The following is a 72,089-nucleotide window of genomic DNA, read 5'->3' as shown; positions in this document are numbered from 1 at the left end:
GATTTCAATGCTTATAGTTGCATAATACCTATGCTAGAAATAAGCAAGTAGTTGCGTATACCCTTAGTATAGGGGATAAAAGGTGAACATATTTCTAAACCGGGAGTCGATGTTCCCGAGTATATTATATATATATATATTTATATATATATGGATATAGTTTTTAAAACTATGGATCGAATAAGGTTTATTCGATACCTTTATTTTACTTAATTGAATATTAATTTGAGTATTCATTCGAGGGCTTATGACTCAGTTTATTTTATTATTTGAATATTATTTGAATATTCATTCGAGGGCTTATGACTCAGTTTATATTATTATTGAATATTACTTGGATATTCATTTGAGGATGTATGACTCCTTTATTTTATGAATATTATTTATAGTATTCATTCGAGCTATTATGACTCCGCTTATTACTTAATAATATTCTTTATTGTATTAAAGAATAAGGTGTCGATAATCAAACTTACTTTTGATTATTCAAATAAAGATATTACTTTCGTATAAGTATATCTTTGATTATTTGCTATTCATTTCAAGTATAAGTTTTAATACTTCTACTTCAATTATTTTATAAAGATTATTCTTTATGGGAATATTATTTAAATAATAATATTCAGACATTTTCTAAATATTCTGGGGACTGATTTACTTCATTAAATCAGCTTCACTCCAAACATTCTTAAAAATGTTTTGCGAGTCTTCAAAATGATTTTTTAAAAGTTAGAGCGGATCCCAAAACCCATTTTTTTTAAGATCCTCCTTTCGAAGGGGATTTAAATACTCTCTCAAAACCTGAGGGATCCGGCTCTGTGGTGTGTTTTATATTCGCAATAAGGTTGCTGTTTTGATAAATGAATTGATTACTTACCCAACACTCGGGAAGTAAAATTCTTGGAACAAGTTAATCCATTAACAGGCATCGCCTGGGAAATATCGGTGAGTTCTCCTTTCCAAATAGATACGACTTCTTGGTGGAGCCGTATCAACAAGTTTCTACTTGGGGAAAGTGGGGACAAGCTTTACGTTTCAGAGTCATGGATTTCATCTGAACTAGGAGTGGCGTAAGTGGCCGAGTAGCGCCGGCCCAGCCTTATTATATTGGCCCAAATGGCCTGGAAGTTCCGCTAAGGCGGTCCATTCCTTAGGAGTTCAGTGTTCGGTTGACAAGTAAATCCGACAGGTTCTCCTCTACATGTAGAAAATGGTGGGGTTGTACTACTACGACTGATCATCGTAAGTGGTCTTCCTGGCGCGGCAAACTCCCGTAATGAGTTCATCATCCAATTGGATAATTTCTGCAACACTACCCAGAGCACTTCGATAGAAAGGCTACGGTTGGGCGATTGTTGAGTGTTGGCAGGGTCAAGTTTTCAAAATGATATTTACATCAAATGAAGTATCTCGTAACTTCATTTTATTTTGATAATATTTTAAAGATTTAATCTATTCAAATCTTGCCTTATAGTCTCATCTATGTGATGAACTTTTGAAGCTAATTATAACTTGAACGGTGGTAGTTCAAGTAGTATTTGGGAAAGATATAAGTATATTGGGGTATCTTGTAACTTCATCTTTTAAACTTATATCTAATTAATAATTATCTTATGAATGACAAAGATTTTCAGAAAAATGTTGAGACAAGGTTAGATATATGAGATCACCTTGCAACGATATTTTTTTTATACAGTTATACACTGGGACTTTTTGTATATTGTGCATGGAAGAGGACTTCCAATATTTTGAAAAGTATATATGTATATATATATATACTGAATATTTTGCGACTTCATCGCATTAAGATATCAACTTGGTTCATTTCTTTTGACCAAGACTTTCATGAGTACTATGAGAAGGCTCATATATTGTTAATCATTATACATATTATTTTGGTGGGCTTGCTACTCACCCTTGTTTTCTTCTTTCATCACACAACATCAGATAGACAAGATGAACCGGACCAAGTTCCCGATTCGCAAGAGGTTAGGAGACGTTCCGCAGTTTTCTAGAAGCACTGATACCGCCATAGCTGAGGTAGGAACTACCAATAGGCTAGGCTTTCAACTTTTGATGTATCAGATTATGTATATTTATGAATTGTAATAATGGCAAAGAAATGTAAATTTATTCAGAAACCTGTTTAAGGTGTATTGGCATATAATTGTGGAATAAAACGACTTGTGATTATTTTTGGATATTCATCTCTGAGACTATAACTTGTGGTGTGTGTGTTTATTGTGGGGTCACAGTACAGAGTAGTTGATTATTTATTAAGATTGGGTGTTGTTAAGGGAAATGGAACTCGTGACAACCCGGATCCCCGACCCCGGATTTGGGGGTGTTACAACCTCCTGGGGAACTGAGTCCCATATCTCATCAGGAATGGCAGTGACGTGCCATTCCTGCTGCCAATCGGCACAGCTCAGCTCCATGTTGAATGTTTCATAGTTCAAAAACATATTGTAATTGACCATGGTGTTTTTGATATAAAGATTATGAAGGTGAGTTTGTGATAAAAGATTTGATGGGAAGGCTGATGTGAAGTGGTTGTTTATATAGGCAAGAGAATGCCAGGAGACGCAAAGAAATTTAATGCTGACAGGTAGAATTAATTCTACCTCGTCTCCCCAGACTTGAAAAAAGAAAAATAGTCATTGGAAAGATAAAACATGGTTTAATGCGCACAAGTAGCAAGTAAAAATTGACTATGCATGTACGAGTATCACTATCCCTAAATATAGTGACTGTTAATCTCTCACTTCAACATATTCTGGTTTAAACTGAGACTGTTTGCAAATTTTATCCACAAATAAGTTAAGTAAAGAATCAAAATTTAATATCAGAACTTAGACTTATATCAGAACTTAACAGTCATCAGAACATAATTTTTAACTTGATAAATGAATGCCTATCTTAGTAAGTCCTCACACAAGTTCTGATATAGGTTCTTCAGAACTTAATCATCAGAACGTGCAATCAGAACTTGTCCTCATAATTTGTGCAATGTGACACAATAACTGTTCATCCAAAACAACATAGATCACCACAGTAATGTTCATCATTCATATGGAGTGTTTAGTGTGTGCATTAAGCTAAATATCAGACAAAGAGAAAAGTCTGATTCACTTCAGTACATCTTAGAAATAAGGCATAACTAAAACTTTACTAAAAACCTGTCATTATTCTGAACCCTACTATTGAATGAATTCATGCATGAGTCCACCTCAACTATTTTGTGCATCTTTTTAAATTCCATTTTACAGTGGCTTCTCAGTGTAAGTGAGTCATGACTGCTTATCAGAATTTATGCTATTATCATAGTATTTCTCCAGTAATCATAGAGTGTGAAAAGTCACCAAGAAAATATTTTATTTGCTTTTCTGATGCATATTACTTAATACCAGCAATGCACTTGGGTCTTGCCTTCCACATTGTTTACTCTAGATCTCAAAGGAGTACCTGATTTTTAATCCTTGTTTCTTTTTCTATTTCTTTTGATAAGTGAGGTTTATCAGCACTTAGTACATTCAACAGATTTATTAGCATCAGAACTTAACAGATGAGTAGCATTATTCTACTTTGTGACTTAATAATAAGATAGACAAAGTAAATTCAACTAAGCTCAATATCAGAATTTGCTTGTGTCAATAGATTTCCACAGAAATAATTACTTCTAACATGGGATCATTAGTATATTGAAGATTACTAGGTCAGCATCTAGCACAAGTATCCTCATAGGATTGAGTAATTATATTAACAGACATATCACAATCAGAGTTTAGAAACTTACATTAGACAACAGTCAGTACTTTAGCAAATTTTCAATTAAGCACATAATACACAAAGAGAGTAATTTCTGTAAATACTGATCATAAGGTCTGATGCATCAGAACAAAACTAAGCAGATTTAGAGAAAGAACCTGAAACCATTCCAAGTTCATTTACCAATCTTGTAAAGGTAGCTTCACACAGTGGTTTTGTGAAGATATCTGCTAGTTGTTGATCTGTTGGAACAAAGAGCAATTCCACTGTACCTTCATCTACATGTTCTCTGATGAAGTGGTACCTGATGCTGATGTGCTTTGTCATAGAGTGTTGAACTGGATTACCTGTCATAGCAATAGCACTTTGATTATCACAGTAAATAGGGGTTTTGAAATATGTTAACCCATAATCCAGTAACTGATTCTTCATCCAAAGAATCTGTGCACAACAGCTTCCTGCAGCAATATACTCTGCTTCTGCAGTTGATGTGGAAATTGACTTTTGTTTCTTGCTAAACCAAGAAACCAATCTGCCTCCAAGAAATTGGCAGCTTCCACTTGTGCTTTTCCTGTCAATTTTGCAACCTGCAAAATCTGCATCTGAGTAACCTATTAATTTAAAATCTGATTCTCTGGGATACCACAATCCCAAATCAGCTGTTCCCTTAAGATACTTGAATATTCTTTTTACAGTTGTTAAGTGAGGTTCTCTAGGATCTGCTTGAAATCTTGCACAAAGACAGGTAGCATACATGATATCAGGTCTACTAGCAGTTAGATAGAGTAGAGAGCCAATCATACCTCTGTAATCAGTAATATCTACTGATTTACCAATATCCTTGTCCAGTTTTGTTGCAGTGACCATGGGAGTGGATGCACTTGAACAATCTTGCATTCCAAATTTCTTCAGCAAGTTTCTGGTGTACTTAGTTTGACAAATAAAAGTGCCTTCTTCATTCTGCTTGACTTGAAGGCCCAAAAAATAGCTAAGTTCCCCCATCATACTCATCTGATACCTTGACTGCATCAGTTTGGCAAACTTTTGGCAAAGTCTGTCATTTGTAGATCCAAAAATGATATCATCAACATAAATCTGGACCAGAAGTAAGTCCTTTCCATGGTTGAGGTAGAACAGTGTTTTGTCTATTGTTCCTCTGTTAAATCCACTTTCCAGAAGAAACTGAACTAAAGTCTCATACCATGCTCTAGGAGCTTGCTTAAGTCCATAAAGTGCTTTATCTAGCCTGTAGACATAATCTGGATATTTGGAATCTACAAAGCCTGGAGGTTGTTCGACATATACTTCCTCCTCCAATTCTCTTTTGAAAAAAGCACTTTTCACATCCATTTGAAAGACAGTAAACTTTTTGTGAGCAGCATAAGCAAAAAATATCCTTATGGCTTCGAACCTAGCAACTGGTGCAAATGTTTCATCATAATCAATTCCCTCCTATTGAGAATATCCTTTTGTAACCAGCCTTGCCTTATTCCTTGTAATTATACCATCACTGTCAGTTTTGTTTCTGAATACCCACTTTGTACCAACAACAGATCTATTCTTTGGTCTTGGCACTAGGGTCCAGACTTTGTTTCTTTCAAATTCATTTAGCTCTTCCTGCATTGCTTGCACCCAATCAGCATCTTGAAGAGCTTCTTCCACTTTCTTTGGCTCAGTATGAGAGAGAAAAGAATTGTAAAGACATTCATTTGAAGTACCTGTTCTAGTTCTGACACCTGCATCAGGATTTCCAATTATCAAATCAGGTGAATGTGATTTAGTCCACTTCCTTGCAGATGGAAGGTTTTCTCTAGAACTGGATGCTCCCCCATGATCCATGCTGTCTTCATTTTCATTTTCTGATGCTCCCCCTGAAACTATGCTCTCTGAGTTGGATTCTTCAGAATTTAGATTTTCAGAACTATCAGAACTTGGCTTATCAGAACTTGACGGATCAGAACTTGAAGAGCCAGATGTATGTTCTGATGCTTCTTGAGATGTGGTAAGATCTTGAGTACGCTCCCCCTGCATAGGTGCATCTTCCTTTGGCGTAGTCACCACAGTTTCAATAACATCAGAGTTTAATCCATCAGAGTTTACAGTATCAGAACTTAGACTGTCAGGATTTTCAGTATCAGAATTTGAGTCTTCATTTTCAAATCTCAGCTGATCATGATCAATAAAATCTTCAAGTCCAGTGATCTTCTTGTCATCAAAAGAGACATTGATAGATTCCATGACCACTCTTGTTCTCAGATTATAGACTCTGAAGGCTTTTGTGGAAAGTGGATATCCAACAAAGATTCCTTCATCAGCTTTTAGATCAAATTTGGATAGCTGTTCAGGATGAGTCTTGAGAACAAAACACTTGCATCCAAATACATGAAAATACTTCAGATTTGGCTTCTTTTTCTTCACCATCTCATATAGTGTCTTTCCTTGCTTGTTAATGAGTGTTGCATTTTGAGTAAAACAAGCAGTCTGCACAGCTTTAGCCCAGAAATAGGTTGGAAGCTTTGCTTCTTCAAGCATTGTACGTGCAGCTTCAATGAGAGTTCTATTCTTTCTTTCAACAACTCCATTTTGCTGTGGAGTTCCAAGAGCAGAGAATTCCTGCTTAATTCCATGGTTTTTGCAGAACTCTTCCATTATCAAATTCTTGAACTCAGTGCCATTATCACTCCTTATGATTTTCACAGAGTCTTTGACCAATTTATCCAGTTTTTTGACATGATCAATCAAGATAGATGCAGTTTCACTTTTTGTGTGCAAGAAATACACCCATGTGTATCTAGTGAACTCATCTACTATGACCAAGGCATATTTCTTCTTTGAAATAGACATGACATTCACTGGACCAAATAGATCAACATGTAGTAGATGATAAGGCTCAAGAATTGATAATTCAGTCTTGCTCTTGAATGAAGATTTTCTTTGTTTAGCCTTCTGTAAAGAATCACAAAGGCCATCAGGAGCAAATACTGACTTTGGCAGTCCTCTCACAAGATCTTTCTTGACTAGTTCATTTATATTGTTGAAATTTAAATGAGAGAGTTTTTTGTGCCAATTCCAGCTTTCTTCAATTGATGCTCTACTCATTGGACAGATTGCAGAACCATCAGTACTTGTTGAAAGCTTAGCTTCATAAATGTTACCACGCCTGTATCCTTTCAGAACAACTTTTCCTTTAGATTTACTCACAACTTCACAGTATTCTTCAAAGAAATCAACATGATAACCTCTGTCACAGATTTGACTTATACTTAGCAGATTGTGTTTAAGTCCTGAGACTAGAGCTACTTCTTTAATGATGACATTCCCAAGATTGATATTTCCATATCCCAATGTTTTTCCAATGTTGCCATCTCCATAAGAAACACTTGGGCCAGCTTTCTCCACAAAGTCTGATAGCAGGGCTTTATATCCAGTCATATGTCCTGAACATCCACTGTCCAGAACTAGGATATTTTTCCTGTTGCCCTGCAATCACAAAGACCACTAATGATTAGTTTTAAGGACCCAGACTTGCTTGGATCCTTTGGCCTTATCAAGTTTGTTAACATTTGCAGCGGATTTAGCATCAAAATTTATGTTAACATTTTTCTTATTAGAATTTACACTATCAGACTTTGTATCAGAATTTACACTAGAAGGAATAATGGAAACTTTCTTTAAATAAGGTTTTATTTGATAATAATCATAGTACAAACTATGATATTCCTTACAAGTATAAATGGAATGCCATAAACTACCACAATGAAAATAAGGATTTTGTGGCTTATATCTAACAGACTGACTCTTAACTCCTGACTTTGAAGGTAAGGAGTTTATGTTCTTATTCTTCCTGCAAAAAGAAGCCAGATGGTTAGAACTTTCACAGTTATGACACGTTTTCCTAGGAGCTTCAGGAACATGCTTATACTCATTGCTTTTATTCACACCTTCCTTTCCATTCCTATTTTTCCTAGGCGATTTTACCTTGTTTGCATTCTTAACATCTTTTAGCTTATGCTTAAGCTGCTTCTTAGTCATAAACCTATGTTTACTTCAGCTGTCTTTTCCTGTTTTAGATTATCAGAAGTTAATCCCTCTTTAACTTCTGATTTCTCATTATCAAATTTTACAGTTACAAACTTAACAGGTTTTAACTTTGGCTTTTGCTTAACAACAGGCTTAATTTCTACAGTTCCTTTATCATTCTTATCCTCTCCATAACCTAAGCCCTCTTTCCAATTTTCACTACTTAGCAAATTTTGAGTTATTCTACCAGAGTTAGTCCAAGTCCTGATAATCTCTCTTTCCTTTTCTAACTCAGTTTTTAGAGATTCATTCATTTTTAGCACTTCATCCCTAACATAAAAAGCATCATCTCTATCCTTCTGAGTTTGATGGAACATAACTAACTCTTTTTCTAAGAAATCATTTCTTTTCTTAAAAACAAGATTTTCACAAGTTAATCTTTCACATGTTAAAGTTTGATCTCTATAACTAACAAACATGGTTTTAAGATATCTTCTTAACTCATTAATATCATCAGTATGAAAAGCATAAGTAGTCTGAGGTACCTTTGTTTCAGTAGCTTCAGAACTGCTCTCAGCATTTTCTTTATCAGCATTTGCCATCAAAGCATAGTTCTCCTCCTTTTCAGAGTCTGAGGTGTCTGCCCAGCTTTTCTTCTTTGTGACAAGAGCCTTGCCTTTGTCACCCTTCACTTTCTTGCAATCAGGAGATATGTGGCATTTCTCACCACAGTTATAGCATTTGATATTGGTATAATCTCCTCTATCAGACTTTCCTCCTCTGCCCTCAGATCTTCTGAAATTCTTCTTATCAGAACTTGTGCCTTTCCTGGAAAACTTCTTTCCCTTCCTGAACTTCCTGTATGCAATCTTTGTGATCCCTTTCACCATAAGAGCACACAGCTTCATCATCTCCTCATCAGCATCAGTCTCAGGCAAGCTTTCAGAATCTGAGTCATCATCACTTTCAGAACTTGATGACTCAGTATTAGACTTTGTGAAAAGAGCTTTACCCTTGTCTTTCCTTGAGGTAGCTGCCTTGGGGGATTCTTCTTCAGCTTTAAGAGCAACTATCCTTGACTTTCCTCCTTTCCTCTTGCTTCTTTGTTCCATCTCAAGTTCATGAGTCTTGAGAATTCCATAAATTTCATCAAGAGTTGTTTCATCAAGACTGTAGTTGTCTCTTATTGTTGTTGCCTTCAAATCCCAACATTCAGGAAGAGCTAACAGGAATTTAAGGTTTGAATCTTCAAGATCATACTCCTTATTAACCAGTGACAGATCATTCAAGAGTTTGACAAATCTATCATATAAATCAGTCAATGACTCATTAGCCTTTGAGTCAAAGTGTTCATACTCTTGAGTGAGTATTGTCTTCTTATTCTTCTTAATTGTATCAGTTCCCTGACACCTTGTTTCCAGAGCATCCCATATCTCCTTTGCAGTCTTGCAGTTAATTACCCTGTTTGACATTACATTATCAATGGCACTATGCAGTAAGTGTCGTACCTTAGCATCCTTAGCAATTGATGCGATATCTTCAGCAGTATAATCACTCTTCTCCTTTGGTACAGTCTTTGCTGCTTCACCTGCAACTGCAACAGCAAGCTTGGTTGGTTTGTGAGGTCCTTCCTTGATTCTATCAAGATATTCTGGATCTGTAGCTTCCAGAAACATGGTCATCCTCACCTTCCATATGGCATATTCAGATGGTCTTAGTATAGGAACTCTGATGGTCTCACACCGACTTTGAATTTGTGTCTTTGGAGGTTCTTCAGTTTTGGTAGGCTTAGTTGGAGTTTCTGTGTCAGACATGATTGTGTTTGGATCTTAAACTGTATGTGCGTTAACAGATAGGCTCTGATACCACTTGTTAGGTCACACACACATACAGTGTAAAGTACAATCAAATCGAACTCTAAAAACTCAAGTAACAGAAAACAAACTTTATTGAAACAATAAACTCTGTTACAGTATGGAACTGTTACCTCTCAGTGATGAATAAATATCACGAGAGCTGCTAGGGTTACAATGAATAATCTTCTCGAATATGATAACACTTATAGTGTAAACCCTATGTCTGTGTTTATATACTACACAGTTACAAGATAATCGCTAATTGATATGAAATATAATTCTGCTTCCTAAAATATATCAATTAGATATCTTTTCTTCCAAGTATTCTATTCTTCATAGAATTCCTTCTTCATGCATATCTCTTCTTATATTTATCTCGATCTTCTTTCCTTTAATCAACTACTATCCTTATCTGAACGTCCTTCAGCACTTAAGTTCTGATATCCATCTTCTGATGATTATCTCCTGATAATATAAGTACCGATATCCTTAAGTCCTGACCTCCGGTAAGTACTGATTTATCCTGTTTAAGTAAGATCTAAACATAAATCATATTAGCCATGACATTATCAATTATATCTAACATCCTTTTTCTAGGATTACAGCTCTAACATTGTTGAGTTCCATTGTTGTTGAGTAAGAGTGAATGGGTAAGAAAAAATTATGAAAAAGAGTTTGAGACGAGAGAGAAATCGGTTTGGAATTGAAAAAAGCTAGGTCACTTAGAGTTCTCGAAGGCGTAAGTATATGTGTATCGAGATGTCTGGGTATTCATAGTAAAAATAAGTGACTTGTCGAGAACTCGAAAATAGACGTTTGGAGTTTGTCTATCGAGAAGTCATTTTGAAAAGTGAAAAACATATCAATAAGTCATTTTGTTTTAATCCTGTAGAGAACTAAAAATAGGCTTATTGAGAAGTCAAATAAATACCCGGTTTATCCAAAATGGACTGAATTGTTTCCAATTTTTATTTGAATAAATCAAAATAAAACCAGAATTATTTTGTCAAAAGTAATTTACTAAAATAATTTACTGGATTAAATTATTTCAGTTATGAGTTATTTATAAGTCTAAAATTATACTTGTAGAGAACTCTGCGAGTTAACACTTATAGAGAACTCTACAATGACTTATCGATAAGTCATAATAGAGCTTATCGAGAAGTCAAGAAATTGACTTATCGAGAACTCACTCGAGAAGTCTTAAAATGACTTGTCGATAAGTTAATTAGACTTGTCGAGAACTCAGTTCTCTATATACTCTTGATTATTTTGATTCTGCCTTGTGTTTATTTTACATACTGAAGATGTAAATCAACATCTAGACAGTTTACTTAAAATTTTAAAAATTCCAAGCTGAATTTTGAATTTTGAAAAATAAATATGCAGAGATTTCTGAAATATTTATAATTCATATTTCAGTTAATTTCTAATTAAATCAAATTAATTTTGATTTACTAGAGATTAATCTGCTGCAACACATTAGCTGAGTTCTTGCCTTAGGATGAAGAATTTAACATACCAATTTCACCTACAAGTCTGGTGAAAATTACTTCATCCAAAGGTTTAGTAAAAATGTCAGCTAATTATTTTTCTGTTGGAAAAAAAATGAGCTCAATGGTACCATTTATAACATGTTCTGAAATGGTACCTTACATCAATGTGCTTTGTCCTAGAGTGATTAACTGGGTTACCCACTATAGATATAACACTAATATTTTCACATATAATTGGGATTTTGTGTAACATTAGGTCATAGTCCATTAGCTGATTTCTAATCCAAAGCACTTGAGCACAACAACTTCCAGCAGCTATGTATTATGCTTCAGCTGTGGAAGTTGACACATATTGTCATTTCTTGTTGTGCCAAGATACAAATCTTTGTCCAAGAAACTGACAGCTTCCACTAGTACTCTTTCTGTCAACCCTGCATCCAGCAAAATCCGCATCTGTGTATCCAACAGCTTCAAAACCAGTTTTCTTAAGATACCATAATCTCAAGTTAGGAGTTCCCTTCAAGTATTTGGAAATCCTCTTCACAGCCATCAAATGTGATTCTTTTGGACTGGCTTGAAATCTTGCACACAGACATGTAGCAAACATGATGTTTGGTCTACTTACAGTTAAGTAAAGCAATGATCCAATCATTCCTCTATAGATTGAAATATCCACACTCTTGCCTTTTTTATCTTCATCCAACTTTATTATTGTAGACATAGGTGTAAAAGCAGGTGAACAATCAACCATACCAAACTTTTTCAATAAATTTTTAACATACTTAGTTTGGCTGATGAAGATTCCATCACTTCTTTGACTGACTTAAAGTCCAAGAAAGTAACTTAATTCCCCCATCATACTCATTTCATATTCACTCTGCATAAGCTTAGAGAATCTTTGGCAAAGCTTTTCATTTGTAGAACCAAAGATGATATCATCCACATAGATATGAACTATGATCATATCATCACCATGCTTCTTGTAGAAGAGAGTCTTGTCTATGGTACCTCTAGTAAAACCATGCTTAAGTAAAAATTCTGATAATGTATCATATCAAGCTCTAGGTGTCTACTTTCATCCATATAGAGCCTTGAGTAGCTTGTACATAAAATCTAGAAATTCTCGGTCTTCAAAGCCAGGTGGCTGTTGCACATAAACTTCTTCTTCTAACTCACCATTTAGGAATTTACTCTTGACATCCATTTGATATACTTTGAAATTTGAATGTGCAGCAAATGCTAGAAAGATCCTTATTTCTTCAAGTCTTGCAACTGGAGCAAAAATTTCATCATAATCAATTCCTTCCTCTTGTGAATAGTCTTTTGCAACCAACCTTGCCTTGTTTCTGGTAACTATACCATTTTCATCCATCTTATTCCTGAACACCCATTTTGTTCCAATTATACTTCTGCTCTTTGGTGTAGGAACTAACTCTTAAACTTTGTTCCTTTCAAACTGATTAAGCTTTTCTTGCATGGAAGATATCCAATCAGGATCCATTAGAGCTTCTTCAATTTTCTTAGGCTGTACTTGAGACAGAAAGCATGCATGTAGGCACTCATTAGCAGTTGCACTTCTAGTCCTTACACTAGTATTGGGATCACCAATTATTGCATTTGGATTATGACTCATGTCCCATTTTCTGGTGTGAGTTTGTTGACTGGTGCTTTCATTATTTTCTTCATTATTGGTATGACTAGTAGATCCTTCTTCTCTTTCCCCCCTTAAGTTTGTGCTATCAAATTCAGGTTTGTGAGATGAGCTTATTTTTTCATGATTTTCCTGTTCAGTAGTCTCTTCATTCATCATCTGTTGTGCATTGACTTCAGCCTCTTCATCAGAATCACTATCAATGTTGAGATTTTCAAATACAAGGGTTCAGCTTCATTAACATCAAGGCATTCCAAGCCTGGACACTTGTCATCATCAAAAGTCACATATATGTTCTCTATGATTTTCTTTTGATCAATTACATAGACCTTGTAGGCAGTTCTCTCCAATGAATATCCCAAAAAAATTGCTTCAAAAATCTTTGAGTTAAATTTTCCCACATATTTAGAGTTGTCTTTTAAAATGTAACACTTGCTTCCAAACACATGAAGATGCTTTACAATAGGCTTTCTCTTAGACATGATTGAGTAAGGTGATTATCCATTAGCTTTGTTAATGAGAAATCTGTTTTGAGTGTAGCATGCAGTATTTACAGCTTCTTCCCAAAAAATAGTTGGCAGATTGGCATCTTGCAGCATTGTCCTTGCAGCTTCTACTAATATTCTGTTCTTTCTCTCAACTACCCCATTTTGTTGAGGTGTTCTAGCAGCAGAGAATTCTTGAACAATGCCTTTATTTTTACAGAATTCACTCAATGTTGCATTTCTGAATTCTGTCCCATTATCACTTCTCAATCTCTTTACACAGTCTTGATCTTTAGTCTATTTTTCTATCTTTTTTATGTGCTCAATTATGATGTGTGGAGTCTCATCTTTAGAATGCATAAATTCTACCCATGTATATCTTGAATAGTCATCCACCATCAAAAATGCATATTTGTTTCTTGAAATTGATAAGACATTTACTGGCCCAAACAAACCCATGTGAATAAGTTGCAATGGTGCACTTATGGAATTTACAGTTTTTGACTTGTGACTTGATCTTTTCATTTTTTCTTTCTGACAGGCTTCACGGACTTTAATTTGAGCAAACTCTAATTTTGGCATATCTCTCACCAACTCTTTCTTGACCAGAGTGTTGATTGCCTTGTAGTTTAGATGTGAGAGTTTCTTATGCCACAACTTGCTTTGCTCTATGGATGCCATGGTGTAGAAGCAAAAAATTCCATCTTCATTTGTTGAGTCCAAATCTGCAACAAACAAGCTTCATTTCCTTGCTCCTTTCAGAGCAACTTCATTGGTTTTCTTGCTGATGAAGATAAATTCTTCTTTGTCAAATAGAACTTTAAAGCCTTTGTCTATAAACTGGCTGGCACTGAGAAGATTTACTTCAAGACCAACTACCAATGCTACATTATCAATGACAACATTTCCAGAAACAAACTATCCATATCCCATTGTGAATCATTTGATGTTGTCTCCAAAGGTCACCAAAGGGCCAACCTTCTCCTTAAATTGTGATAGCAGGGCCTTATCACCTGTCATATGCCTAGAGTATACACTGTCTATGATCCATATGACCTTCTTCATTTTTCCCTACACACAATGAGTTTAAGTGTGTTTAGCAACGTATGCAGTGTTGGGTACTTTCTTCTTGTTAACTGATTTAACAGATGTAGAGTTAAAAGTCTCAGAAAGAATAGCATTCATAGATATTTGTGCATTTTCCCTTGCAGCTGTAGATCCAATACTGACTTCTTTGAGATCCATTCTCAGCTTGTGGCAACTTTTCATTACTTTTAAGTTACAGGGAATGCAGTCAAACTTATCACAAAATGAATATGGATCATTTGTCTTGGCTTCATTATACTTGCAGGGTCCTTCAACTAGCTTGCTAATCACCTTTTTACGGAGATAAATTAGGTGATTCCCAGAGCCACACTTTTCACATTTCTTTCTTGGAGCATATGTAACATAAGCAAAATTGTTAATTTTGTTTATTCCAATCTTCCCATTTATATTCTTCTTCTTCTTTCTTGCATCTTCAGTTTTCATTTCCTTGACATGTGCCTTGGAATCTTGGTTGACCATGGGCTTCTTTTCAGCTTTGGAAGTTGGAGTTGTTTCTGCATTCTTCTTCTCATTGTCTTCATCGGCAATTTCTTGCTTTATGATCAACTCTTCTTCACTGAAATCTACTTCACATGCTTTGAACATAGGTGAACCAACCTTTTTTAACATAGCTGGAACATCTTTATTTTCATTTGCTTTCCCTTTTTCACCTACAGATTTTTCTTGTTGTTCAAGGCATCAGAATCAAGATCATTAGCAATATTTGCACATGGCTTGTTCTTCTCATGGTATTGACCAACCAACTCAGATGCAATTCTGAAAGATTTTAACTTGACTTCATTCTTTTCTAGCTTATCCATCAACACTGCTTCAATCTCATTTGCACACTTGAGCTTGTTCTTCAGATATGCATTTTCTTGTTTCACAGCTTCAAGCTCTACCAACAACAAATCAGTTTCTTGTTTCTCATTTTCAAGTTTCTCATTTATCTTTGTCAGCCTGCTAACTTCTTCATTAGCAGCAACCATATTTGTATGAATGTGAAACATTTCTGTGCTCATCTTTTCAACAGTTTCCTTATATTGACTCACATTTAAATCAATGGTGGTAAGAGTTGGTACCTGTGTCTTTGATGAGGATGACTCTCCTTGCTTTAAGGCCATAAATGCATAATTTTCAACTTTCTCATCTTCATCATTATCAAAATTATCCCAACTCTTTCCCTCTGCAATATAGGCTTTGATTTGTCGTTTCTTCAGAAGAGCTTCATACTTTGCTTCCAGTTCAAGATAAGCTTTGTCTTTCTTTGCTTTCTTGGGTTTCTTGCATTTTGTAGCAAAATAGCCTAGCTCATCACAGTTATAGCATCTTATCTTTGATCTATCAATAGATCCAGTTTTGTAGCCATTTTTGCTATCAGGTGTGTACTTTCCTTTTCCTTTCCAAATACTGTCTTTATTGGATGATTGTCCTTTTCCCTTGAAGAATCTTGGCTTCTTTACTCTAATGTTAGAGAACTTTCTTTCCAGATAGGCCATTAATTGATCTAGCTCATCAAGTTCATCCAGGGTGTAGAACTCATCTTCATACAATTCCAGTATGACCTGTTCCTGTGAATCATTGTTTCTTTGCTCACTAGTTGAGACACTTGGGGTCTAGAGTCTTGGCTCATCATTAGAGATCTGGCTCTCTGGCTTTCATTAACAATGAGATCACTTGAACCATCTACAACATGTCCTTGACCAGCTCTTAATGATTTTCTTTGAATCATTTCAAATTCATATGTTTTTAAAATTCCATATAGAACTTCCAAAGTCAATCTGCTCAAGTCTCTCCTTTTTCTGATTGCTGAAATTTTCTGTTCCAAATGATTAGGGAGTGTGAGAAAAAACTTCAAGTTCACCTCTTCAGCTTTATAATATTTATCATGCAGCTGTAAGTCATTAATCAGCTTGTTAAACCTTTCAAACACATCAGTAATGCTTTCCTTTTAGCTTAGCCATGAAACCCCCAAACTGTGAAATCAGTATCCTTCTTTGATTTGACCTAACTTCCTCTATTTCTTCATAAAGTATCTCTATCTTCTCTCAGATCTGCTTAGCAGTGTCACAGTTGAAAATGTTATTGTATATTACATTGTCAAGTGACTTTATCAAGATTAGCTGCAAACCACTGTCTAGGAAGACTTTTTCTTTCTCAGGCTCAGTGTACTCTGAAGGATCTTTCGGAGCATAATGAGCTGGAATAACCATGTCTCCATCTGTAGATTCCTCAACTCTTACCATAGGAGTGAAAGGCCTATTCTTGAGAATTTGAATATATAATGGATGGGCCATCCTGATAAACAACAATATTTTCTTCTTCCATAGAGTGTAGTTAGTCTTATCAAAAGTAGGGATTTTAATGCTACTGGTTTTCTGTTGTTAGATATATTTGAGATGTCATGTCTAATATGATTCATGTTTAGTTTTCAAATCTTAACAAACAGGACATATCAGGACTTACTGAAATCAGGATTTACTGGAAGTCAGAACTTAATATCAGAACTTAAGGTCATATCAGAACTTAAGTACGGGAAGACTTTCATATAAGGAAGGAAGCTGATTTACAGTAGAAGATCGAGACTAAAATAAAAGAAGATATGCATGGAAAGAGTTAGAAGACTGGAAGACTTGTAGAAGATATCTGATTGATATATTTTAGGAGACAGAATTATATTCCATATCGATTAGAAGTTATCTTGTAATTGTGTACTATATAAACACGGACTTTGGGTTTACACTATATGTGTTATCATTATCGAGAAGTTATAACCTAGCAACTCTTAGTGATATTTGTTCATCACTGAGAGAGAACAGTTTCATTGTAACAGAGTTTATCTTATTGAATATATCTGTTTACTGTTACCTGTGTTTAAAATCGATTTGATTGTATTAACACTTTATTCAACCCCTTCTACAGTGTTGTGTGACCTGACAAGTGGTATCAAAGCTTTTCTGTTAACACACATACAGTAAAGATCCAAACAATCATGTTTGAAGAAGCACAAACTCCAACCAAGCCCACCAAAACTGAAGAAACTCAAAAGACTCAAACCCACAGTCGATATGAGACTATTAGGGTTCCCATACCGAGACCTTATGAGTATCCCATATGGAAAGTGAAGATGGCTATGTTTCTGGAAGCTACAGATCCAGAATACCTTGACAGAATTAATGAAGGATCACGTAAGCCTACCACGCTCTCTATTGTAGTTGCTGATCAACCAGCAAAGACCATACCAAAGGAGAAAGGTGAGTACACAGCCGAAGACATCTCATCTATTGCCAAGGATGCAAAGGTAAGACATTTGCTGCATAGTGCCATTGATAATGTCATGTCAAACATGGTAATACATTGCAAGACTGCAAAGGAGACATGGGAACCTCTGGAGACAAGATGCTAGGGAACTGATGCAATCAAGAAGAACATGAGGACTATACTCACTCAAGAGTATGAGCACTTTGACTCAAAAGCTGATGAGTCTTTAACTGACTTATATGACAGGTTTCTCAAACTCTTGAATGATCTGTCACTGGTGGACAAGGAATATGATCTTGAAGATTCAAATGTAAAATTCCTTTTAGCTCTTCTTGAAAATTTGGATTTGAAGTCTACTAGCATAAGAGACAACTATGACCTTACTGAAACTACTCTTGATGAAATTTATGGTATGCTCAAGTCTTATGAACTTGAGATGGATCAAAGGAGCAAGAGGCATGGAAGAAAGTCAAGGACATTTGCTCTTAAGGCTGAGGAGGAATCTTCTAAAGTTGTTGCCTCAAAAAGGGGCAAAGGAAAGGCTCTCATCATAAAATCTGATTCAGAGTCATCATATTCTGATAATGATTCAGAAACTCAAAGCTTATCTGAAATGGATGCTGATGAAGAGATGATGAAATTGTGTGCTTTTATGATGAAGGGTATCACAAATATAGCCTACAGTAAATTTAGAAAAAGAAAGAAGTTTTCCAGGAAAGGTATAAGTTCTGATAAGAAAGGGTTCAGAAATTCTGAAGGCAAGGGAGGAAAGTCTGACAGAGGAGACAACTCAAATGTCAAATGCTAGAATTGTGGTGAAAGAGGCCACATATCTGCTGACTGTAAGAAAGGAAAAAGTGACAAAGGCAAGGCACTTGTCACAAAGAATAAAAGCTGGACAGACACTTCAGATTCCGAAGATGAGGTGAACTATGCCTTGATGGCAAATGCTGATAGCAGCCCTGAAACTGCTGAATTGAAGGTACCTCAAACAACTTATGCTTTTCATACTGATGATATTACTGAGTTGAGATTATATCTTAAAATTATGTTTATCAGTTATAGAGATCAGACTTTAACATGTGAAAGATTAACATCTGAAAATCTTGCTTATAAAAAGAGAAATGATTATTTAGAAAAAAGAGTTAGTTTTACTTCATCAAACTAAGAAAGAAAAAGATGATACTTTATATGTTAGAGATGAAGTGTTAAAATTGAATAAATTGATAAAAGCTGACTTAGAAAAAAGAAAGAGAGATTATCAGAACTTGGACTAACTCTGGCAGATCAACTCAGAATTTATTAAGTAATGGAAACTGGAAAGAGGGCTTAGGTTGTGGAGATGATAAAAGTGAAAAAGGAACTGAACAAAATGAGCCAATTATTGTTAAACAAACTGCTAAGCCTAAGGTAAATCCTGTTAAGTTTGTAGCAAAAATTGTAAAGTCTGATTCAGAAAAGATGAAAGAGTTTGTGACAGAAGTCAAAGATAAGTCAACTTCTGACAAATTAAAATAGGATAAACCAGCTGAAGTCAACATAGGCTTAATGACAAAGAAGCAGCTTAAGCATAAGCTGAAAGAGATTAGGAATGTCAACAAGGTAAAGGAAGCTAGGAAAAATAGGAATGGAAAGGAAGGTGTGAATAAAAGCAATAACTATATGCCTGTTCCTAATGCCCCTAGAAAGAAATGTTATAACTGTGGAAACTCTAACCATCTTGCTTCTTTTTGCAGGAAGAATAAAGATATAAACTCTTTACCTCCTAGATCAGGAGTTAAGAGTCAGTCTGTTAGGTTTAAGCCACAAAATCCTTGTTTTCATTGTGGTAGTTTATGGCATCCTATTTATACTTATAAGGAATATCATAGTCTGTGCTATGATTATTATCAAATAAAACCTTCTTTGAATAAAGTTACTTTAATTCCTTCTAGTGTAAAGTCTGATGCAAAGTCTGATATAAGTTCTGATAAACAGCATGTTAGCATAAACTCTGAAATTAAATCCGCTGCAAATGCTAACAAAATTAAAAAGGCCAAAGGATCCAAGCAAGTCTGGGTCCTTAAAACTAATAATTAGTGGTCTTTGTGATTGCAGGGCAACAGGAAAAACATCCTAGTTCTTGACAGTGGATGTTCAGTACATATGACTGGAAATAAAGCCCTGCTATCAGACTTTGTGGAGAAAGCTGGCCCGGGAGTTTCTTATGGAGATGGCAACATGGGAAAAACACTGGGATATGGCAATATCAATCTTGGGAATGTCATCATTGAAACAGTAGCTCTTGTCTCAGGACTTAAACATAATCTGCTAAGTGTGAGTCAAATCTGTGACAGAGGTTATCATGTGGATTTCTTTGAAGAACACTGTGAAGTTGTAAGCAATTCAACAGGGAAAGTGGTTCTGAAAGGTTACAGGCATGGTAACATTTATGAAGTCAGTTTTTCAACAAGTTCTGATAGTTCTGCAATCTGTCCGTTGAGTAGAGCATCAATTGAAGAAAGCTGGAATTGACACAAAAGACTCTCTCATTTAAATTTTAACAACATAAATGAGCTAGTAAAGAAAGATCTTGTGAGAGGACTGCCAAAATCAGTATTTGCTCCTGATGGCCTTTGTGATTCATGTCAAAAGGTAAAACAAAGAAAATCTTCTTTCAAGAGCAAAACTGAATCTTTAATTCTTGAGCCTTATCACCTGCTGCATATCGATCTATTTGGTCCAATCAATGTCATGTCTATTGCAAAGAAGAAATATGCTATGGTTATAGTGGATGAGTTCACAAGATACACGTGGGTGTATTTCTTGCACAAGAAGAATGAAACTGCATCTACTCTAACTGATCATGTTAGACAGCTGGATAAGTTGGTCAAAGATTCTGTTAAAATTATAAGAAGTGATAATGGCACTGAGTTCAAGAATTCAATCATGGAAAAGTTCTGCAAAGAGCATGGAATCAAACATGAATTTTCTGCACCTAAAACTCCACAGCAAAATGGAGTTGTAGAAAGAAAGAACATGACTCTCATTGAAGCTGCACGAACTATGCTTGATAAAGCAAAGCTACCAACCTACTTTTGGGTTGAAGCTGTGCAGACTGCTTGTTTTACACAGAATGCAACACTCATAAACAAGCATGGAAAAATACCATATGAGATGGTGAAGAAAAAGAAGCCAAATCTGAAATACTTTCATGTATTTGGATGTAAGTGTTTTGTTCTTAAGACTCATCCTGAACAGTTGTCGAAATTTGATCTAAAAGCTGATGAAGGAATTTTTGTTGGATATCCACTTTCCACAAAAGCCTTCAGAGTCTACAATTTAAGAACAAGGGTTGTCATGGAATCTATCAATGTATCTTTTGATGATAAGAAGATTACTGGACTTGAAGATTTCAATGATCACGATCAGCTGAGATTTGAAAATGAAGATTAAAACTCTGATACTGTAAATTCTGATGATTTAAACTCCGATCCTGTAAGTTCTGACAGGTTAAATTCTGATGTCTTTGAAACTGTGGTAACAACTCCAAAGGAAAATGCACCTGTCCAGAGGGAGCAATCTGAAGATCCTACCACAACTCAAGACTCTCAAGATGCATCCGAACCTGTCACTGGCTCTTCAAGTTCTGATTCATCAAGTTCTGATGAGCCAAGTTCTGATAATTCTGGAAACTCCGGTACTTCAAATCCTGAAGGGTTCAACTCAAATTCTGAAGTTTCAGGGAGCATAACTACAGGGGGAGCATCAGAAAATGTTGATGGAGATAGCATGGATCATGGGGGAGGATCCAGTTCTAGAAATCAACTTCCATCTGCAAGGAAGTGGACCAAATCACATACACATGACTTAATAATTGGAGATCCTGAAGCAGGTGTCAGAATTAGAACTGCAACATCAAATGAATGTCTCTATCATTCTTTTCTATCTCAGACTGAACCAAAGAAAGTGGAAGAAGCTCTTCAAGATGCTGAATGGGTGCAAGCAATGCAGAAAGAGTTGAATAAATTTGAAAGAAATAAAGTCTGGACCCTAGTGCCAAGACCAAAGAACAGATCAATTGTTGGCACAAAGGTTCTGAAATAAAACTGACAGTGATGGCATAATTACAAGGAACAAAGCAAGGCTGGTTTCTAAAGGCTACTCTCAACAGGAGGGTATTGATTATGATAAAGCATTTGCACCAGTTGCTAGATTGGAAGCCATAAGAATCTTTTTGGCTTATGCTGCTCAAAAAAAGTTTAAAGTCTTTCAAATGGATGTGAAAAGTGCTTTTCTCAATGGAGAATTGGAAGAAGAGGTGTATGTTGAACAACCTCCAGGCTTTGTAGATTCAAAATTTCCAAATCATGTCTACAGGCTTGACAAAGCACTTTATGGCCTTAAGCAAGCTCCAAGAGCATGGTATGAGACTTTAGCTCAATTCCTTCTGGAAAGTGGATTTCACGGAGGCACAATTGATAAAACACTGTTCTACCTCAACCATGGAAATGACTTACTTTTGGTACAGATATATGTTGATGATATCATATTTGGTTCTACAAATGCCAAGCTCTGTGAAAGGTTTGCAAAGCTAATGCAGTCAAGATATCAAATGAGTATGATGGGAGAACTTAGCTATTTTCTGGGACTTCAAGTCAAGCAAAATGAAGAAGGTACTTTTATCTGTCAATCCAAGTACACCAGAAATTTACTGAAGAAATTTAGAATGCAAGACTGTTCAACAACATCCACTCCCATGGCCACTGCAACCAAGTTAGATAAAGATACTGGTTCATCAGTAGATATTACTAACTACAGAGGTATGATTGGCTCATTACTCTATATAACTGCTAGTAGACCTGATATCATGTATGATACCTGTCTTTGTGCAAGATTTCAGGTTGATCCAAGAGAACCTCATTTCATAGATGTGAAAAGAATTTTCAAGTACCTCAAGGGTTCAGCTGATCTAGGATTGTGGTATCCCAGAGAATCAGATTTTAAGCTAATAGGTTACTCAGATGCAGATTTTGCAGGATGCAAAATAGACAGGAAAAACACTAGTGGAAGCTACTAATTTCTTGGCGGCAGATTAGTTTCTTGGTTTAGCAAGAAACAAAAATAAATTTCCACATCAACTGCAGAAGCATAATATATTGCTGCAGGAAGCTGTTGTGCACAGATTCTTTGGATGAAGAATCAGTTACTGGATTATGGGTTAGAATTTTCTAAATTACCTATTTACTGTGATAATCAAAGTGCTATTGCTATGACAGGTAATCCAGTTCAACACTCAGTGACAAAGTACATCAGCATTAGGTACCATTTCATAAGGCAACATGTGATGGAAGGTACAGTGGAAATGCATTTTGTTCCAACAGATCAACAACTAGCAGATATCTTCACAACACCACTATATGAAGCTACTTTTACAAGAGTGGTAAATGAACTTGGAATGGTTTCAGGTTCTTTCTCTAAATCTACTTAGTTTTTGTTCTCATGCATCAGACTTTATGATCAGTATTTACAGATTGTCTTATCTTCATGTAATATGTACTTAAATTGAAATACATTAAATGCTGATTGTTATATGATATGGATCTATATACTCTGATAGTGATTTGAATGTTTTGTGACTATTCAATCCAATGAGGATTACTGTGCTAGATATTGACCTAGTAGTCTTTAACATACTAGAAATCCCATGTTTGAATTAGATGTTTATGTGGAAACTCATTAACACAAGCAAATTCTGATTTTGAGCTTAGTCAAATTTACTTTGTGTATCTTATTACTAAGTCACAAACTAGATTCTTGCTTCGTATCTATCAAATTATGAGGTCAGTAAATCTTAAGGATGAACCACATGCTTGATAAGCCTCACTTATCTGAAGAAAAGTAAAGAAAAGAAAAGAAAATTAAAGTCAGGTACTCCTTTGAGATCTAGAGTAAATATGTGGAAGGGAAGACCCAAGTGCATTGCTGATATTAAGTAATATGCATTAGAAAAGTAAATAAATTTTTCTTGGTGACTTTTCACATTATCTAATTACTGGAAAAATACTCTGATAATAACATAAATTCTGATAAGCAGTTGTGACTCACTTATACTGGGAAGCCACTGTAAAAAGGAATTTCAAAAGATGCATAAAATGAGCACAAACAGTTGAGGTGAACTTTTGCATAAATTTATCCTATAGTAGACTTCTTTATTCATGACATATTTTAAGCACTTTTCTTAGTTATGCCTTATTTCTAAGATGTACTGAAGTTTATCAGACTTTAATCTTTATCTGATATTTTGCTAATGCACACACTATCACTCCATATAAATGATGAAAATTACTGTGGTGATTAAGTTGTTTCAGATAAACAGTTTGGTGTCATATGCATGAATTCTGAGGACAAGTTCTGATGGAAGTTATGATGATTAAACTCTGAAGAAACAAATCAGTATTTTTATGAAGAATCACAGAAATAAACATTCACTTTTTGAGTACAGAAGCCATGTTCTGATGATTGTTAAAATCTAATAATAGTCAAGTTCTGATATTAAATCCTGATGGAAACTCTGATGCTTACGTGGCATTATTCTTTACTTGACTTATTTGTGGTAAATACTGAAACGAACATATTTAAATCAAAATATAATTAGGTGAGATAAAAATAGTCATAATCATTTGGGTTAGTGGTAAACGCGTTTGTCTTGAAAAACTGCATGTGCACGTTAATTATTGCTTATTTCTCATGCCCACTAACTCTGCTTTAACTATTTACTGGCTGACAGGTGTACAAGTGTCAATTTTACTTCTAAAAAGGACTGTTGAGTGGAGAGAGTATATATATGGGAGTAAAAAGATTTTCTAATCTTTTACCTACTTTTATATTCTTAATCTCTCTTATTCTCTCTCTCTCTTTAATATTCTCTGAAGCTTTTTCGTACAAGACTTTTATCAAACACCTTGTGCACAATATATTTTCTTACTTATTTCTTACAGAAATGGCACCAAAAGACATTATTTTCAATGGAGCGAAGTTTGTCCCCAACAATTACTTGGCTATTCTTAGCAAGAGTGAAACCCCATCAGATCTTCACTTCGTTCAGGACTTTCTCGCTAACTCTGAGATAGGTTATGCACTGACCCAACCAGAAGCCATCTCTGGAACTCAAGTGCTGGTGTTTTAAAGAAGTGGCATGTATGATGATGGTGGTGCTCATGGGTCCCCAAGTATTATCTTTCAACAGGGGATGATGAGCATGTGGTGACTTTGGCCACAGTTAGACAAACACTTCATCCACCCGAAAACTGCACATTCTCAACAGTTGAGGAGCCAGTCCTTCAGCAGATGATGGCTAGTTCGGGCTATGAAAAGACATTGGCGAAGCTGGGACAGTTGAAGAGACCTCACATGAGGAGGGAATGGAGTTTCTTCTTCGACTGCATCACCAGGACTTTTGCAAATAAGTGTTCCAATTTTGATGCAATCCCAATTCTCAGTCAACAAATCGGGTATGCTCTCATAAATCAAACTCATTTTGATTTTGCAAATACTGTTTTAGGCTTTATTGGGGATATGATGACAGAAGATAGAAACACTGTATATTTTGCTAGATTCTGTCAGCTTATTTATAGTTCTTGTTGTTCTGATGCACCCCAATTAGAAAGTGAGTTAATTGAACCATTTAAGCTTGCTAAGAGAGATTTTACTGACTTATTATCTGTTGATAATAAGAAAACTATTTTGAGACCCCTCCAAATTCCACAATCTGTCAAACAGTTTTTGGTAAATTCTGACCCATCCACATATACTGCTCTATATCCTGATGTCCAACCATCCCAACCTCCATCAGAACCTCCAACCACTACACAACCAACAACTTCTCAACCATAACCTACCATTAGGACATATTTCAAACCAACACAGTCATCTCAACCTCAATCATCAACACATACTATCAGACCTTCACCTTCCAGGCCAAAGAGGATAAAGTCTGTTCCTCAACCTCCACCTAAAAGAAGGAAAATGATTCTCAGGGATGAATCTGATAGTAAAGAGGAAGCACGGGTTCATGCATCGGAACCTATGACAGTTGAAGCTGAAACTCTGGTTTTTCAGAAAGAAACAGAAGCTGCAGGGTCAACCCCACAGATAAATGCTGAAGCTCAAGATTCTGATTCTTTGAAAAGAAAGAGAACTGTAAGTTCTGATGCTGCTAAAGCAACTCCTTCATTGGCAAGGAGATTGAAGAAAATAAGGGCAAAGAGGCATAATGCTAAGCCTACATCTGAGGATATAACTGAGGCTGAGGAAGGGGATCAGGAATCTCAGATCTCATCAGAACCTGTTGTAATTAAAGCTCTACCATCCTCTACTCAAGCTCAAGATACTCTGCCAACACTTCATGTCTCTCCTATTAAAGCTACATATGATGCTGAAGAACAAGCTGTAAATTCTGAAATAGATATTCACAATATGAATATACCAAATGTTCTCTATCTGGAAGCTCCACCAACAGCAGCTCAGACATCTCCAACTCATTCTCCAATCTTAAATGCTGATGCTGAGATACCATCTACACCAATTCTGGATCAAGAACCTGAAGATCAGAATTTAGATGAAATTGAATCAGAAACTCCTATAGCCTCAAACACTATAGTTTTATCAGAGGACAATGAGTCTTCATCAAGTTCTGGAGACAGTGTCTCCGTACATACCCCAGCTCCTGTACTTGAAAAAGAAGCATTGGTCAAGAAATTTGTTGAACAGGATGCTCCTATTCCTTGAGAAGATACTCACAGAGGTGTGGAGTGGACCAAGAAGTGGAATGAAACTGATTTCGTTCCAAGCTCCAAAGTACTGACAGACCATATTGGTAAAGCTGATGAGTTGCTCACTAATGCTGATTTCAAGACACAACTCAAAGTCACAGCTCTGTCTACCAAAAATCTTCAAGGTCTACACTATGCTACTCAAGAAAAGGTTGACAAACTTCTAGGAAAGGCTAAAAAGCTAGATATGGAGACCAAACTTGACAAAAAGAGGTTTATCAGAACTATTTCTGAAAAGAAAGAAGCAATTGAGAAAACTCAAGAGAAGCAACAGGCCCAAATCTCCAAGGTTCTGGCTAATCAAGCTTCTCAACAGGCTCAATTGGATGAAATCCAATCTTCAGTTGAACTTCTTCTCTCACTCCTACTATCAGATGATGCCAAAAAGGGGGGAGAAGTAAGTTAAGTCCAAATGCTCAAATGATCAATTACTAAAAAAGAAAGATGATGAAGCTGATGACCAGGGAAACCCTAGCGAGGGTATAGGTCAAGTTCAAGGAAAAGAGCAGAGCAGCAAGGTTTCTTCAAGGAAACTAATTACTGATACAAGAAAATCTTCTACTCAAAAGAAGACAAGTTCTGAAACTGCTCAAACTCAAAATCTGATAGCAAGTACTGAAACTCAAAATCTGATATCAAGTTCTGATGAGCAAAGTCTGATGACAAAGCCTGATGTTCTGATACAAGGTGGAAGTCAAGATTCTCAAAAGTTTATGCAAACTCTGAAGCTCAAGGGAAAGCAGACAACAGTCTACTACAAGGATCCCAAGATTCAGACACTTGATGAGGAAATTGCTAAAAGATTATTTCGGAAGCATAATCCAGGAATGGATTTAGAAAATCTCAAGGAGGAAGCTAAATTTAAAGTTGAAAAGAAAAATCTAAAGCCAAAAGCTTTTGTTGCAAAGAAACCTCCAAGGCCTAAGGAAAAAGGCATTGTGATCAAGGAGAAGTCAATTTCTGAGGCATCTAAAGCCAAGACAAGATCACAATCTGAGATTGATCCCAAAGACAAAGGGAAAGGAAAAGTTGATGAACCAATCAAGCCACTGGAGATGAAAATTCCTCAAATTATGATAAAGCTAGTATGCAAAATGGTTCAACTTACTGATGATAATCTTGCTGAAGATAAAGATGTTCAAACTCTAAAAACAAAGAAGATTTCTGAAGAATCAAAGACAACCTCTGACAAGGCTCAGGTTGTTCAAAGTGAAGAATTGCAAGCTACAATAGAAACAACAAGTTCTGATAAAATCATCAAGTCAACCTCTGACAATGCTCAAGTTGATTTAAAAAAAATGGAAGTAGCTGATAAAAAGAAACTTCTGTGGAAAAATGTCAAACCATCAGATCCAAAGAAAAGCCAATTACTGTCAACTTTCATGACTATTGGGTTAAATGATAGAGAACCAAGAGACAGGGCTGGACTAGGTTTTGATGAAGCTAAGATCAAAACAGGAGTTGAAGTTGCTACTAGAGATCCATTTCTATTGACTGACAGACCGCTTGAAGATGTTACACATAAACATCTTGATAAGGTTATCTCTGTTCAAGTGGTACTGGATGCTCATGACAAGCACAATGTCAAGGAAAATCTGATTCTATTTCTTGAAGATGGAGGGATATATCAGATGTTAAAATCAGATGTGCTAAAAAAATCATTGAAAGAACTTCAATTCTTTCATTACCTTTTAGAGGTAAAGTCTTATATTACCAGGAGATGGTCAAACTTCATATTGAAGACCATCAGAGATAAAGCTAGAATTTTTGGTTCAAGAGTTATAGAATTCATTCCTAGTATTGTTGAAGATGATGGAAGTGAAATTCCAATGAAGAATAATTCTGCTAAGCTTGAAGTGATTCTGAAAGGGAAATGTCTATGCTACAATGAAGATTCTTCTCATCCTAGGGTAATAAGATTGACTGATGGTTTAGAAAGAAACCATATCTCTGCTTTAAGGACTGCAATCTATCATATTGGAAGTCAGAATGAAGAGATGAAGAAAGTCAAGACTACACTCTCTCAAGTCCTGAGGATTAAAGAAGAAAAGCTGATATCAAGCTTTGTCAAGAATCATTCTGGATTCAGATTGACTTAGTGAGATTGGTAAAAGCTACAAGGACTATAAGTTGTAGTTAGTTATCTAGTTAAACTCTTATTTACATTTGTACTTAAATGTTTTTGACATCATCAAATCTATTAACTTGTATATTTTGCATAGTTTACAAGTTGGGGGAGATTGTTAGATATATTTGAGATGTCATGTCTAATATGATTCATGTTTAGTTTTCAGATCTTAACAAACAGGAAACATCAGGACTTACTGAAATCAGGACTTACTGAAAGTCAGAACTTAATATCAGAACTTAAGGTCATATCAGAACTTAAGTACGGGAAGACTTTCATATAAGGAAGGAAGCTGATTTACAGTAGAAGATCGAGACTAAAATAAAAGAAGATATACATAGAAAGAGTTAGAAGACTGAAAGACTTGTAGAAGATATCTGATTGATATATTTTAGGAGACGGAATTATATTCCATATCGATTAGAAGTTATCTTGTAACTGTGTACTATATAAACACAGACTTTGGATTTACACTATATGTGTATCGAGAAGATTATACATTATAACCTAGCAGATCTTAGTGATATTTGTTCATCACTGAGAGAGAACAGTTCCATTATAACAGAGTTTATCTTATTGAATATATCTGTTTACTGTTACTTGTGTTTAAAATCAATTTGATTGTATTAACACTGTATTCAACCCCCTTCTACAGTGTTGTATGACCTAACATCTGTGAATTCATTCTTCCAAGATCTTGAATCTGTTTACTTTCAGATTTTGCTCTGATACCACTTGTTAGATAATGAATTACACACACAGAGGGGGGGGGGAGGGTGAATGTGTTATGTGTTTTTCTGCTTTCTTGAAGTATTATGGTGATGAACAAAGTAAAATTAAAACCTTGTAGTGAAATGTGTTAGTACTGAATTTAAACAGATAAAATAGTGAACACAGATCTTTCAAAACTCACTTAATTTTCTATTAAAATTAAGAATGTTGTGCTACAAAATTTCTAGGCTCTTTATTGATGAAGAGCTTAGCTTCTTCCTTGAGAGAATACAAGATTTTTTATCTTAATTGTTACAACTAAACAAAGGATCCAGTTTCTACTTTATAGAACAGCAAACACTGGTTTTTACACAACATGCAACAACATGTACTAAACCCTACTTTTGGATAACCAAATCTTTCTATTTCTAGCTTAGTGTATCTTTTCTAATCTTGCATGCCTATGACTTTCCTTTGCCAGTTAATCTTGGACTTCTTCAAGATGCTTTTGTAGACTTGTCAATCCAACTGATTGAATTGTTTATTGATTGATAATCTTGGATATTTAACTGGTCTGCACTTTGTACTTTGAGTTTTACCTCGAGAGCTCCAGTTTAGAATATAGAGAACTTGATATCTCGATAAGTATATTGGCTTATCGAGATCTCTCATCACTCTATAGTTGTTTTGACTTATCGAAGTCTCTGAGTTCTCTATTAGAGAATTTGGCTTGTCGAGATCTCTCATCTTTGTTAGGACGAAAACACGCGCTAATATTCACGCAAGTATACGCGATCGCAAGTAATATAGAATTAATTCTAGTTCATTCCCACAGAGACTGGTTTAGGTTAATTTCAATCAATGTACTTATGCAACAATGGTATGATTATTGTTCAATGCTAAAAAGATAACAAGTTCAGATTGTTTATAACTACGAGATTATACTAACTAATATTACTAAGAGAATTAAGGTTGATTTACTTATATAACACAAACATGGGATTCTAACTTCATTAAATACTTCATTCAATAGCCTTTTTGTTCTTAACCTTAGCATGCAATGGTGATGATAACTAATCAGATAACACGAAACTAGTAAATGCAACTTTCGTTGTACTAATACCCTACTACCAGACATCCACAAAAGAGATAAAAGCTGAATAGACACCAATTATATTGAGATACTATATGTCTATAGAATTTGAGAACATAACAGTTTAATACACAAGTTATCTATCATGATTACATAGGGCAAGTAAGATGGTTAAAATTACCTACGAATCATGCATATCAAGTATATGAACCTATGCTAGCATGGAAAATTCTAAATCTCTATATTTCTTTCGCTTCAATAGAGATTAACACGCTATCTTATAAGTTCGAGACGCTCATAAGATGAATAAGCACAACCAATATTAGATATCATACAATCACCATACACTAAGGTATCGAAACAATTTAATTATTGAAATCCATAAGTAAATCCTCTAGAACCCCATGATAACGATTAGCCCATAACCGAACTCATCATCACCTCGGGTTCCGATGAAAGCATGATATAATAAACTAAGTATTTATAAACTGAATAATAAACAAAGTACGTTAAACAAGAGTAATAGATTCAACAAACAAGAAAACTAGCATCCAAGATTATAACTTAAAACAAAGAATCACAAGAATAAACTAGATCCTCTTTGCCGTGGTTGAATTTGTGCTTCTAGGTCTTCTCGCCGTCTTCTCCTTAAGCTCCGTTGTGAAAAATGTCTTTAAGTTGTCGTTATATAGCAGCCCAAATCGTCCAAGAGCCCATAAAATCAGTCTTCTATTCAAAACAGAATTCCTGGAAATCGACCTGGCACGGCAACACGCTTCACCGGCACGGGCACGCTGCAACTCTGAGAACCGGCGCGGCCGCACTGGTGTTTTTATTTTCTTGACTGGTTTGAGATGGCAATCCACGAGCAAACTTCCAAGACACCTTCCTAACACCAATTTAGCACCAAAGCAATGCTAAATCTCCTTGATCTCTTATTTATGCCTGAAATGAAAAACACTACAAAAATGCATCAAATACACAAATAACTCGAGTACAAAACACCAATTCAAGCCCTTGTCGGACGTTCTAAGTGAACATGAATGCCACTTAAAAATCTTCATGTCTTCACTTTTGCTTATCGATGTCTCTGAGTTCTCTAGTGACAAATAGACTTATCGATATCTCAGAGTTCTCTAGTGATATTTTGACTTATCGATATCTCATAGATCTCTAATGAAGAAATGACTTGTCGATATCTCCAATCTTCATGTCTTCAATTTGACTTGTCGATATCTCTGAGTTCTCTAGTAGCTTTTCTTGACTTCTCGATAAGTCATTATGGAGTTCTCGAATGACTTCTCTATAACACAAAATCTGTGACTTGTAGATTTCTTGACTTAGAATATTTTTACAAAATAGATTTATTCAACTTCAAGCTTCTTCATACTTTTCCTAAGGCATGATCTTCATGATATTCTTCCAGAGCTTATTCTTAGGCTTGAGACTGTTTACAGAAAAATACTCCAGTCTAGTCTATTTACATTTTTACAGACTTAAGTGCTACAATACATAATGCAAATATAGATTACCATACAACTTACTTAGGGTTATCAATTTAACTTAGTCTTGTTATAGTACATGCATGTCTTGCACAACAAGATTGTAGAAAAGCAGTTTGTGGACTAACACTACAGGCATAAAAGTATGGAGGTGGAGATTAAAAAGAAAGATTATAGTTAGTAGAATCAATTGGAAAATTCAACAAGATTGTGTTTGCTTTAGCTTGTCTAGCAGGAGTAATGTAGTCTTTCATCCAAATGGGTTTCAATTTAGGACGAAGAGAAACACGAGGAGCAAAAGAAGGTACAGACTCAGATATAGATAACTCTGGAGGTATATTTTGTGAAGTGGATGGTGACAGAATAAGGTTATAGGAAAGAGAAGGTGACACATTAAGGTCTGGATTTGTAGGAAAATTATTAGTAGATGGAGTATTTATTTGTGCAGTTGGGGAAAAAGAATCATCCATGTCAACTAGAGGTGTAGGTAACACATTATTATTCTCATAATATGAGACAGGAGGAGTACAAGTAGGTGCATGAGATTGGTTTAAATCTGTGGCAAAAGGAAAATGGTTTTCGACGAAAGTAACATGTCGTGAAATATGAAACTGACGTATAAGTGGTTCAAATAGTTTGTAACCCTTTTGTGTGAAAGAATATCCAAGAAAAACCACTCTTACAATCCTGGGTGACAACTTATCAGAATTATATATTGTCATATGAGCTAAGCAACCAAAAACACGTAAATGGTCAAAGGAAGGAGTTCGATTTAGAAGCTTCTCATAAGGAGTAACATACCCAAGAACAATGGTGAGGATACAATTTATGAGATATGTTGATGTAAGAATGAAATCACCCTAAAAGGAAGGGGTAACTGTGCTTGAAACATTAAAGCCCGTGATATTTCCAGTAGGTTTCTGTGTTTACGCTCTACACACCCATTTTGTTGGGGCGTGTAAGGACATATTGTATAATGAACAGTCCCTTGTGTGGACAGAAAAGAAGTCAAATCTTTATTGATAAATTCCCCCCTCCCTTTATCAGTACGAATGCATTTGACAGTGGTGTTAAATTGAGTATGAACAGAAGCAAAGAAATCCTTTATGGATTGACAACATGTTGTTTTGTAGGAAATAAAATGGTCCAAAGAGCCCTATAACAATCATCTACTAGGGTTAAAAAGTAATTAAAAACTAAATTTATAGGAGTTCTATACGATCCCCACACATCACAGTATATAAGCTCAAAGGAATTTTGAGCATGTGACTGACTAGAAGTAAATGGCATCTTACATTGCTTTGCCAAAGGACAAATGCTACAAGGAGTTAAATTGTTTGAAACATTATAAGGAGTATTTAAATTGGAAATTTTAGACAAAATCTGGGATGGAATTTGTCCCAAACGTCTGTGCCAAATTGAAGTATATGAAGCAGAGTGAGCCACAGTAAGAGCAGAATTGACCGGAGTGATGATGAGTTCGTAGAGTCCTCCAATGATGTTACCAAGAACCAATCCCTTCTTCTGGTATAGGTCCTATAGATAACATTTAGAAGAAGTAAAAAGAATGGTTGTGTAGAAAGTTTGCCAACAGACAAAAGATTGAAGGTAAAAGTTGGAACAAAAAGCACTTCAGAAATAAACATGGACAGAGGATATAGCCAAACAGAACCCATGTGAGTAATTGTGGCATTTTCCCCATTTGGAAACTTTAGACTCAAAGGAGTAGAAAGAGTGTGAACATTATGCATAGAAGAAATATCATAACACATGTGATTAGTGGATCCTGTGTCAAGGACCCATGTATGTAGTGACAAAATTGTGGAAGAAAAAAGTGAAAAAGTAGTACATGCTAGATGAGTAGCAAGACTAAACTGAGGTTCAGGAGCTTGGGGATGTGAACCACCTTTACTCAGACACTGCATAATAGAGTTCAACTGTGTCTGTAGAGCATCCATTTTAGATGTCAAATTATTCATTAAAAGAATCAGGTGATACAGACTGTGTCCCTAAGACTTGCATAGCTTGTGGTTTGACAGCACGGCCTTGGCATTTGAGTTAGAGAAACGTCGTTTGCCTTTATTGTTTGGATGATATGGATAGTCAACTGGATACCCAACTAGTTTACAACAACATTCTTTGGTATGTCCTTTAATATGACAATGTGCACATTCTTGCATATGATGAGCTCTGTCACTGAATGTATACTGAATATAAGCAGTAGGACCATTCTGTAACAGGTGAAGAGGTAGAATTATGAAATTGACGCTATCTTTCCTCCTGTTTTAGCAACATAAAGGCCTGATTGACAGTAGGTCAGGGGCTCATCATAAGCAATTGTCCCCTAGCTAAAGTATAACTTGAGTGCAGACCCATCAAAAACTGTATCAACTTTGTTTTCTCAAGTTGCAATTCTCATTCCTTTGTAGCTCCACATGTACAATTCACAGTAGGTTCCAAAACTTTAATCTCATCCCAACAACCTTTTAACTTGTGAAAATAGAATTTAATCGAATCATTACCTTGTTCAAGCTTAAAGTGATCTCGCTGAGTTTCATAATACTTATGACCACTAATGGCAGAGAAACGTTCATTGAGCTAACTCCAAACTGTAAAAGCACTGTCTAGATAGTTCATACTATTGCCAATGTCATATGAGACAGTGTTGAAGATCCAGGTAATGATCATATCATTTACACGCTTCCAATGTACAAACAGAGGAGAATTAGTAGCAGGAGCAGTAAAATCGCCATTGACGATCACAAACTTATTTTTGGCTGTTAAGGCAATCTGCATCGAACGCATTCAGGAAGCATAGTTCTCAGATCCTAACAGTTTCTTCGAAATCAAAACCATACCTAGTTGATCGTTATTGTGCAAATAGAGTGGATGTGAATTATTATCGATGAGTTGAGAATAGGATTGTGAGTTTGTACGAGTATTGAGTTTGTGAACAGGAGTGGAATTTTGAGGAGATAAGGTGTTTGAGGAATTGTGAGTCATATTGATACATCTTAACATAGTGTTTGCATATGACATTCAAGAAACGTAAATAGATTAATAAATATAGATCGAAGCGGATCGAAGAACAACAAATTCACAAGTAACTAAACAACTAAGCGATGAAGATTTGTGAACAGATCGAGTGATAAAATCAGTAAACAATCGAGAATCTATGGACGGTGAACGATGAATATGATATAATCGATGATAATACACATATCAAACTTGAATTTACTTGAAATGTTGACGAAGATGTATAGAGATCAGATCCACAAAAACACGGCACAGAGAAATTACTTACAGACCGTTTACAGATCGATGTTGTTGTGAAGATGATGAAGTTCATCAACAAAATGCGGAAGATTACGCTCTGATACCATCTTGATAATCAAACATTCAATCAAAACCTGTTGTATTTCACTAACTAAAATGTTCAGGAAGGTATGAAGTATCTATATTATGAAATATAATCAAATTTGTTACAGAAAGATGAAAAACTTAAATGGAGACTAATGCTCATCTACTAGCTAATATATACAAAGTGATGTAATTGGTCCTGTTATGATAAGAGATGTGGAGACTTGATAAGCAGAGGTGAAGACTTGACTTGATAAGCAGAGGTGAGTGTATGGAATGATATAAGTAGACTCTCATATCTGTAATAACATCCCCCCATTGTATTTTTCATGTGCATTAGCTTGTTTGTGTTAGCTTGTCAGGAAGATGTAGAGGGAGAGCTGAAATTTGAATGAATATTTGACAAATTTTTACTTCTCTTTTGATTTCTTGAAATTGGTTTAATGTATGAAGCTTGTAATATGAGGAACTCATATCAAAGTTGATGAAGGATGAATAAAAGAAAATTTTTTAAGTCGACGAGGGCTCAAAAACGCGCGAAAGCTGAAAAACAACAGATACTCGGTGTAAACCAGGTATCATAACCCCAACTGAAAACAGATACTCGATGTATTCCATCGGACCAGGTCTCGTAACCCCTCGTAACCCCCAATATACAAGCTCTCTTCCTTTTGGGACATAGTGCCTGTTTGGCTTGTCACAAAATCAACTTATATGGGCTTTTAGCCCAATTTCATTTTTACATGACTGTTTGGCAAAAAAAAGGAATGACCATTTCATGCACCAGAACGTTAATAAGCAGAATGTTGGTCTCACGATACGTTCTAATTCTCATTCTGCGTTCCTGTTCTTTTTTCTTTTTTATGGTTATATAGTTCTTGTTTTCTTCCATAAATAAACAAACTAATCAAGCTCTAACATATACATCTTATAAAAAATATTTTTTGCTTTACCTGTATTTTTGTTTATTAATATTTATCATATTAATATTTAAAAATTTTAATATATTTTAATTATCAATATAGTACAAATTAAATAACCCGTATCAGAAACCAAAACCTCATTTTTAATAAAATTTTGATACCTATTTTTCTCTCGTGCTAATTATCCTTATTTTTAAATTTTCTCTTTTTATTATGTATTCATATATGAAAACAATTAATTCATGTAATTTATAATTTTAATTTTAATTGTATTTAAAAAAAAATATTACTTATAAGTTATAATTTACCGAACACATTATTAACTTATAAGTAACTTATACGTAAAATTATCCAAACGCATAAATAACTTATAAGTTACGGTGTTTATATCACTTATATCACACTTTTCAACTTTAAATTATAAGTTACATATTTTAAAAAACCCCAAACGGGCCAGAAAAAAAAAAGAAATTGCCTTTCTTTGCTTCCAAGCCACTTTATACAAACGAGGAGGAGGGTTTCCATCCCCTAGACTGACTTGTAGTAAGAATAAATTGAATTTGTTTTAACATACCTAGGGCTAGGGGGAGTAATATATAAGATAACCTCATAACCAGTGTCCTGGTATCAAATTTGATCAAGTGCAAACGCCATGTAAATAACAAGAATGTAGACACCCAACTCCAAGCTCTGATGCAGAACTTATTAACCAAAGGAGGGCAATCCAAGAAAACTCGTCATCCCATCCAAATCTCCGAACTAGCCAGTTAAACAGACATCAACTAGATATAGCACATTCGGAATCTTAAAATCTTAAAATATCACACCACTTGCAAGTAAATCATCAGGAAAACACCTAGAGACGCTATTTAACGGAAGGACTTCCAAAATTATCCCATTACAACATACCATTACAATACACAACACCACCATAATGGTCTCTCTCACACACACTCATATATAACCAAAAATTTGATGAATATAGAACAAAAAACTACATGATATTACTTCCCGATCTTGGCTTCCATTAAAGCCCTTAACTTGGTACTGATACACTAATACAAGACCCATTGTCATCAGCCCCTACAACTTTATGACAATAAGAACGAACAAAATTCAGCCTCATTGCTCAGCGACTGCCTCCGAAGGATTCTCGTTAGCAACAACATGATATTCGACATCCATTTCATCATCACGAACATCATCATCATCATCATCATCATCATCATCATCTGCATCTTCATCTTCTGGAGTTCGATCAACAAATTCACTTTCTTTAATATCTTTTCGTGCAGACTCTAGTATCACTTGTTCACGTTGATGGCCAATCATTTGCATTAAAATGTCTTCAGGCTTCAAGTTACAACCAGAGCTATCCGAAGTACTATGGTCGAACTTTTTTGACCTCTTCTCGTACAGAGAGTCCAGCCTGTCAAAATACGGACATGTTTTTGAATCTTGACGACGTTTCTTATTGCTTTCTTTCACTCTTCTGTAATACTTATTAATGTTCTCCCATTTCTCCTTACACCTCTTGGAACTTCTATCATAACCAAGCCTCGTCATGGCAGATGAAACCTCCTCCCACACTGATCCCTTTGATCCGCTATTACTGTATTGCATGTCCAAATTTTCTCTGACTGTGATTAAAGCTTCCACTTCGGCTTTTGGCCACCGAGAAGAAGGAAAACCAGTAGAATAATGGACGATACTCTTTGTGACTGGTGAACTCTCGCGAATATTGTATTGCGGTTGCGGCATACTTAGAATTTTTTCCAATGGAGTTGAGATTATGGGCAACTGCAGAGGAGGTGATTGCTCTGAAATCTTTTGCAAGAAAGAAAGAATAGCAGCATCTTTTGCTGCAGAAGCGGAGCGTTCATGGGCAAGAATTCCTTGTTCTCTTGTCTTTGTAGCCAATTGTTGTGCCCTCCATTCTTCTTCTCTATTCATACGATCTTTCTCAAGTTTTTCAATTGCTTCTATGAACTTCATCTGTAAATTCTCTTGCCTCTCCAAAACTTGCTTCATCAATCCATTGAAATATTCCATCAACTTTCTCTTTTTTTTGAAATGTCCTCTCCCGGAAGAAGAAGTGGTAGACGTGGATGTGTCCATGAGCTCAAAACTTGGGTTTGGGGTACCACCGTGAGGTACCTGACTTGCAGGTTTTGCCAACATTACGGAACCACTTATGGGTTTAGACATAGACATTGTATGTTCCACCGAATATGTTTGTTCTTGGTGTATCGGATACGAGGACTGATTGTCGAAAATCTCAAGCTGCTCAAAATATCGGTAATTCTTACCATCCTGTCTACCAGATTTACCCTCTTTCGTTCTCCTGTGATATTTATAAATGTTCTCAAACTTCTCTTTACACTTCTTTGAGCTCCTGGTGTACCCATACTCGGATAGTTTCCTGCATAACAAAAGTTCCATAGTTATTAGCAATCCACTATGCTCTTGCAACTTCAAATTTAAACAAAAAAACTAAATCAAACACAAAACCTGTATAACATCGCCCAACTACTACACGAGTTACGAATCAATAACATCACTATAAAGAGGCTTGGACATTCTAATTTACTTTAGAGCAAGAAAAGAAAAAACGCTTCAACCGTGTCCACACATACACATAGTCCCGTTCCAGTATTACCCTTATCACTACAAACCATTTTAAACTAGAGACTCAAAATATATCCAGAAATAGATAAACAAATACAAGAATCACCAGATATTCAAAAAACAGCTTGAATTTCAATTTAGAACTTGAAAGTATAAAAAAATGTATGTGTGTCGTAGTAATAAATACCGAAATCAAAAAACAATAATGCACATAAATAAAATCAAGATTTGTTTTTATTTGAGCAACTCTATCAACAAACATCAACAGTATGACTTGATAAACCAAATTAAACAGACTATAACCATGAAGTGACTCTATACACACACAAAGCTAACAACACACTCACATATATACGAACGAATTCAAACAATTTTTTCGAAAGACATAATTCATTATTTTACAGCAACTCTGCCAAGATATAAACACTACATAACCAATAAAACCAAAATTAAAAACAAGCTAAACAAGTAGCTCAACTTCACAAACACACAAAGCTAAAATACAAAAAGATACAGAAATTGTAAGTATACCTAGAAACTTCATCCCAAAGAGGAGCTTTAAGATTAGAGTCTTTAAAAGCTTCATCCATACTCTGTCTAACTTGCAACAAAACAAGAGTCTCTTCACGAGGCCACCGGTTACCGGCTGAGTTCCGGTCACCATCATCACCACCAGCTGAATCTGAGCCAAGACCACCCTCATTTTCAAGATTTACGGCGGCGGCGCCACCGGAATTATCCACCAACATTGCTTGAGTTACTGCAGCTCAGGGTAAAAAAATTGTGGGTTTTGTAAAGAAATGGGTGAGTTTTGTTTTGTTTTTTGAAATTAATTTTGAGTTGGGTTTCTTTTTATTTTTCTACCATGTTTCTTTGTTACTTGTAGACTGTAGTAGCTGTGGGTGAAGCTAGCGTCTGTGTGTTGTTTTTATTTGTTTTGAGTCGGTGAATTAGGGTTTTGTTTCGGGGGACTAGTAGATAAGTCTTGTGGTTTTGTTTTAGGTTTGTGTTTATCAGAGCAATTGCAGTACAAAGTTACAAGTGATACCATTTCTATAATTGAAATCAAATGTCAAAAATTTTAACTCCAAAAAAGTTCCGTACTTTTATGCAAATATGTATATATGTATCCTTAATTTTAAATTTAAAATCAAGAATGCATTTAGCCACGTCATTATACGACTACAAATGAGATGCATGTTGTATTTTAAATGAAACTTAGGATAAAGTGACAAAATTTAGGTAAATAAGGAAATATTTACTCTTAACGTGCCATTGTCTTGTAATCTTGTTGGTATTTTCGATGTCCGTTAATTTAATTTTTTTAAACTTCACGTTTACAGTTAAAAAAGGTAACCTTTAAACTAGAGACGCAAACCATATCAAGTCGAGTTATATATGAGTCGAGTCGAGTCGAGCCGACCATAATTTTTTTAAAACAAGTCGAGCCGAGTTTATAAAGCGAGCCGAAAAAATGTTCACAATCGGCTCGTTTAAACGAGCCAAGCCGAGTCGAACACGAGTTTACTCACGAGCAACCAAACTGAGCCGAGTCGTGTTGTTCACTGATAATTCGCATATATTTTTTAATCGACCAATCTTAAGATATAACTATAATTTTAGAAGTTATATAGAGATCAAATACTAGTTTTATCTTACAATTATATACGCTCACTCACACTCTACACTTATTTCTTAATTATACAAATTTATTAATTTATTTCACAAGTCGAGTTTTAAGAATATAATTAATTTTACATTATATTATTGAAACATTCATAACTTTGAAAGTGGTATGTGTTAGGTAATGAATCACACACAGAGGGGGGTGAATGTGTTTTTCTGATTTTAGGCTTTTCTTGAAATATAATGGTTGAACAAAGTAAATTAAATCTTGTATAGAAAGGTGTTCATGCAGAAATTAAACTTGCATAAAATAAAGAACACAGATCTTCAAAACTCACTTAATTTTTGTATTAAAAATTAAGATGTTTTGCTACAAAATTTCTAAGCTCTTCTAAGTTAAAGAGCTCAGCTTCTTCTCGAGAGTGTTACAAGAATTTTTGATCTAAATTGTTACTTCTAACTAGAGGACCAGTGTTAACTTTATAGCTCAGTTAATTATTGGTTTACACAGTAGATAATAAACATTCTATTAACTTCTGTCACTTGTCATTTCTATTTATAGAAAAGCAAATCTTCCATTTTTGGCTTAACATATCTTTAGCATCCCGTGTTTACTTTAATCTTCCTCTGTCAATTAATCTTTGCCATTGATCTTGCACACTCTTCAAGCTGCTTTTTGTAGACTTGTCAATCTAGCTGTTGGATTGTTTGTTGATTGTTTATCTTGGATATTAAACTGATATGCAATTCTGTACTTTGAGACTATACTTCGAGATCTCCAGTTTGATTTATTTGAACACTTGATATCTCGACAAGTATAAAGGCTTATCGAGATGTCTGGTACTCCATAATGAGTTTAGCTTGTAAAGGTCTTCAGCTCATCGAGATCTCTAGTCTTCATAACTTCACTTGACTTGTAGATATCTCCGAGTTCTTGAATGTATATAGACTTGTCGATAATTCTGAGTTCTCTAGTGAAGGAATGATTTGTCGATATCTTTTTGAGTTCTCGAGTAACTTTCCTAACTTCTCTACTCCCGGTGGATATTGCTTTATCCGTTGAGTAAATATTGCTCATCTGTCGAGTAGATGTATAGCTTATCCGTCGAGTAGATATTGCTCATCCGTCGATTAGATGTTATTCATCCATCGAGTGGATATATATAGCTCATCCGTCGAGTAATATTGCTTATCCGTCGGTACTCTCTAGAGTTTGAATGACTTCTCGATAAGTCATTCTGGAGTTCTCGAATGAATTCCTAATAACATTAAATCTGTGACTTGTAGAGATCTTGACTTAGAACATTTTTCTCCAAACAGATTTATTCAACTCCAAGCTTCTTCAAAATTCTTCTGAGGCATGATCTTCTTGATCTTCTTCCAGATAGAATCCTTAGGCTTGATACTGTTTTAGGAAAAAGACTCCAGTCCGCTCCTTTGCATTTTTACAAACTTTAGATGTTACAAGTACAGAATACAAATTTAGATAACAATACAACTTACTTAGGATTGGCCCCAAGCTTAACTGATTGCTAATGACATTTTCAGCTTCAGTAATCTTTGACATCATCTATTATATATTACAATCTCCCCCAACTTGTTCAATATGAAATTATGCACAAGTTTTGGTTGATGATGTCAAAACTTTATCTAAATGCAGAACCCAAGAACCCAATTTCCCCATCCGATCTTCTTTTGTGAATTGCAGAGTTGCATTTAGATTTATTCTTCCTTCTCCCCTTATCAATAAAAGATTCATTCTCCCCCTATCAAGAAAAGAATATTATTATCTGGCAACATCCATTAGCTGTTTTGGCATTTAGATATATTCTCCCCCTTTTTGACATTATCTTTAGGAAGAAAGATCCAGCTAGATGCACATTGTTCAAGCTTTTGTCAATGTTCATGTAGAACACTATCAGCAGCTTCAAGTTTTAGTGAAGTCTGTAGTGATGAGTTTACCAAGTAGATTAGAATAGGAAAATCCTAAACTTTCTGTTCTTTTGAATAAGTAGTCTCACTACTTCTCACTGCACTAGTCTCATGACTTTTAAGAGTCAGAGCTACCTCATAAGGATTGCTAAATCCAGACACTCATTCTACCTCTCCTTTTTCCAGGAAGGATCCTACCTCTCTTATTTTCTATTTTTCTCTCAATCAATTCTCTCATTCTCACATGCAAGGCTCAATTGTTGTTTGTCCTATAGAAATAAGAGGTGGCTGAGAAGAGTTAATCTGGGATCATATGATTAGGGGAAGACGATATAGGGCTAATCATACTCATTTCATCAGAAAAATGAGTGCATAACCATCTATGATTGGGGTCACAGTTTGACTCACAGAATTTTCTGTAATTATGACAGTGTGTTGTCCTCCACTTGTAGTGGGAACCTCCAATTGAATTGGAGAGGATTTGACTGGGTTACTGCCATGTGCACCAGCCTCAAACCCTTATGTGTCTTGCAACACACTGGCACTTGAATGTGCTAAGCTTGCCTTTCTTATGACATTGTCATAGGCAATTGTTCTTCTAGCTTTGACTGCTAGGGTAGCCTATGCTAGATTTATGAGGGGAGTTGTTCCTTCTTGAGGAACCTCCAATTGAATTGGAGAGGATTTAGATAGCTCCCCTTCAGGAGTACTACCCTCAAACCTATCAGTCTGCTAAGACTATTTGCATGAAGGTGCATTAGTGATATTCATGAAAAGCTGATAAATTTCCATGTTTGTGATACCAGTTCATTTTTCTCAAATAACAAAATAACTGAAGAACATTTTTGGGATTTTGTCCTTTTATAAAACAGGTTCCTTTTGAGAGTTACCTGAGTGAGATTGTGTTTGAGTTTATGTTTGTGTTGCTGTGCCTGGGTAAACTACAGTTTGGCTTTGAGATGTTTTAGCTGTAGTTTTAGCACTAATACCTGTGAATTGATTATTTAAATTCTCTGTTGATGTTTTGTATTAGACCTGTAATGCATTGAACATATGTATCTTTTTGGAGTTTCATTAGACAAATACATTGTAAGATATTTTAGTTGCAAGCATTATTGCGGAGAAGGAAAAATTCAATATAGATATAAGCACATAGTAATCATTACACAAACAAAAGAATACTTAGAGAAGAATTTGGATTTTCATTAATAATAGAAACTGAGTACATCAAGATATAGATTTAACAAGTAAATCATAATCCTAACTACTCTAGTTTGGACTCCTTCTTCTCTGCCTCCAATCTCCTTTCCCTACGCTCGTAAGCCCTGGACATGGAGTTTGCAAGAGAGATGATTCTCTCCTGCAACTCCATAGCAGCAAGTCGTTGCTGCTCAGCCACCCTGGCTCGTCTATCCTGCTCGAGAGAGACTTCCATCTCGAAGAAAAGAATATCAAGTTGATCATCCCATGAGAGTTCATCAAAGATCTCTCGTGGATGATCAAAAGGGCTGCATACGATCCTTTTGATGCAGATTTGAAGTCCAAAAGGGTCATAATAGACCTTATCGTCAGTCAAGTTCCGAGCTGGAAGATAAGCACCGTGGTTGAGTGTGTGAAAAACGGGGGCAGCCATTGGAGCGAAAAGATCAATAAGTGAGTTTTGAGGCTAAAAAGTTTATTAGAAAGAGAGTGCTGATGAATGATAAAGAGGGAAGCGTTTTTAATTTATAGAGGGAGTAAAGATAGAAACCAATAGACTCTTGAGTTACCCGGATAATACGAATAATAAACACATACGCATAGTAGACAGTTAGAAATGACTAGTTACTATTCCCCATGCAAGTACTCAAGAATATTAGTTACTTTAGAGAGTGACTATTCCCAATGCAAATAAGCACGCACTCCCTACACAAAAAGTAACTCCTCCTATCAGCATTCAGTCAAATAAATTAACCACTATCATCATACTCAAAACAACACAAATGATGTACTAATCTACTAACATTGGAATAACCTAATTCCACGTAAACAAGAGATCATATAATCATGTAAATGTGTCAATAAGTCAGAGAAATGAAGTCAGAGAAATGAGACAAGTATGTCAAAAGTATTTTTCTGAACAGAATTTATGAATTAAATTTGTTCAATTTTTCATATTTTTGGCTTCTTTTGATCTGTTATTTATTAAGTTCATATACTGAGGATATGAAGTAATAAATATTCAGTTTACTTAGAATTTTGAAAAATTCCAAGTTCAAATTAATCGATAAGTCTGGGTATTTATAGTGAAAGTAGATGACTTGTCGAGAACTCAGAAATAGACATTTGGAGTTGTCTATCGAAAAGTCATTTAAAGAAATGAAGTACATGTCGAGAAGTCATTTTAAATTACTCTTATAGAGAACTCAAACTTGACTTATCGAAATGTCAAATAAATACCCAGTTTGTCAAAAAAGCGAACTGAATCAATTCTAACTTTTATTTGAATAAATTCGAAATAAATTAGAATAAATTTTCCAAAAGTAATTTACCAAAATAATTTATCAGTTTAAATTATTTCAGTTCTGAGTTATTGATAAGTCAAGAATTGTACTTGTAGAGAACTCTATGAATGAACATTATTAGAGAACTCTACAAGGACTTGTCGATAAATCATTTTAAACCTATCGAGAAGTCACTAGAGAAGTCAGTAAGTTGACTTATCGAGGACTCACTCGAGAAGTCCTAAAATGACTTGTCGAGAAGTCAATTTAAACTTATCGAGAACTCGGTTTGCTAGATACTTTTGGTTATTGTAATTCTGCCTTTAGTTAATTTTACATATTAAGGATGTAAATTAACACCTAAGCAGATTACTCAGAATTTGAAAAATTCCAAGTTAAATGAATTTGAAAGACAAATATACAGAGATTTCTGAAATATTTATAATTCATATTTCAGTTAATTTCCAATTTAATCAAATTAATTTTGATTTACTGGAGATTAATTTGCTGCACAACATTAGCTGAGTTCTTGCCTTAGGATGAAGAATTGAGCATTCCAATTTCACTTACAAGTCTAGTGAAAGTTGCTTCATCCAAAGGTTTAGTAAAAATATCAGTTAGTTATTTTTCTGTTGGTACAAAAATGAGCTCAATAGTACCACTAGTAGCATGTTCTCTAATGAAATGATACCTCACATCAATGTGCTTTGTCCTAGAATGATTTACTGGATTAGCTACTAAAGATATAGAACTAGTATTGTCACACATGATAGGAATTTTATGTAACACCAGGCCATAATCCATTAGCTGATTTCTAATCCAAAACACTTGAGCACAACTCCCTGTATCTATGTATTCAGCTTCAGCTGTAGAAGTTGATACAGATTGTTGTTTCTTGTTATACCAAGATACAAGTCTTTGTCCAAGAAATTGACAACTTCCACTGGTACTCTTTTGGTCAACCATGCATCCAGCAAAATCTGCATTTGTGTATCCAACAGCTTCAAAACCAGTTCCCTTAGGATACCATAATCCCAAGTTTGGAGTTCCCTTTAAATATCTGAAAATCCTCTTTACAACCATCAAATGTGATTCTTTTAGATTGGATTGAAATCTTGCACATAGACATGTTGCAAACATGATGTCTGGTCTACTTGCTGTTATGTAAAGAAATAATCCAATCATCCCTCTGTAGCTTGAGATATCTACACTCTTGCCCTTTTTATCCTCATCCAACTTTGTTGTAGTAGACTAAGTGTAGATGTAGGTGAACAATCAACCATTCCAAACTTTTTCAAAAGATCCTTGACATATTTAGTTTGGCTGATGAAGATACCATCACTTCTTTGGCTGACTTGAATTCCAAGGAAGTAACTTAGTTCCCCCATCATACTCATTTCATATTCACTCTGCATAAGCTTGGAGAATCTTTGGCACAACTTCTCATTAGTAGAACCAAAGATGATATCATCCATATAAATCTGAACTAGGATCATATCTTCACCATATTTCTTGTATAAGAGAGTCTTGTCTATGGTTCCTCTAGTAAAACCATGCTTCAGTAAGAAATCTGACAGTGTGTCATACCAAGCTCTAGGTGTCTGCTTTAGTCCATATAGAGCCTTGAGTAACTTATACACAAAGTTAGGAAATTTTGGATCCTCAAAGCCAGGAGGCTGTTGCACATAAACTTCTTCTTCTAACTCACCATTCAGAAAGGCACTTTTGACATCCATTTGATACACTTTGAAATTTGAGTGTACAGCAAATGCTAGAAAAATTCTTATAGCTTCAAGTCTTGCAACAGGGGCAAAAGTTTCATCATAATCAATTCCTTCTTCTTGTGAGTAGCCTTTAGAAACCAACCTTGCTTTGTTTCTGGTAACTATACCATTTTCATCCATTTTGTTCCTAAACACCCATTTTGTTCCAATAATGCTTCTGTTCTTTGGTGCAGGAACTAACTCCCAGACTTTGCTTCTTTCAAACTGATTCAGCTCTTCCTGCATGGCAGATATCCATTCAGGATCCAACAGAGCTTCATCAATTTTATTAGGCTCTACTTGAGATGGAAAACATGCATATAGGCACTCATTAGCTGTTGCACTTCTAGTCCTCACACCAGAAGTAGGATCACCAATAATTTCTTCTCTAGAGTGACTTCTATCCCACTTTCTTGGGTGTATTTGTTGACTAGTGCCTTCATCATTTTCTTCATTATTGATATGACTGGTGGATCATTCTTCTCTTTCTCCCCTCGATTTTGTGTCATCAAATTCAGGTGTTCGAGATTAGCTTCCATTCCCATGATTTTTTTGCTCAGCAGACTCTTCATACATCATTTGTTGTGCATTAACTTCATCTTCTCCATCAGAATCACTATCAATATTGAGGTTATCAAATGCAAGGGCTTCAGCTTTATTGTCATCAAGGCATTCCAAGCCTGGACACTTGTCATCATCAAAGGTCACATCTATGCTTTCCATGATCTTCTTTTGATCAATCACATAGACTTTGTAGGTTGTTCTTTCCAGTGAATATCCCAGAAAAATTGCTTCAAAGACCGTTGAGTCAAATTTTCCCACATATTCAGAAAGTTCTTTCAGAATGTAACACTTGCTTCCAAACACATGAAGATGCTTTACAATAGGCTTTCTCTTGGACATGATTGAGTAGGGTGACTTTTCATGTGCCTTGTTAATGAGATATCTGTTCTGTGTATAACATGCAGTGTTGACAGCCTCTTCTCAGAAACTTATTGGCAACTTCACATCTTGCAGCATTGTTCTAGCAGCTTCAACCAATGTTCTGTTCTTTCTCTCAACTACTCCATTTTATTGAGGTGTCCTGGAAGCTGAAAACTCTTAAACAATACCTTTGCCTTTGCAAAATCCACTTAATGTAGCATTTCTGAATTATGTTCCATTGTCACTTCTCGGTCTGTTCACACAATTATAATCCTCAGCCTGTTTTTCTATCTTCTTAATGTGCTCAATTATGATATGTGGAGTTTATTCTTTAGAGTTCATGAACTCTACCCAAGTGTATCTTGAGAAATCATCCACCATCACAAGTGCATATCTGTTCCTTGAAATAGATTAGACATTTACTGGGCCAAACAAGTCCATGTGAATTTGTTGCAAGGGTGCACTAATAGAATTCACAGTTTTTGACTTGCGACTAGATCTTTTCATCTTTCCTTTTTGACAAGCTTCACAGACTTCAACTTGAGTAAACTCCAGCTTGGGCATATCTCTCACTAACTCCTTTTTGACTAAGTTGTTAATTGCCTTGAGATTCAAGTGAGACAGCTTCTTATGTCATAGCTTGCTTTGTTCTTCTGATGCCTTGGTGTAGAAGCAGCAAACACCATCCTTATTTGTTGAGTCCAAGTCTGCAACAAACATGCTTCCTTTCCTTGCTCCTTTCAGAGCAATTTCACCAGTTTTCTTGCTGATAAAGGTGTATTCTTCTTTGTTGAATAAAACTTCAAAGCCTTTGTCTGCAAATTGGCTAACACTGAGAAGATTCACCTCAAGACCATCTACCAGTGCTACATCATTAATGACAATATTTTCAGAAACAATCTTGCCATATCCCATTGTGAATCCTTTACTGTTGTCTCCAAAGGTCACCAATGGGCCAGCTTTCTCCTCAAAATGTGATAGCAGGGCCTTATCACATGTCATATGTCTGGAACATCCACTGTCAATGATCCATATGACATTCTTCACTTTGCCCTGCACACAATGAGATTCAGGTGTGTTTAGTAACCCAAGCAGTGTTGGGTACTTTCTTCTTGTTAACTGATTTAGCAGAAGTAGAGTGATTAGTTTTAGATAAAATAGAGTTCAATGATTGTTGTGCATTTTCCCTTCTGATGTAGACTCAATTTGTGTTTCACTTAATTCTACTCTCAGTTTATGACAACTCTTCATCACTTTCAAGTTGTAAGGGATGCAATCAAACTTATCACAGAATGAGTAGGGGTCATCTAAATCTACTTCATTATATTTGCAGGTTCCTTCAGTTGGCTTACTAACACCCTTTTTACAAGGATGAGTTGGATGATTTGTAGAACTACATATTCCACACTTCTTTCCAGGAATGTCTGCATCATAGTTCAGATTGTTGCTTTTGTTTTTCCCAATTCTCCCACTTCTATTTTTCTTCTTACTTGCATCTTCAATCTTGATTTCTTTGACATGAGTCTTGACACTTTGGTTGTCCATAAGATTTTCTTCAGCCTTGGAAGATTGAATTGAATCTGCATTCTTCTTTTCATTATCCTCATCTGCAATTTCTTGCTTGATAATCAATTCTTATTCACTGAAGTTTACCTCACAAGTCTTAAATACTGGTGACCTAACATTTTTCAGCATTGCTGGAACATTTTCAATCTTTGTTGCTTTTCCTCTGTCACCGGTGTTTTTCTTCTTATTGTTTAAGGTATTATAATCAAGACCAATGGTAATGTTTACACATGGTTTGTTTTTCTCATGGTACTGACCAACCAATTTAAATGCATTCTTGAAGGACTTCAACTTTACTTCACTTTTCTCCAGTTTTTCTCTTAGCACAGCTTCAATCTTTTTTGCACACTTGAGCTTGTTTTTTAGATAGCCATTTTATTGTTTCAAGGCTTCAAGCTCCACTATCAACAATTCAGCTTCTTATTTTTCACTTTTAAGCTTCTCATTTAACTTTGTTAATCTGCTAACTTCTTCATTAGCAGCAACTATGCTTGTTTGAATGTGAAACATTTCTATGCTCATCTTTTCAACAGTTTCCTTATATTGATTCACATTTAAATCAGTGGAGGTAGGAGTTGGTACCTGTGATTTAGATGAGGATGATTCTCCTTACTCCAAGGTCATGAGTGCATAGTTTCCAAGTTCCTCATCTTCATCATTTTCAGAATCATCCCAATTTTTACCTTCTGCAATATAAGCTTTGATTTGTTGTTTCTTCAGAAGAGCTTCATACTTTGCTTCTAGTTCAAGATAAGCCTTATCTTTCTTTGCCTTCTTGGGTTTCCTGCATTCTGTAGCAAAGTGGCCTAGTTTATCACAGCTGAAGCACCTTATATTAGATATGTCAACAGATCCAATTTTGTAACCACTCTTGCTATCAGAATTGTACTTTCCTTTTTCTTTCCAGCTGCTGTCTTTGTTAAAAGACTGTCCTTTACTTTTGAAGTATCTTGGCTTCCTTGCTCTAATGTTAGAGAATTTTCTATCCAGATATACCATTGACTGATCTAGCTCATCCAGTTCTTCAAGAGTATAGAACTCATCCTTTTCCAATTCTAGTATAACTTGCTCCTGTGAATCAATTGTTCTTTGCTCGCTTGTTGAGGCAACTGGAATATGAGATCTTGGTTCATCATTAGATGTTTGACCTTTATTTACTATTAAAGCACTTGAACCATCTATAACATATCCTTTCCCAGATCTCAAATATTGCCTTTGAATCATCTCAAGTTCATAGGTTTTGAGAATTCCATATAGAACTTCCAGAGTTATTCTGCTCAAGTCTCTCCCTTCCCTGATTGCTGATATTTTCTGTTCCAAATTATCATGAAGAGTAAGCAAAAACTTTAGATTCACCTCTTCAGCTTCATAGTACTTGTCATGAAGCTGCAAGTCATTTATCAACTTATTAAATCTTTCAAACACTTCAGTAATGCTTTCCTTGGGCTTAGCCATAAAACCCTCATACTGTGAAATCAGTATTCTTCTTTGATTAGATCTAACTTCCTCAGTTCCTTCACATAGTATTTCAATTTTCTCCCATATTTGCTTAGCAGTGTTACAGTTGACAATGTTGTTGTACATCACATTGTCAAGTGACTCAATCAATATCAATTGTAACCTGCTGTCCAGGGAGACTTTCTCCTTTTCAGGGTCAGAATACTCAGATGGATCTTTAGGAGCATAATGAGCTGGTATGACTATGTCTCCATCTGTAGATTCCTCAACTCTTACCATAGGAATGAAGGGTCCATTCTTGAGAATGTGAACATAGAGTGGATTGGCCATCTTGATAAACAACATCATTTTCTTTTTCCAAAGAGTGTAGTTAGCTTTGTCAAAGGTAGGAATTTTGATGCTACTGATTTTCTGTGTATTCATTCTTCCAAGATCTTGAATCTGTTTTCTTTCAGATTTTGCTATGATACCACTTGTTAGGTAATGAATCACACACAGGGGAAGGGTGAATGTGTTTTTCTGATTTTAGGTTTTTCTTGAAAGATAATGGTTGAACAAAGTAAATTAAATCTTGTATTGAAAGGTATTCATGTAGAAATTAAACTTGCATAAAATAAAGAACACAGATCTTCAAAACTCACTTAATTTTTGTATTAAAAATTAAGATGTTTTGCTACAAAATTTCTAAGATCTTCTAAGTTAAAGAGCTCAGCTTCTTCTCGAGAGTGTTACAAAATTTTTTGATCTAAATTATTACTTCTAACTAGAGGACCAGTGTTAACTTTATAGCTCAGTTAACTGCTGGTTTACACAGTGGATAATAAACATGCTATTAACTTTTCTAAACTGTCACTTGTCATTTCTATTCATAGAAAAGAAAATCTTCCATTTCTGGATTAACATATCTTTAGCATCCCGTGTTTACTTTAATCTTCCTCTGTCAGTTAATCTTTGTCATTGATCTTGTACACTTTTCAAGCTACTTTTTATAGACTTGTCAATCCAGCTGTTGGATTGTTTGTTGATTGTTTATCTTGGATATTAAACTGATCTGCAATTCTGTACTTTGAGACTGTAATTCGAGATCTCCAGTTTGATTCATTTGAACACTTGATATCTCGACAAGTATAAAGGCTTATCGAGATGTCTGGTACTCCATAATGAGTTTGGCTTGTAGAGGTCTTCAGCTCATCGAGATCTCTAGTCTTCATAACTTCACTTGACTTATAGATATCTCTGAGTTCTCGAATGGATATAGACTTGTCGATAACTCTGAGTTCTCTAGTAAAGGAATGACTTATCGATATCTTTTTGAGTTCTCGAGTAACTTTCCTGACTTCTCTACTCCCGGTGGATATTGCTTTATCCGTTGAGTAGATATTGCTCATCCGTCAAGTAGATGTATAGCTTATCCATCGAGTAGATATTGCTCATCCGTCGAGTAGATGATATTCATCCATCGAATGGATATATATAGCTCATCCGTCGAGTAGATATTGCTTATCCGTCGGTACTCTCTAGAGTTTGAATGACTTCTCGATAAGTCATTCTGGAGTTCTCGAATGACTTCTTTATAACATTAAATCTGTGACTTGTAGAGATCTTGACTTAGAACATTTTTCTCCAAACAGATTTATTCAACTCCAAACTTCTTCAAAATTCTTCTGAGGCATGATCTTCTTGATCTTCTTCCAGATAGAATCCTGAGGCTTGATACTGTTTTAGGAAAAAGACTTCAGTATGCTCCTTTGCATTTTTACAGACTTTAAATGTTACAAGTACAGAATGCAAATTTAGATAACCATACAACTTACTTAGGATTGGCCCCAAGCTTAACTAATTGCTAATGACATTTTCAGTTTCAGTAATCTTTGACATCATCTATTATATATTACAGTATGTTACTTCTAAAATTGTTGATGTCAATTATCAAGAATTTAGTAAGTTTTGATATTTTAAGTTAAATTGGTTTATATTAAAAAAGACATATAAAATTAAATAATGTAAGTAAGCCCCTTTAGTTGGTCGAGCAATATAATTATTCAAAATAAATTATTTAGGTTAGGTTTAATCAAAACTTATTTGTTAAAGTAATCAAGCTCTACTGATATGTATTAAATTAATTATTTTATTTATTATTTAAATAAGTTTTAAAATTTTAATTAAATTAATCATTTTACTTAGAAATATATATTAAATTTTAGTTAAAAACATAAAAGTTTTATACAAATAATTAACAAATATTTATTATTTATTATATATAAAAAAATTAATTGAGCCGAGTCGAGTTACCGAGTTCGAATCGAGTTCGAACCAACTAGAGTGAATTTTGTAAGAGACATTTCTTTTTATATAAATGAAAATACTTGAAGTACAAAATTATTTATTCTCTGCATCTCAGCTCATATGAACCATTTTTTTTAATATTTCACAAAAAATGAGCCTTTAACTTATAACATTTATTTAAAATTCTCATAATCGCACATTCATATAATGTACTCCACTTAATTAAGATCCATTCTCTCATTTTTGTGATTATAATATATCTTGATTATAATTCAATCAAAATTAATGAAGTCACGTGCATTAACATCATATGGATTAATAAAAATAGAGAAAAATGCCTCTAAATATATATTTGTGGGAACTATATGAGTATGAAATATATTTTTAGTGATAGATTTATAATTTTTTAAATAAATTATGTAATTACAAAAATATTCCATGCATTTACGTTAAAAATATTTTCGTACTCATCTAAAATTACGCGAGTATGTACTTAAAAGTATTAAACTCGATTAACAATATTGTATTAGGTCACATTATTTTATAATAATTTTTTTTTTCATTTGTACAAGGCTAGCATTGATTTTTATACAACCAACAAATGGCAATACGTAGTTATCAATTTCATGATAAATAATAATTGAACAAAAATAAGCATATAAACCTTATTTATTGAGCAAGTCGAAGATTGTCCTTGTTGTCCTAAGTTAAATTTTGAGACATTTTGATATCGGGTCTTCCAATACTAAGAAATTTATTATGTATCTTATTTATAAAGCGACACTTTACATATTTCATATTATTTCTATCAATAAAATCTTTGTTTCATTTCCCTTTTGAACATCACTTTTTCTCATCTTTTTCATTTTCCTCCAATTATTATTTAAATATATTATTATTTTAATAATAAAACACAAAAAATAAGACATGTTAAATTTGAGGGCCAAAAATCTTATGTTAAATTACTAAGATATTGTATTTATAATATTTATAGGATTTCCTGTCATACTCTATGACTTATCTAATAAACCTCTTTTCTCTCCCATTGAGTTTAGGACATCGTCCACGTAACAAGAGTGTACGAATCACGGTTTACTGAACCTTCAAGGTTCAAGTATTTGTGTATATAAGCTGCTTTGAGACTTCAAATATTACGCTCCTCTCCTATAATCAGTGTTGTAAAAATCAGGAATTGGGGAAGATCGGCCGACGTACCTGTTATACCCAAAATTTGGCATTGGATTGGCTCGGGTCAAATATGGATTAAGTACAGTCAAAACCGGAATTGCATTGTAAAAGGTAAGGACGCGTCCAGGCACAGAGGACGCACCTACATTGGAGAAGATGTTTTATGGTCTGGTGATGGCGAAGCTTGGGAGTGCATGATTAGGGAAGGACGCGCCCAAGCGTTGTAGACGCGTCCACCATGGTGAAAGTATCAGGCAATTGTGGTCTTGTGGCAATGGAAGCTGGAGGACGCGCCTGTCTTGCTTAGGACGCGTCCTTAGTAGTGGAATGTTGTGCGCGACAGTTTCTAAGGAGACAATACAGGCTTCATAAAGGTAAGGACGCGCCCAGGGTCTTAGGATGCGTCCCGTGCTTGGTCTATGTATTCTCAATGGTGATTTCATGACAAAGCTTGCATGAATAGGAGCGGTGGAGATTATTTTTACTAATGTATTTATTGCAGATACTCTTTGAAGAATTCCCTTCTTGAGACGGTCAAGGAGGGGGATGTCCGTGAAAAGATTGAAGGCCTACAGGGGTGTGCTTGATGATTGAAGGACTCCTCCTGTATTCAACGGGTGTCCTCGTTGGGGATGCGGGGTTAACATTGGTGTGTGCTTTGGGAACTCTGTTCTTGTATTCAACGGGTGTCCTCGTTGGAGAACTTTGGAGTCATCCTGCACTTTGCACCCAAGAGCTTGGAATCACCTGTCCTGTTATCTGGTGGGTTATCCTCATTCGGGGGACAGGGATGTTGCATCAATAAATCAAGGGAGATAGTTGTAGCGGGGTGTTATCCTTGCGCAGGGAGATGCACTATCCGTGAAGTCCTGTGATTATGGACGAGCCTTGGGCCTTCACGGTTGGGCCTCATAGTTGGACATTCCTAAAGCTAGCGGAATATGGACTTTGGATGGGCTTCTACCGGGCCTAGTAATAAGAAGTCTAAGCCCATTAGATTTCTTGTTCCACAAGAACTACGTTAGGCTTGATCCCAATATAAAGGGTACGTAGGCACATTGAGGGGGTAAGAAGTTGAGAGCTGATAAAAGAGCCACCACTTACTCTGATCAATCTCAGCCTAAAACAATCACAGACCACCACACACCACTTGATTTTCCGGTGAAGAACCACCGTCATAGATCTTTATTCCGGCGAGAAACCTCAATCTTTGTTGTTACCAGATTCCTCCATCAACAAATTGGCGCTAGAATGAGGGCTGCTGATTAAGATTGTAATCTTGGGAGGAAAAAATATCTTACAATCATGATGGAAGTTCTTATGATGGAAGCGACAGCAGATCTGAAGGAGAAGGCGAGGCGAGGGAGGGATGCCTCCAATTCTCATCAGCAACACTGATATCTTGGAGCAGCTGTACCGATTGCTACTACGGGAGAAACTCCGTTTATACTTACTTACGGCTATGAAGCTATAGTCCCCGTGGAAGTTGGTTCGGGATCGCTTCGCAGAGATTGTTACACGGAGGAGGATGCAGAGGTTAATCAAAGGCTTCATTTAGATCTCTTGGAAGAAACAAGGGGAAATTTTCAGCCGAGGTTTACAGCGTATCAGCAACGTGTTGCAAGGTATTATAACAAGAAGGTAAAGGGACAACTGCTTAAGGTGGGAGATTTGGTGCTTAGGAAGGTGATGCCCAACACGAAGAACCCCCAACATGGAGTGTTTGGAGCTAATTGGGAAGGACCTTATAAGATAAAGGCCATCTTGTGGAAAGGGACTTATCACCTTGAGGATATGGAAGGGAGGCTGGTTCCGCAAGCGTGGAATACGGAACATCTCCGAAAGTATTATCAGTAAGGCGTGGCTTTGGCCCCATGCGTACCTCTTTTATTATATACTTAGGGCTATGCCCAGATTATAGACTAGAAGCAATAAAATTCCTCCTAGCCTAGGGGGTAGTGCATGTACTACTTACCTTAGAACTAGTCGAAGGATAATTTTTTCTATAAATTCCCCACAGAGCATAGTAGCCGTGGGACTGGTGCACCTTTGACACCAGAGCGCATTATTAATAAAAACTTTAAAAATTCTCCAAAGGGCTGTTTATTTATTGATTTACTTAGTTGTATGACGCGTCCTAATCACAGGACGCGCCCTGAGTGGTAATTCTATATAGATGTTAATGGAAACAGTAACTGTTAAAAGGAACAACAAAATCAAGGTAGAAATGGAACTAAGGCGCATACTATTTCCAATGACGCGCCCAAGTTATCTTGGTTGATGCTCCTTCAGTTTTATGTTTATTTTTGATTACGACAAAACATAACTAAAAGGGAAGACACGTCCTTACTAAGAACGCGTCCAATCCGAGGGATTAAGTATATCTCTAAAATAAAGGGTAGACGTGTCAAGATAGTAGGACGCGCCCCTCTAGCTTTATGCTTTTTCTAAAAAGTACAAGTGTAGCATAATATCATGCTATCCTATCTAGATGATCCAAGGACGCGCCCAATTAAAGAGGACGCGCCCTTCAAGGACATCTACTTAACAGATGATAGTACAAATACAACAAGATTCCAAAGGCAACGCGTCCTAATAGTAGTACGCGCCCAAATATATAACATAATAAAATAATCAAGTGAGTAAAAGTTTGCATGATTAAGGCAGAAAAAGCTTCATAAAACGTACAGACAAATGAAGTTCAAAAGTAATCATTACAATTTGCAAGGCTTCAAGGGGCCCGCACCCTTAGAATAGTTCAGGTAAAAACTTCGTGAATAAACATAGGACGCATCCTAAGCAGGAGGCGCATCCTGGGGCTTGTCTTGGTTTTCTGCAGGAGGAGGTTAAGTCTGAAGCGAAGAAAGAGCAGGGGACGCGTCCTCTTCCTCCAAGCCCAGAAAAATCCTTTTGCTCTTAATGGAATCTGCAGCCCTAACTCTGAAGTCATTTACCCATGTCTGGGTGTCTGCATCGAACTTAGAAAAAGAATATTCTGGGTTATTTGCAATAAACCCAGAGCACCATTCTTCGAACCCAGATGCGAAGCCATTTTAATAGACTAGCTTTTTCTCCTCTTTCCACCCATGCAGTCTGTCATCGTTTAGAGTGTCAAGCTCCGGCTGCATGGTGGAATTTAGTGTGATAACACTCTCCATCATTTTCTCCATAGAGGAGACATTACCTTCCAACACAGCTTTCTCCGCCTCAAGACGCGTCTTGTCCTCCTGCAGGCGCCTGATCTCGGCGTCCTTTTCTTGGGCAAGCAAATTGATGTACTTCTCTAAGGATTTGATCTTGTCTTCAGTCTGGCTCTTTGCAGTGTCAGTGGTAGCAAGACGCGCCCTGAGTCTAGCAGCCATGTTGGCACTTTTTTTGGCGTGCAAATGAAGCTCAGTTTCAGCCCTCACCATGGCCTCTTCTGTTTGTTCCTTGGTCCTGAATGTCCAGCCTCGGACTTCATCTTCAGTAAAGTGGCCAGCTGAGGACGCGCCCAGATATCAGAGAACAAAAGATTGATCATCTGGCAGTGTCTTTTGGTGCTTTGTGGGCGCATCCTCCTTCTCAGGGATGTCCAGCACAATGGTGTCAATTATTTTTGGTGGAGGGGAAGGAGTCACAGCAGAAGTGGGGGTCTTAACCTTTGGATCAGGCTTTGCAGGGGCCTATTTCTTGGCTCTCAGCTTCTTGGAAGCTCCAATAGCAAATCATTTTGGGAGAGAAGCCATATCTGTGACATGAATATGAAAAAACATTAGTTGAATAAGGTAGACGCGTCCTGATAGTAGTACGCGCCGCAAACATAATTTAAAGATTGTCAATGCGCAAATGTCAAATAGAATGCATATAAAGACATGTAAATGCATGAAGATGTGTCAAGAAAAATAAATGCAAAGATATGAAAAATGCATATATATATATATGTGTGTGACTATGACGTGTCCTAAAGATACGACGCGTCCTATTGACTATAATGAGGATTGTGAAGAAAACATGAGTGACATGCTAACAATGTCAGTCACAACTATTAGGGGAAGACGCGCCCTGAAGTTAAGGCGCGCCCAAAACAAAGACATATATGCAGGAAACACCCGTAAATCAGATTAAGTTTCGCGTGTAAAAGGAAAGACAAACATACGCTTGACGCGTCAAAAAAAGATGATGCGTCCTACGAATGTCGGTGAATTGGTACTTTTAAAAATGAGAAGCTAATTCTGTAGCTTTGGACGCGTCCAAAAAGTATGACGCGTCCTCTCTCATATATACTTACCTTGTTCTAAGTCAAATTGCTTAGTAATGTCAATCTCGACTACTTCTGCGGCACTAAGGCCCCTGACTTTTTCTGAGGCCGTGAAAACATGTTTGCCATTATGAAATTCATGGAACTTGCAGACATAACCAACCCGGGCAGATAACGCGCCCACCAGTTTGAGGTTGTCTTCTGTGATCATGTCTTTGAGGTTGAAGTGTTTCTCTGCATACTGGAGTACTTTATCTGCTCTCTTCTTTCTTTTTCCTTTTAATTCCTTTTTAACTCTCTTGTCTAAAGATAAAAATATGAGGACTTGTTAAAGAAAAAGGGAAATTTGGGAAAAGGAGGATGCATCCAGAATAAAAGACGCGTCAAGCCTATGAGGACATATTTTGGAAATCACTTACTTGGTTCTAAGTTGAAGCAAACTCGGGTTCTCTTGACGTCATAGACGTAAAAGAATGGTTCCTTCCAATCCCTCTCGTGTATGATCTTGCCTTCATTGAATCCCTTGTTGTTCAGCCACTTATTAATTACAAAGAAGTGGTAGCCAGGGATTGATTTTCTGATGCTGTAAAAGAAGCTGAATTCCTTCATGGAGGGCGCGCCCAATCCAAGATTATGTTACATCATGTACAGAGCCCATGCTAGCTTGTACGAGTTTGGAGACAATTGAACCGGGGCAACGTTATACCACTTCAAAATCTTTTTGATGTATGGGTGCAAGGGCGCGCTCACGCCTAGAGAAATCAGTTTTGGTGTGAGCACCATTCTAGGGATCCTTTGATTCCCAATGTTGAAAATGTGTGGCCTCATTGTACGAAGAGGGCGCACCCAGATGCCCTCCATGTCATAGTATTTCATGTGCCACTAAATTTCCAAGTTAGTTGCAGTGGAGTCAAGGGTAACACAAGCTAGCTTGCTTTCTTTTTTCCTTTGGACATTTTTCTCTGCCTCAGTTAGAGCACCAAGCTTTGTCCAGTCACAATCCACTTCAACATCTGAGGGTTCCCAGTGTTCGAGAGGTGGATCGGATTTTTGAGGAGACACATGATACTTTTCAGGATCAGGAATCCTCTTTTCAAACTCACTTACGCTGAGAGGAGACGCGTCCTGAGAAGAAGCCACGTCCTGTGAAGAATCTGCGTCCTGAGAAGCTGACGCGTCTTGAGTAGGGGACGCGTCTTCATCTGAAGTAATCATACGTAAAGGCTGTTGGCTGGTGGTGGGTACAATTTCATCATCTGTCCAATCTTCGATAGCAGCTCTAGCATTGAGAATTGAAGTTCTTTTTCATTTGAATCCTTTCTTTTTCATTCTAGAGCTTATGGGAACATGATCCATAGAATGGGAACTGGAATCAGACATTATAGAAGTCTTTAATTTGAGAGATTCGAAGTCACGTCTTTCTGCTTTAAGGAAGGAACTCGTCTTGTGAAATTTAGGGAAGTCGGGTTTGAAAGAGATCAAGTGTGGGGAGTAAATCCCAAGGCGTTTGTTGAGAACTTTGAATGGATGGAAAGGTGACGAAGAAGACGCGTCCTTCATCTGCAAAAGAAGGAAGAAAAACTTGAGGACGCGTCCATATATATATATAAAAAAGAAGGGGGGAGGAAGATACTGGAAACGTACGAGGACACGTCCTAAGAATCTACGCAGGAGACGCACTACGATGACGCGTCCTAGTAATACATTGCCTCTATGTGACCTTTGGTTAAAACAACTTAAACACATGTCTTAAGCGAGACGCGCCTTTTAAGGATGATGCGTCCTAAACTAGCAGAATACGTGGGAATTCTAATCGGTTATAAGCAATTTGGGGGAAGTTCTCTAAAAACCTAAAAACATGTAATTATAGAATCGAAGGAGCTAAATATAATGTTTCTACATATATATACAAAAGGGAATGAAGAACAGTCGAGGTAGAACCGAAGAATACGAACGGTTTTTCGCTTATTGCAGTTGGATTACCCGAACAAATAAAGAAATAAAAGATGATTTACATACCTCGTAAGTTGAGGGTTGGATTGAGCTAAAGAAATCAGAAATGGTCGGCTGAATCGTCGGAGTTTTGAACTTGAAGTTTAGAGGCGGCGGCGATGACGGTTTTTCGAGAGAGAAAAGGGTAGAAATGACGATGGGAGAAAAGGGTAAGGACGTGCCTACATTGGAGAAGATGTTTTATGGTCTGGTGATGGCGAAGCTTGGGAGTGCATGATTAGGGAAGGACGCGCCTAAGCGTTGTAGACGCGTCCACCATGGTGAAAGTATCAGGTAATTGTGGTCTTATGGCAATGGAAGCTGGACGACGCGCCTGTCTTGCTTAGGACGCGTCCTGAGTAGTGGAATGTTGTGCGCGACAGTTTCTGAGGAGACAATACATGCTTCATAAAGGTAAGGACGCGCCCAGGGTCTTAGGACGCGTCCCGTGCTTGGTCTATGTATTCTCAATGGTGATTTCATGACAAAGTTTGCATGAAGAGGAGCGGTGGAGATTATTTTTACTAATATATTTGTTATAGGTACTCTTTGAAGAATTCCCTTCTTGAGATGGTCAAGGAGGGGGATGTCCGTGAAAAGCTTGAAGGCCTCCATGGGTATGCCTGATGATTGAAGGTCTCCTCCTGTATTCAATGGGTGTCCTCGTTGGGGATACTGGGTTAACATTGGTGTGTGCTTTGGGAACTCTGTTCTTGTATTCAACGGGTGTCCTCGTTGGAGAACTTTGGAGTCATCCTGCACTTTGCACCCAAGAGCTTGGAATCACCTGTCCTGTTATCTGGTGGGTTATCCTCATTCGGGGGACAGGGATACGTCCGGCACTTGGGGTGAACCGTGGCTATACCTGCGTCCATAAATCAAGGGAGATAGCTGTAGGGGGTGTTATCCTTGCGCAGGGAGATGCACTATCCGTGAAGTCCTGCGATTACGGACGAGCCTTGGGCCTTCGCGGTTGGGCCTCATAGTTGGACATTCCTAAAGCTAGCGGAAGACGAAATTTGGATGAACTTCTACCGGGCCTAGGAATAAGAAGTCTAAGCCCATTAGATTTCTTGTTCCACAAGAACTACGTCAGGCTTGATCCCAATATAAAGGGTACGTAGGCACATTGAGGGGGTAAGAAGTTGATAGCTGATAAGAGAGCCACCACTTACTCTGATTAATCTCAGCCTAAAACAATCACAGATCACCACACACCGCTTGATTTTTCGGCAAAGAACCACCATCATAGATCTTAATTTCGGTGAGAAACCTCAATCTTTGTTGTTACCAGATTCCTCCGTCAACAAATTGGCGCTAGAAGGAGGGCTGCTGATTAAGATCATAATCTTGGGAGGAAAAGATTTCTTACAATCATGATGGAAGTTCTTATGATGGAAGCAACAACAGCTCTAAAGGAGAAGGCGAGGGAGGCTACGCTCGTCACGAACCCTATGTGCCCAAAAATATAGCAGATCTACCGAGAGCTCCGGATGTGGAAGGGACGCCTCCAGTTCTCATCAGCAACGCTGATATCTTGGAGCAGATGTACCGCATGGGGGATACTCTTAATAGTTTTCACTCAAGGCTAAATACGATGGAGCACCGCAGAACAAGGAGAGGTCGTCGTTTTCCTCGTCGCGGCCACGCCGTGGGGAAGGCGCCCGTAGTTGAAGGAGATGCTCAGGCCAGCGAAGATAACCCGTGAATCACTCCACGGTGCTTGGAATATTCTGATGATATAGAACCTGTTGTGGAGCTTGTTGATGAAGACACGGACGGTAGAGAAAGGCCTCGTCTTGTCAATCAGGTTGTTCCACACCCCCATAGGTGTGGGCGTACGATGGACGAGCGTCGTGCGGAAAATACTCAGAATCAAGATGAGGAAGGAAGAGACTTTTCAACTTTAAAAAGAAGGCTCGGCATAAGGTTGGAGGATGACGATCTGAGAATGCTGCTGGTAGAATGACAAAAGGAAGGAAATGATGGAGAAGCGAGGCCCCGTGACACAGCGCGTGTACCCCCTACACACCAAAGGGATGATAGGGTGCGGCACCGCGAACACGAGCGTTCCCCTCCGCGAGGAAGGTTCGGGAATTATTACCGAGGCTATCAAAGGAATGGGCGAGGAAGGATGGGATACCCACATGGAAGGGCACCCTACAATGGTAGGAGAGATGGCGCGCTCTCCACTGAAGAAGCTCCTATCGTTGTTCCTGTAGTTTCCCACAGTGCTACGAGCAATGGTTCCACGACGCGTCCTCATGACCAGGACGACGTGCGAATTCAAGAAAGGTTGCAGAATAATGAGAAAGTACCACGATGCGGCCCAGAGGAACCCAGCGTGCGGGACAATGTTCAAAATCAAGATGGTAACATACCGCAGCCACAGCCTCAGGGCGAGGGGCGGCGAAATCCATCGCTACACCCGGGGTGTAAGAACCCAAATTTTTGACATCGGTAAAAGACCTTTATAAATGGTAATATAATAACTTGAATTTTTGAGACCTTGTAAAATGTTTAATGAATAGTAACCCTGACGGACGGGGAAAAACTTTTGAGCCCACACTATGTCGTGCACGAGAAAATGAGTTTCGGAGTTGATATTACGATTATACGTACCAAATGAGTGTATGTAAACGCTATTAGTTTTCGAAGAAAACGAACTTTGAAAAATGACCGTATTTATGACTTATCGAGGATTACGGGAATTAAAATATAATTACGAGATTAAAACCCTACGAATTTATATTCATATATAATAATTAAAAATATAAGGAATAAATACGAAAGGAATTACGTCGCGAACCATTTTACGAACAAGTATTACGAAAATGTTTAAGCGACCGAGTGAACGCGTAAATGATTAAATAAACATAACGCACTAACTAAACCATGGTAAGAGATTAACCATGGTTATTTTATCAAATAGTAAGCTAACCTTAGGATAATTAAGCAAGCTATCCAAATAATGTGCTAAGGAAGCTAACATAAGTAGTTTCTAGGAAGCTAACAAAGATATGTCCATGGATTTGGAGACAAGGAATAAACCTAAGGCTATCCTAGGAAGAATAAAGATCAACTTGCAAAGATATCAAGTCACCTTCCAAGAAGCAACCTAGAAATCATCCAAGAGAAGCAACCAAGTGCTATAAATACCCCCCCCCCCTCTCACAAAGCTCCCATTCGGCAATTTGAAGAAAAAAGGGGAAATAGGAATTCAAAACTCCAAGCTTTAGTTCTTTTAAAATCACACAATTATTTACCAAGCCTCCTAGCAACTAAACTAAGGTAAGAAAAATCTTTCATCTATTTTTATCAAGGTTTGATGGGGGAAATAAATTCAATAAATTTACTAGTGAATAGTATGAATAGTAACCTCTCCTTGGTTTCTTGATTTCAATGGTGGTTCTAGGCTCCAAAATCATACCAAGCACTTCCAAGCCTCCACAATACTCAAGAATACATCTAAAGCTTTAAATAAAGGTAAAAATCTTTGGCCCAACTTTATTTAAGATTCATTTTTAAGATCCATTTAGTATGTGGTAGAAAACTTAGTTTAAGAAGTGGTATTGTTGAGATCTTGAAGTTGAGTAGATTTAAGGTTGATTGTTGTTGCCTCAAGAATATTATGTTCTTGAGAGGATTTTGTATGATGATGATGAAATGATAATTGTTGATGGTTGTGTTAAGAGTTAGGGCATAAACAAAACCCCGATCGCAAGCGTAACTCCGTTAAAACCAACGAATCGTAATATTAAGTTTCTGCAGAAAGTCCCAAAGTTGTAAACTGTAGTTTATTGAAAAATAACCATTTATTATGATAGGAAATGTTATAAGGATCGTTTAGGCGCTTGAATTTCTTGATTCCGATTTACGGATCAAAAGTTATGGTCGTTTTAGTAAGACTGATTTATGCGACAAAAACTGCTACAAATCACGAACTTTGAAAATATAAAGGATTGACTTAAAAATGCTCATAAATCATGAAATTTCTACAGAGAGTAAAATATTGAGTTTCCTAACTTCCATAAAAATATCAAGTAAAAATAATGATTTCTCAATTTTATAAAAATATCGGAGTCGAGACCGCACGAGTAGAAACCGTAAGAATCCATAAGTGGAGCCGACAACGATAAAGAGAATGAACCTAACATACTTAGAAAAATGAAGCGATCATGATGTGAATAAGGACTTAAAGGAATAATAAGGGTAGTATAAGTAGAGAGGGTGCATAATAAATAGCGCATGAGTGTGAGTCGCCATAAATTAGAACGGGACCTAATGAGATGAATTGTGTTTGTGGTTATAGATTTCCGAGCGGAATCTAGAGCATCCTCCACCTCGAGATACCCAGGCAAGTTTTCAAACCCTACCTTTTAAGAAATGTTGTGTTGTGAATATTTTACAAAACCGTGATATATGCATGAGATTGCTTTAAACTATTTTACGAAGTTTTGAGATGTATTACATTACTCAATTGTTGATAATTTCTAGTATATGTTCATACCAAGTTCAAAATATTATATTTAGACCGAGAGCCGGTCGATGAAAGCTTATAAAAACCTGGAAGTATCCCAGAGAGTTTATAATTGAGAATGTTGACACCAGCGAGTAGTGTGGCGTGTATATATTTAGACCGAGGATCGGTCAGTAAAAGTTGATGAAAACCCGGAGGTATTCCGGAGGTGTTTTAATTAAGAATATTAACGCTACAGTAGAGTGTGATGTATAAGTCGTAAGACCGAGAGTCGGTCAGTTTTATTTTATAAAGATAAAACTCGAGAATCATTCCGGAGATATTATAGGATGGATATAAGTCCATATTAGTACGTTTTAAAAGGGACTCATCGTCCACTTACGAAACATTAAAACACCTCGAACTTTTAAAACGATTTCCCAATGAACATATTCCCTCAACTATATTTTATTGATTCGGATATTAAATATTATATACGTATTCCTTTATTATAGGAATAGTATACTTCAATGTTTATTTATTTCAAACCCGATTAATCATTATAGATTATTAATTATGTAAACACAAACTAGTTGAGGAATATTATTTAAATAAATCTTTTAGAGAATAATTCTTTCGAGGTATGATTAATATCAATTATCATTTAATTATTTATAGACTACTATTTAATTAATGATTATTTATTTAAGGATTGTTATTGATTTAAAGATCATATATCCTGATATACTTTTTGATTCAGAAATATCATTCGAATAATTTCAGATCGTCGGTGAATATTATCCCGACTTATTGTTATATTGAATATAGTTTCGAGAAGAAACTTTTCCCCTTATTAATTATCTGTTGACAACGGTCAACTCACATCCCTAGTACTTCCTCCGAAATTCTCGGAAGTACGTATATACATATATATACACTTATATTTTAAAAAGATAAACTATCTCTTTCAACAAGCAAAACGCTTGGGGAACTTCAATGTGGTTCAAGTTCCCAAGATTGATAGAATTCTGTTGAAGGGCAATGGAGGGGTAGACTCTGGTACTACGTGTGCTGGATGGGCTACCAAAGGTACCGTAGGCGAAGGTACTCTGTGTACTCAGGAACTTGTGAAGTATGTGTATACCCGAAAATGGGACACGTAGCCCGAATGCGGCCAGGGTGATACTCGAGAGATGACGGTATTCGTCCTTTTACTAGTAAAGAAGTTTACTTCCGTAGTACGACTGATCATCGTATGCGGTGGCTCCTGTGAGATGTCCAAACTCTTCCAATTGGAATTGATATGCAATACCGTAACCCAAGCCTAGGTGTTGGGATTACTATTAAGGTATTCGCAGGTTATAAAAACCCCCTTAAAGAATTGTTTTCGTAAGAAGGTGTGGGACACCAAGGAAAACTATTTTTGAATAAAACATATATATAATATATGATGTTATTATACGAACATGTTCATACTGTACATTATTTATGCTGAGCATTATAGCTCACACTTACTTTCTTTTAAATGACACAACACAACAGATAACCAGTATGCCGGTGTGGAACTTAGTCGCTTGTAGTCATGGGGAGGATCCTTGGCAGCTTTGTCTCAGGTGTGCTAGAGTATCAGCTAGGTATAAGATATCAGTCGTAATTATTGTAACTTCATGTAGAGGTTATAAATAATTGTTTGAGATCCTGTAAAGTACATTGAAGTGTAATAAAAGAAGATTACATTTTGTACGTTGTTTCTAAGGCTATAACTTGTGTGTGTGAGTATGAGATTGGGGTCTGTTGGATTATTGAATCAATACCAGGTTACACATGAGTGAAGGATGGCGTGACGATCCAGATTCCTGACCCCGAATTTGGGGGCGTTACAGAAATGGTATCAGAGCATTAAGTTATAGTACTCAGAAACGAGAGTGTTAGGAGTCTGTCTAGACGCGAGATTTCGTAAGAGCTCATATAGAGTTCATCATTGGACTACCGGATATAGCCTCAATATGTAGGTTAGGATAAGTGTATATTTGAGGAATTAAGGTATGACTAATGAGACCATTGGAGATTATTAAAACGATGAGGAGAAAAAATTAGAATCATATTTGATTTGGCAAAAATATGGATGTAGAAGTTGGAGCTGAGTCTCCATAGCATTTGGGGTAAAGACGATATTACCAACACCATATGTAAATTTTGATAACACGAGCCTTGATACTCGTAGTTCTTTATAGGTTGCCCGTGAAGGGGCATCACATGTGAGGATCATGAAGTCTAATTATTAGCATACAGTTGAGGGTATTGGCCCAAACTAGTTGATAGTGTCATTTTACTAAGGAGTATGTGAATACCGTATTAATCACAAACTCACCAGAGATATTGTCCAATATACCCTTGAGGATTCTTATTCTATTACGGAATATGTGAATGTAATATAAGAATGTCATCATAGGACGAGTACACTATGTGATATTATTAGTGCACTTAACATGTAAGGTTATAATGGTTTAGTTCAAAGATCGAGAGCATCGAGAATTGATGGCATGACTACAATTTGATGGCATAAGATTACAATGAGCGATAGTTCGATCTTAGAACCTCTTAAAAAGGATAGACCAGTGAGTTTAATGCGGAATTCTTCGGTAGAAATGATGTCAGAGGCAACGTATATATACACTTAGACCTCTAATATATTCGGTAACATATGTTCAATTACACACACATGCCACTGAACTTATGGACTACATTGAGATCCCTAAGAGATCTCTTTGATCTGTTCCCAGGGGGAACTAGCCACTTATAGTTAGTAACGGATGCGTGTAGCAGGCAACTATCGGCTTAACGGATGTTTTGGGATATTTCTGAGTAAGGTCTTCGAGGTAAAACACCGGAATAACAGATATACGTGCGAAAGTCTAGTTAGTAAGCGATTTTAAAATGATGTTGAAAGAGAAACTATTGAAACATGGAATTAAAAAGACGAAGAGGTGGTATCATCCTCAGGAGGGTAATAAGGAGAGTTAGGATAATCAATGAGATATTTTGGCACCTACTCACCGTCATGTTACTCCCTCCAAATTGTTGATCATTCGTATTGCCTTGATAAGTTATATCAAGACAATCCTTTTCGTTCCCTACTTGAACTTCTGATATGACCATCTTGGATAGTCTTTCTCCGCATCAGGACTTGTTCAATTCTTTTCGTTAATCCATGAACTTTCATTCATAGATTATGATCTTCTTGATCAACTCAGAGATATTTATACTTCATTTCAATTATCCAATAGATTTATATATATATAAATTTTCCCTCAATTCATCGATGAATATTCATAATGAGTATCTTCATTAGATTCTTCTTTCATACTTACTCTTCTCAGTCGAGATTGTAAATATCTAACAAATTGTTATGATCTAATATCCATATATTCCTCGGGAATCCTTTTCCTCTAATCGAGATGAAATTTTATATTGAACTTTGAAATCATAATAAGGGTATCAATTTGATATTGGTATTCCGATTCAATTCTATTTAAAGATCTGATAAAGTATGTGAACCAGGGCACCTATGAGTGTACCCTTTATTTGGAAAGAAATATTTGATAAGAGGCTATCGATTGTTCCGATGCCAAGACCACTCGGTTTAGAGTTATAATTGTCTTTCTCGGCCCAAATTTAAAAACTTTTTATTTCAAAATCGTCATCCTGGTAGCCACAATTTCTTCAGTGGTTATGATGTTGAGATTTTGCAAACAATCTGAAATATGCCTAGTTGCATATGTTCTCATTAATGACTAGTTAATTGTCCTAACTAGTCAAAATTTTAATTAATACGACAAAATCCTAGCTAATCATCCTAGCTAGTTGTTATGGGCCAAACCAATTGTGCTGGCCATTTTCTTAGCCGGTTAATAATATTGCTTGATATGGACTAGTTATTATTTTGCTAGTTCCACTTCCAATAAAATTTTGACTATTTCATAATGCATTATACATGCCAGATTTAATTGTTGATGAAATTTTCAAAGAATGATTTACTTGAGACCTAACTAGGTCGTCCACTCAAACGAGAATTCATATTCAGTTTTATGAAATATTTTGTTCATGAAATATTTTATTCTTTCGTTGTATAACGAATATCCAATTAAAATTTTAAAGTGATGGAAGAACAATATACTTCCTTATTTATTAATCATTGGATCGAATTCCTTCTTTCAAAATAGCACCTCTTTGAGACCTCAATGGTTAACCTTTGGTTGAGGATGTTATTCAATATTTCTTTCATTTTTCAGGAAGAAAAGTATTCTTTCAATGATAAAATCTTACAAATATCATTCGTATGATGTTATTATTCAGCAATCATTGCCTTCAAAAGATATTCTCCATAAATATCATAATATAAAATTTTAAGGACATAGAAGGATAATCTTTGTTATATTCTTCCTTCCAAGTTATAAATCTTCTGAGTGTTGCGACTCTTTTATTCAGAGTTCATTATTTGTTCATATGTTAGATTTTGAAACCTTGTTAAGACTGTCTAAATTTCATCGATATCATAAAAATCTTTTTCCAAGGTTAATTGCCTTCCCAATAAAGAGAGGTATAGTTGAGAACCGATTGTGGTAATATGAGACTGAAAGCCCAATGCTATTATGGTGTAATCGGAGTATCGTGAGGAGTAAGTTGATTTAAAAATAAGAACACCATATTTAGTTATTATCGTAAGTATCTTTAAAATAGTTATAGAAGAGCGAAAATAGGGATACAACGTGATTAGTGAGGTATACTTCTATGAAACATTATCGGGATAGGTGCTAATAAATTCGGGAAAGACCAAACATGTATGAATTTGAGGAATAAGATTTTCAAAAGATAAAGGTAAGGTTAGTAGCAATTCCATGCTAGAAATACTCGATGATAAAAATAGGATGTTGTGTGAAGTCTAAATGATATGTCTACGCAGCTTAAGGACCGTGACATAAGGCTTTCTAATAATAATCTAGAATAATTGTGATAAGGTTCGGACTGAAAGGGACGAGGAGTTTATTTATGAGGAAATTTGGAATTTTTTTTTACACTAAACACGAGATAGAGGATATAGTCAAGATGATCAAAGGCCATGATTGAGGAATTTATTATCATCAAGGAATGGCCAATGTGGTGGCCGATACTTTAAGCAGGAAAGGATATATGGGGGATGACAAATCTCAGAATAACTGATGAGAAGGATCGCCTGAAAGGAACACTTTATTACTTAACAAGAAGACTTAAAGATGCCTAAAAATGTAAAGGGATATTAGTCGTGACCGGATATGAAAAGGGATGTCATCGAGTAGGTAAGTAAGTATTCGACATAGTTGGAAAATGAAAACGGAAAGGCGAGGGTTAAAATTTTTGGCGATTTCGACTTGTAGATAACCCAAATAGGGTTAAGAGTTGATTATAATAAATTTTGAAGGAGGATTATCAAGAACCAAGTTAGCTGTCGTGCTATTTGAGGATTTTGAGTGATATATTAAATAAGACCGCTTACTTTATTATGCAAATGATAGATGTCCACTCTACAAAATTGATAAGAATGCGGAGGAGATAATTAGGACAGAGAGACCCCGTGACGACTGCGCCACACAAGAACCCAAGATTTAATTTCACAACTGGGACTATTTCCCAAGATATTTTATGAAAAAAAAGGACGGACAGAGGCACGACTTAGAGTTCTCAAATCAACAAGTAGAACGAGAGGACTATCCTGATCATTGAAGATACATCTAGCGGCTTACCTTTTATTTGGAAAGGTTTGGAGAATCGTCTATTGTTAACGGATAATTCGTGTAGATGTACTTACCACGCTAGCATATGAAAAATAGTATCCAATATCCCTCGCGAAGGGCGACGTGAAAAGAATAAAGGATGTCATTGGCAGAACTGATAGAAGGCAAAGAAGATCGTACACGCCCTATAAAGGCCACTAGTAGCAGGTACCAATAAAGGTGAATACGTCTAAGGCGCTAGCAAGAATAACAAGTACGAACCAGAAGGTGTCATAGTACTATAGATATTATACGGGAAATGATTAAAGAAGTCCGACCGATGACGGAAGCTAAAAGTTGCACGATCCTAAAATGAGTCAATAAATTACGTATGAAATGGTGCTTCCTTAAGATGGCGACAGGACGATGACGTGCTTTACGTTACTACGGGAAGAAGTGTTAAATCCGGCGCTAAACATGTAGCAAGAGACGAGCGTGTAGAAATGCGACGAGAACTTCTTACATAGAATAATCAACAGAGATGATGCGCCCAAAATGGAAAACGTTAAGGAATGAAACTCTAGCACTAGTAGGAGCGATTAGGGAGAAATGAATAAGCTGAAGGATGATTCCAGGCACTTGAAGATGCGCTAATCGTCCATGTTATCAATTTTAAGGGAAATGAAGTGGCCATTGACGTTAATCAAATTATCGACAATAACGAGTTATCATGCGTGTATTGGAACGACTACAAAGTTTGTACGGAAGAAAGAACTGTTCTCTCTTAGGTTGGGAAGAAATTGGTAAACGGAGGATACTGTACCATAGTTGAGTCAACAGACCAAAGAAATTCCTAGAACTTATCAGAACCCGGCTAATGGCAGCCCAGGATGAACAATAGAGATATGGGGACCAGAACTATAAAGACAGAAAGTATGAAGTAACAGACCAAGTATTGTTGAGAGTACCTCCCGAGGAGGGTGTGATGAGATTCGAAAGGGAAAGGAATATTGAACCCAAGATTTATTGGACCAGTTGAGGAATTAAAGGACTAAGAAAGTTGACTTATAAATTAGCACCATCGTCGAACGGTCACCAAGTTTATAACGAGTACCACGAATCGAGGATTGGAAGTTTAACCGTAAGAACTAAACATATGATTGAAAATGAGCTAATAAACTCGTAGCCAGACTTAGCGTATATCGAGGAACGTGTAGAGGTCATAAGACTACAAGAACGAGTACCCGAAAATATATTGGATGGATGAGTGAAAATTTTATGAAGAGATCAAATACTGCAAGGTCAACGTGAAAACTCGAGGTTGTCATGCGAGAAGCATATCCCTACCTGTTTCTGAACTGATTCCGGGACGGAATCCTTTTAAGGGGGGAAGACTGTAAGAACCTAAATTTTTGACATCGGTAAAAGACCTTTATAAATGGTAATATAATAACTTGAATTTTTGAGACCTTGTAAAACGTTTAATGAATAGTAACCCTGACGGACGGGGAAAAACTTTTGAGCCCACACTATGTAGTGCACGAGAAAATGAGTTTCGGAGTTGATATTACGATTATACGTACCAAATGAGTGTATGTAAACGCTATTAGTTTTCGAAGAAAACGAACTTTGAAAAACGAC

At 36.2% G+C, this 72,089-nt stretch overlaps 2 protein-coding genes across 2 annotated transcripts; one reads left to right on the top strand and one right to left on the bottom strand.

The window, feature by feature from the left end:
- Positions 1-37,018: 37,018 nt before the first annotated feature.
- On the bottom strand, positions 37,019-39,777 carry LOC141712852 (trihelix transcription factor DF1-like). The gene is made up of 2 exons (XM_074515952.1): positions 39,313-39,777; positions 37,019-38,575 (listed from the first exon to the last, which is right to left on the bottom strand). Exons 1-2 carry the CDS (start codon positions 39,528-39,530, stop codon positions 37,276-37,278), a joined length of 1,518 nt encoding a protein of 505 aa, XP_074372053.1. The 5' UTR covers positions 39,531-39,777; the 3' UTR covers positions 37,019-37,275.
- A 14,468-nt stretch (positions 39,778-54,245) lies between these two features.
- LOC141714652 (uncharacterized) lies at positions 54,246-55,864 on the top strand. Its single transcript, XM_074518158.1, has 2 exons — positions 54,246-54,303; positions 55,419-55,864. The coding sequence occupies exons 1-2, from the start codon at positions 54,246-54,248 to the stop codon at positions 55,862-55,864; spliced, it is 504 nt and encodes a 167-aa protein (XP_074374259.1).
- The last annotated feature ends 16,225 nt before the right edge of the window (positions 55,865-72,089 follow it).

This window comes from Apium graveolens, chromosome 3 (assembly GCF_009905375.1).
Source record: "Apium graveolens cultivar Ventura chromosome 3, ASM990537v1, whole genome shotgun sequence".
In the NCBI taxonomy this organism is placed as follows: Eukaryota; Viridiplantae; Streptophyta; class Magnoliopsida; order Apiales; family Apiaceae; genus Apium; species Apium graveolens.
Note: the sequence above shows the minus strand (reverse complement) of the source record. Positions and strands in the feature narration are given on the sequence as shown.

Excerpts from the sequence above, each read along its gene's own strand:
- LOC141712852 (XM_074515952.1), bottom strand. The coding sequence starts at position 39,530 with ATGTTGGTGGATAATTCCGGTGGCGCCGCCGCCGTAAATCTTGAAAAT. Across the intron at positions 38,576-39,312 it reads CTTTGGGATGAAGTTTCTAG|GAAACTATCCGAGTATGGGT; the intron begins GTATACTTACAA and ends TTTGTTATGCAG.
- LOC141714652 (XM_074518158.1), top strand. The coding sequence starts at position 54,246 with ATGGTGAAAGTATCAGGCAATTGTGGTCTTGTGGCAATGGAAGCTGGA. Across the intron at positions 54,304-55,418 it reads GGAAGCTGGAGGACGCGCCT|CTGTACCGATTGCTACTACG; the intron begins GTCTTGCTTAGG and ends ATCTTGGAGCAG.